At 46.6% G+C, this 60,948-nt stretch overlaps 2 protein-coding genes across 3 annotated transcripts in view; one reads left to right on the top strand and one right to left on the bottom strand.

The window, feature by feature from the left end:
• Positions 1-1,905: 1,905 nt before the first annotated feature.
• Positions 1,906-46,448, bottom strand: LOC144174670 (proton channel OtopLc-like). Of its 2 annotated transcripts, XM_077703469.1 has the most exons (8): positions 46,149-46,448; positions 40,260-40,527; positions 24,351-24,610; positions 16,043-16,157; positions 13,113-13,416; positions 11,163-11,329; positions 9,090-9,243; positions 1,906-3,290 (listed from the first exon to the last, which is right to left on the bottom strand). In XM_077703469.1, the coding sequence occupies exons 2-8, from the start codon at positions 40,461-40,463 to the stop codon at positions 2,380-2,382; spliced, it is 2,115 nt and encodes a 704-aa protein (XP_077559595.1). In that variant the 5' UTR covers positions 40,464-40,527; positions 46,149-46,448; the 3' UTR covers positions 1,906-2,379. The 2 variants fall into 2 exon arrangements, with proteins under 2 accessions (XP_077559595.1, XP_077559596.1); XM_077703470.1 differs by lacking the exons at positions 40,260-40,527; positions 46,149-46,448 and adding an exon at positions 26,284-26,433.
• Positions 46,449-55,567: 9,119 nt separating this feature from the next.
• The window catches only part of LOC144174669 (transient-receptor-potential-like protein), a 47,613-nt gene continuing 42,232 nt past the window's right edge, over positions 55,568-60,948 (top strand). Inside the window, exons 1-4 of the mRNA XM_077703468.1 lie at positions 55,568-55,738; positions 55,862-55,927; positions 56,937-57,113; positions 58,024-58,270. Of these exons, the coding sequence (XP_077559594.1) occupies positions 55,881-55,927; positions 56,937-57,113; positions 58,024-58,270 (471 nt within the window). The 5' untranslated portion in view covers positions 55,568-55,738; positions 55,862-55,880. The remainder of the gene's footprint in view (positions 55,739-55,861; positions 55,928-56,936; positions 57,114-58,023; positions 58,271-60,948) is intronic.

Here is a 60,948-nt window from a genome sequence, read left to right as displayed (position 1 = left end):
ATACTAATATATGTATAATGATGCAAATCACAAAAAAGGCTAAGAAACCACGGGTTGAGTTGCACACGCTAAATATTCTAAAATTTTTGGCAGCAAGTAAAGCTTTGTCACTAAAAAACTGGTATATACAACCAACGTGCACTACAGTAATGACATACGCGGCAGAAACTTGGAGTCTCACCAAGCGCATTGAAAGAAACTAATGTCAACCCAATGACCCATGGAAAAAATGCCAGGGGTAACACTTGGAGACCAGAAAACACCACCGCTTGTTAAAAAAAGCAAACTCGGGTGGAAGACGTTTTAGTTTAAATTAAGCGATTAAGTGTGATCGGCCAGGTCATGTAATTTGAAGTACTGACAACTGGTGGATCGTCCGATTAATACCAAGGAACGGTGAACGCATTATGGGAAGACAAAGGACCCGCTGGAAGTATGAAATAATAGAATTAAATAGAACTAAAAAAAAAACAGAATCGGCAAACTCACGATAGAAGGGGCTGGGAATAGTCGGAAGACGCCTTCGTCATGCAGTGGACACAAACAGGCTGTTGGTGATGACGATGATAGTGGTAACATTCTTTATGATCTAGAGTCATTGGGTTCCAGTAACTCTAGTGCGTAACGGGGGCAAAGATCAGGTACACCGACTTACCATCCGGACAGAAACATGCAAGCACACGCAAGCACACAAGCGGGCACTTCAGTCCTCCGGCAAGCACATTCAATGCTTTCGGCATCATTACGAAGAGGAATTATGCCTGTTGTTATTCAAGCTTCTCCCGTGCAGTTCGCAAAGATGGAACAAGTTCGCTATTCGCGGAACATCGTGTTCAGGAATCGCAACGTCTAGTTCCCCACAATGGGCACGCTCTTGCCCTGGCGAGCTTGCCTGCTTCCGGCAGTGCCACCTACTGGTTATGTACGAAGCAGCCCAGGCATGTCGTCGCGGCCCAACGAGGTGGTAACAGGAAACAGCAGGATATACACTTAGCACAAGAATTAGAAGAGCTTATAGGGTGATAAAGCCTGCTGTTACCTGTGCTCTACAGCCCTCCATGGTGGCCCACTGGGCAACACAGCGACAGGTTCAAAGAAAACAACCGGCAAAGAACGCTCACACAAATCCCAAGGCCGTCGCAAACAAATGTTTTCGCCGTTAAGAGAAGCCGGAGCGAGGGAATGAACAGAGAAGGCCGATAAAGTAAAATCGCGGAGGAAATATATACATTCTGAACGAAGTTTTTCATTTTTGTCAATTTCATCCACGTAGCAGCATACCATGGAAACGTAAGACGAATTCCCGCGCCTTTCAGACTGGGGCTCCTCTTCGGCGTCTGATGCCTTACTAAGCGAAGGGCCGAGAGGTGCTGCACGCACCCTTGGTTTTCAATGAAGCGTTCCTCAGCCGTGCGTGTCGTAAAGCGGAGATACGATTCAGTCGAAGCGGCTATCCGCCAGAGATCCATGGTGGGGCGAGAGGCGATGTGTTATGTTGTTCGGACGTCTCAGTGATGGCTGTGTTCCAAGAGGTTCCAGCTGAATGCCTGCGCATGGCGCTGTGTTCAAGAAACGCCCGCGTTCGCCGGTTAGTCTCAGGGTCCCGGAGTGACATCTAGACTGACCCACATGAGGGCCTGGAAGTGCATGCGGCTAGTCATGACGAACAGTGTCCCTAACTTAGTGAACCATTTATTGTTCATGTCAGCAGTGGCTGCTTGCAGTATTAGTTATTAGATTGCCCGTCTTACCTAAAAAAAGTTTGTGCACAAAAATGTTGATTGTATCATTTGAAACTTATTCTTTAACTCTAAAATGTCAGTTATGTACGTTTATTCGGTGAAGTACTGTGCCACACCCCTTCTCACGGCTACAACAAATGAACACTATTTCTTTTCTTTACAGAAATGTACCTCCTTCAGGAAGGCTTTGTCTTTATTGTACTTTAAGTCACAACGCACCATGTCACGAGATGAAGTCCACTTGTCTCCTCTCTGGAAAAAGATGCGCTACGATCCTTTGTTAATCGTCCGAGCTATTTTACATGTTATTACACAAAACACAAAGCACATTCAAGTGTTCGTAGTAGTGTGCACCAAAAGTTCCGAGGGTTCTTGTACTTCGATCAAGTGTCCCATAGAATATATGCGGAATGACATGTGAGGTTGAACTTGGAGCTCAACGGTGGCTCAGTGGTTTTTGCCGAAGCGGGGCCAGGGCCGATGTGATGAAATGGCACTTGAGTTGTCCTGTCGTGCGCAGCATTTCTCTTCGCCTTGGTTTCACCCAGAGGTCGCTCTCCGTAGACTACCTCGTCCGCGCAACTCGAAGCAAGACGGCAGTAGAGAAACTCAAAGGTCACAGGCTCATCCCCTGCCCTCACTCTCCCTTGTGGTAGGCCGCCTGCCAAATGTCCGCCAGGCACACCGCCGAATGGAACCGGTAGAACAGCATCAGCGGAATCGTCGCGTGTCCGATGAAGCCCCAGAGATTTCCGTACACAACCTTGGCCGCGATGAGCTCGTCGATGTGCTTCTGCTGCACCGTGAATACGACCCACTGCGTGACGTTCAGAATGAGCAGGAAGGTGATGATCTCGCGGCCGGGCTTGCGGTAGCGCAGGACGTGCGAGTTGCTGCACCTGCGGAGTCCGTCGATCAGCACGGGCGTCTGGATGATGATCTGCAGAACGGACATGACCCGGAGGCCGATGCGCATGTGTTCCTCGAGGTGCAACTCGGCCATGATGCACAGGATGGCGTGTATGAAGTAGAAGGGCAGCGGTATGAAGAGCAGGAAGTTGTCCAGGAAGGTGACCGGGTGGGCGTTCTGGTCCAGCTGGACGACCTTGAAGTAGGCCACGACGCTGGTGACGAGCCCTAGTGCTGTGAGGATGCCCTCCTGGCAGTTGTAGATGGTGCCGCCCACCAGCTTGAAGTTGTCGCCCTGGACGACCACGAAGAAGATGATGACGGTGATGATGGACGTGAGGAGGACGAGTATGCCGGAGAAGAGGCCCTTGTTGGCCGCGTGGCAGTCGGCGCTGATGACCACGTTGCTCTCGTAGGTGATCTCGTGGTTTCCCTCGGGTCCGTCGATCTTCTGCTCGAGGTGGTGCGACTTGGAGTGCAGGTGCACGTTGCCGATGTTCTGCCACACGATGAACCACACTCCGGCCAGGATGATGCTGAACTCGATGGTGCACGGGTAGAGGTAGGCTGCTGAGCTGAACGTCGGCCCGTAGAGACCGGCGCAGCTGTCTTCGCTTTCGCTGTGGTGGTGATGTGAGTCTGCGGGCAGATTACAAAAAAGAACAGGGATTCAGGTGAATGGATTATAATACTTTCCACGCACTTTGTTTCTTTGAAAAACGAACCAGATGAGTTAAACGCATTCAAGGCAGTTTCGATGCTTATAAGCAAAGTAACCCAGCTGCAGTAAGCAAGTGCTAGATCCTGAAACCATTAGGCCCCTAAAATGAATAAACGCGTGGTTTTGATACTACTGCGGTCCCTAAAAAATACATGAGGAGTAAACCAAAGTATTTAGCATAGGGTTACAAGTCATGCGGTTAAAATATGTTGTAAACTTTGAAAAGACCTTTTTTTTTTAAAAAAAATACCATTTTCTCTTTGTTACATTTTAGAAACCGCAAAACATTCCAAAATAATCTGCAGAAAGAATTACGCTGTTATCTGAGTTAGTTCAAAAGTTATAGCCAAAATTCTAACATCTGGTGACTGGTTCTAAAACCGAAACAAAGTGATGCGGTAACAGAAACTGATAACGCAGCGAATATCAGTAGCGCACATTGAAACTATTCTGGTACCTTTAATTTGATACGTAAAAGATTATTCAAAGACGATTTGTAAGGTTTCCTGTTTCTAAACATCGCTTTAAAATTCTTTAAGGGGGGGCATGACCGGACAAGCGTCTCTGTTCACTTTGCAAGCACTATGCTACTGGATCGTCATTTTTATACGTATTATTCTTAGTAGAAAAAGTAATAACATAAACGTTTTACTAAGAGGCGTAGTCAAGTCCAGGCTAAAAAAATTAAAGCTGCGCTGTTCCACTCAATGTCAAAGCTGTCGGAAGTGCAGAGCGGTGAATCGCAATAATGGGCTGAAACGCCGTTATCCGCTCACTCTTACCGCCCATCACGCTCTTCGGCGCCCTGTCTCATTCCTGTCCTGATGAATTCAAGGCAGGTTTGCTGAACGCATTCTGAATTTCCCGCCTTCGCAGTGCTCGCGCTCCCCCTGCCTGAAACTGCGACAGCGGGAGTTCTGTTCTTTTTGGGGCGAAGCACCTTAGAACCTCGCTTTGTCCGTGGCTTGTCCCTTGGCGTCCGTGTACACAGTGTTGCCCATGCGCGAGGAGCATTGGATTGGATTGTATTGGGTTGGATAGGATAGGGTAGGATTGGATTTGGATTTGGATTGGATTGGATTGGAATAAATTGAATTGTATCGGATTGGATTGGTTTGGAATTGTATATACTGTAAACACGCGTTGCCACTCATTTACACGAGCGAGTGGGCAATGCCACGGGTGATTTATGGCAAGAACAATCCCCAGTGCTTCGCCCACTAGTCATGATTCACTTTGTGGAGATGCGTGAATATTTTTGTGCTCGCTTTCCCTCCCGCACGTGCCGGCATTGCCCTGCCACTTTTTTTTTTCGCTTACTATCATAAAAACCAACCCGACGAGCGTTCCTAACTAAATGAACGCAGGCGTGGCCGGTTTACGTAAATTTCGCCTCAATTGTACCTGTAATTTTCTTTGCGTTAAACAACGTGGAAGTGTATAACAAGCGCCAGCGGTTTACCAGTTTCGAACGCTTATGACTGTATAAACCGCTTGGCTTTCGATTCCTCTGTGGGACGCCGCGATGACGGCCGCTACGACGGAACGCCGTGGGGCTCTACTTGGGTCCAGCGAGCGAGCTACGACGACAAGGCGAGCCCCTAAAGTGCTCTGAACTTGAAAGACGACAGAAGAGAAAGTGTCGTGACAATCGGTAGTCTCGGTACACAGTGATTGCTCCACCAGAAGACCATGTGGACGTGAAGGTATCGGAGAGTGCTGCAAAGCTTTAGAAGTTGGAGAAAAATTGTGAAGTGCCGCTGCGAGAACCTTTACTGCAAAGTAATATGACTATAGCTAAGCGGCGTGAGCCTGCTCATCGTACTTTTTCGTATATATTATGCTGTGAGAAGCTTCAACGATAGCAACAAAAGTAGATATTTTGAGGGAAGAGAGCATCGTACGTCGCCACCGAACTCCCGTAGCATGTTGTACCAGTGACGAGTACCGCGTGAAGGAGCCTAAGCGCCATTGAATAGGTGAGACAAAACATCTCCGAAAAAAAAAAAAAAATACGAGCTGCAACAAAAGCCAAAAAACAACTCCTGGCAGCTAAGGAGGGCCGCAGCTATGAACGAGATGAATTTTAACTTTCCAGGGCAAGGTTATTTGGTCTGTATACGGATAAAAAAACGTCATTCTTGTTTTTCTCGAAACTTGATTTTTTTGCAGTTCCTTCCCGCCCGAACAGTGGTAACATCACAACAAAAAATTTTTTCCCGATGAAACCTCACAAGCTCATTCCTTTATTAATATACCGGGCAATGAACTAGGATTTTTAAAAATGTATGGCATGTTTTGATGTAACCATGATTTATATGAAGGAATGCGCACAAAAATGACACATTTTAATGTTTTCATTGGAATTTTCACAATACCTTATTCCCCAAATATCGGATGGCAAACATCCCAGTTTGTTGCACAGTACAGTGAGTTGGCTAACTCCTGTGCCAAAAATTATGCAATTCCTGCCGCCCGTTCAATAGTTATGAATGTTCCCGCAGGCAAGTCTAGAATATTTTTTTGTCAATAACAAGCATCAATAAAATTACTTTCACTATTTTTAGTTTTTGAATGTCATAAAATACCGTCCTTTATACAGCCCATGTGAAAAAAAAATTACCGGTAGAAATTTGAAAAAGTTTTGAAAAATGTGGCGACATACCGTAAACGAAAAAAAAAAAGAGTTAAATTTGGAGTTTGTCATTTAGAAGCAAGGGCTGCGGAATATTTAGGCTTTTTCTTGAGGGGGGGGGAGGGGGGCTAAAAGATATTAGCTAAAAGATATTACCTAAAATCTCGCATATATGGGCATTCCCGGTATACTGCGGCAGCGGTATATTATAATACGGAGCGGACGGTGTCTGCTTTGCACGTCCACACGTGTGGGTGTCACTGGTGTACGCAAGCGGAGATGCAAAGTTAGGGGACGAGGGGATCGTGGCCCCTTCCGACCTTGTCGAGATCATGGGGAGGTCGGAAGGTGTAATGCATGAACATTCACACACACACACGTACGCACCTACACACGCATGCGCGTGGCTTGCTTTCCCGCTATACTAGCCTGTTATGAGGCAAATGCGCGTTGTTAACAAATATAAAGCTGAAAGCTGTTCACTTAGAGGTATGCTGTCTCGTTTGAAGGACTAAGGAAATACATTCATTTCCTAGAGAACAACTTAAAATGTACAATAATATAATCTCCATGACTGCAGTTCTGAGTCGCTGCAGTCCTGGAGATTAATTCTACTACACACTGTACTATTATAAGCAATATGAAAGGGAACACAGGAACGCGTAGCAAACAGCCTCGAAACCGACTCGCAGCGATTCCCGGATGGCGCTGTGAAAAACAAAGGGGGAAAGGAGGGCGCTCTTCCACTAACTGCTGGCACTCCCACCCCACTGGCATTTCTACAAAGCAGCAGCTACGTCATTTCGCCGATAATATGGTATCGTCCGACAGCCGATAAGACGCACGGCGGGAATGGGAACAGTTGTTAGAACAGCGTCCCCTTTTCCACTTTGTTTCCGACTGTGGCCGCTGCGCATCACTCGCAGCTCGGTCTGAGGGTATTTTCTGCGCGTTCCTGTGTACCCTTTCATATTGCTCGTAATAGTACATGGCTCCCCACCGCGCTCCCTGCCGCCGGGCAGCCTCTTCTGCTACAGGGTGGTGCTGACAGGCAGAAATGTTCGGAGCCTCGCCATCCCCACAACATTCAACTGGCCATTTATGACTTGACATTCACAACACATAAGAACGGCTTTGGTGTTCGCGGATTTTTTTTCTTATGACCGTCTTTCGGGCACTACGTCGCCGCCTTTTCTCGCAATGACACATACGAGGCTTTTTTTCGCGTTAATGTTTGTGTAAGATCTATCTGGGTGAGGGTGGGTGGCGTGTGTTCGCAGTCAAGTATTACGGCGCGTGCGCAAAGATGACCACTCTCCACTGAAATTCCTGCTGATGTTTTCCAGAAGTAAGATGGGCTCCGGCAATTTTTACTCGTTGTTTCTCGCAGAGTGCCCATGCTCACGGAGCTGCATACATTACAGCAGGGTACAGTTTTTTGTTTTTATGTTTTATGTTATTTTCACATTTTATTCTTTTTATATCTTTCTACACGCCTCTTTTATGAACAACGTTTCAAATCATTGCTCGTCGAGTGTAGCCCCTGATCAACAGCAGCCACGGCTATAACCTTCTATCTTGGTACCTAGACAGCTGCGATGTGAGAATATTCGAAATGTGGAATAAGAATCGAGTAATTCTTGTTAATCTATTTCTGTTTGATTCGAGATGTTCATATTTCATTCCTTTTTAGGTTAGCGTTTACGCAAAATTCGGGTTACGACAAGGTTTCAGTTGTTACCATAGTCCAAAAAACTGCAGTCCAAATGGTGTAGCCCAAAGATGCGATAGTAAAAAACGGAGGGCCCGAGAATAAATCCTATCAGTGTCGCACAGTGGCGAACGCGGGAACGCAAACGCATCCGAGTGTTTTGTAGCGTAAGCTACACTGGCCGAGATTGAGCAGTTTCGCGTGGACCTTGAAGGGCCGCACTGCGCAAGCGCGAGGAGCATTGGATTGAATTGGATTGTATTGGATTGAATCGAATTGGATTGGATTAGATTGGATTGGGATTGGATTGGATTGTATTGGATTGTAATGCAATTGGAGTACGGCTGAACCTTAGAGCTCACGCTACGTATATCGTGGCATAGCCGAGCTAAGCCACTCCTAATTTTTTTATGGCTGCTCGACAGCACCTGCACAAGTCAAAGGTGTCGGATTTTTAGAAAAATATAATGCAACAAAAACATATTCTCTGTGTGCTTCGTTATGCTCAACCAGTCTCTTTCCCCCAATATTCGTGTCCAAGTTTCAATTCCAACTCCACTAATACATAAATAACCGCGTTCCGGCTACAACCAACTATAAAAACCAGACAACGGGTTTTTATGCGTCAACTTAGCGGGCCACTAGCACTATTCATAACGGGTCGACCCCAGAATGTAACGCAACGGGTCCCAACAGCCCGTTTGCACAAGCGGGCACTGTTCTTTATATTTTGCTGACAATGGCACAACGGGAAGTGGTCTCCTTTCTTCGTCAAGAGAACAAGTGCGCCCACCAGTTGTGACGGCAGTTTTTTTTTTTTTTGCAGTGAGCAATTCGATTTACTATTGGCACAAACGGCATTGTTGAGACGACGTTCATTTCGAAAAACAAAAACAAAAGCATGAAGATTGTGCTTTGAAGTTCGGGTGTGAGTGAGTAACAAGACGCCACACGTGTGTTTCAGCAGGAGTCAAGCGTTGGCAAATAACAACGCCGGAAATACTGGATTGGTATTAAAAATGAAATTTGCGCGAATTTGAAGCACATGATATTGATTTATCTTGTTTTCTTCTTTATTTTCACAGGGACTTGCACTACTTTGGACCGGCATTTTTAACTGGCCTAAGTGTGTGCAAACAAACAAACAAACAAACAAACAAAATGATTGTGCCGTCAGTGGGGAATATGATTCACAAGGGGAGCATCGTGACCTATTCCGTGCCGTGGCGTGCAGAAAGCGGAAGGTAAAAACCACCCCGCATGAGCTGGCTGCTACGCCACCAGTTAATGGGCTCGTATGTACCGCCGTTCTACAAAGAGGGAAAAATCGCGAATCACGACACAGTTGACAGCATCGACGGTAGTGCGTACCATTGGTTAAGTTTCCGTGGTGCTCCCCGCCGTGGTGGTGACCGTGGCTGCTCATGGCGTCGTCGACGATCGTGCTGAACCAGTTGTGGAGCGACGTCGCTATCAGGTGCATCACGCCGAACCTCGCCACCTCCTTGAACCTGTTGATCACGATCTGCGAAGTATAATACGCTGGTTTAGGCCACGCTCAATTTCACAGTATATCGTGGCACTCTGCTCTGAACGGAACACTCCCACAACGCACCACAACAGTAAAGAAGAAAATTCGCTTGCTGCTGCGCAAAGGGGTGATAGCATTTTAATTCTACGTCTATCTTCCCTCCCTTTCATCCCCCCTTCCTCCTTACACTCTAGGTCCCAGAAAGGCGTCTTCACCGCAGTGCACCAAAATGACCGATAGATTTGGCAGAGTGTGCAAATTCGGGGTAGGACGACGCCCAGCATTCAATTTTACTGAAAGAAGAACGGGCCATCTCGACTAACGTGAAACCACGCAGGGGCGAAGCTGGCAGTGAATATGCGTATTCAAAGATTGTGAGTCTCACTCTCTTGTCGCCACACGGCGAGCGCTGACTGCGCGCCGGAGAAGCGCCGGTGGGAGGAGCAATCGCGAACTTGCTGAGGCGGTGGCGTCCTCTCTTGCGCTGAACTTAAGCCCGTTGAACCGGATTTAAGCAATTTGCATGTGACATCTGCCCCAGCTAGGGGTAGTGGAACGAGTCAACGCAAGCGCAGTGCAATGCCCGCGCCTCGCCCTGGGGGCTCGTCCTCGGTCATCAACGAGGCCCTGGCACCACGGAAGTATGCCTTTTCTTGCTTCGACCAACCGCCCGACCCGATCAAGCCTAGCGTCAAAAGCCGGTGGGTATTTGAGTGTAACAATACGCTGCTAACAATACGCTGTCGTCTACAATACGCTGATGCTTGTTCTTGACCATTGCTGCCGTCTACAATACGCTGCTGCTTGTTCTTGACCATTGCTGAAGTGGACAGGGAGCGTTACACAAATCTTTAAATCACGCTAGGTTATTTTGAATAGGTTTTATTCATTATACACATTTCTTTTATTGCGCGTTACGTTCTAGCGCGAGGCGCTGGAAAACGAGTGTCCCGGTGTTTTAGTACCATGACTACAGGAGACGACGACAGGAGACGCCGACAGCCCGAGCCCCTAAGGTGCTACGCCCCTAAAAGGGCATCTGCCTTTGTACATTGAACAATGCAAAATGCCATGCATGACGCGTGTTTTCCGGGTTCACAGAATACGTTTTTAACTCAAATCGTAAGCTGAGCCTCGTCATTCACCAAATTTGGACGCTCGGCAACTTAGACTGGTCATTTTGTGGCACGGTGGTGAAGACGACCGACAGGGAGCTCTAAGAGTGTGGGCTATTCTTGGGCGCCATTCTTACAAAATGAATTTCTTCATTCATTCATTTTACATTTGGTGTGAGCAAAGAGCCCGACAGATTATAGGGCCCCTCGGTCTCACTAAGGCGGTCTGCGCTCATTCGAATAGGAGGTCAGAGACCACAGCGCGAACCTTTAGTACAAAATAACGGATGTACACCTGGTGGTGAACAATATAAACGGTACAACTGAAGCACCTTCTATACCAGGCTAGCTTAGTCCATCATAAACGCCGGATTTGAACAGGAGCGAGAGCTGTCAAAAGCTGCTCAGTCTAGTTGAAAGGGATCAGAACTATTGGCCAGCATGTTTCCAGTTATTGTACTTGGCGAAGGAGTCCAGTTTAGGTCATACGCCCGTCTTCACCCGCAGGGCGTTTAAAGTCAGATTCAAGTGCGACCTCCTTACTGGAGTCGAACTTGGATGCATGCATTTCCTTATGTTCCTGAAGTATACCCGGTACTTCTTTAGTTTTTGCGTTACTTCACTTATTGTTGGCGTCATTAAATCCGCTATTGACTACGGTACGAAATATTCACTGGGAACTGAGCTTGATTTTTTTTCGTTTTGCAGACAGATGGCCTTGGTCTTCGTTTTGCAATGCGTATCGAATATACTCAAAGCGTTAAGCGAAATCCCAAGTGCGTTCCCAGGAGCACTTACGTTGGAATACTTGAAGACTATGAAGAGCTGGTAAAAGGAGTAGACCGGCCGCAGGCTGTGCAGAAGCACGCTCGTCAGGTCACTGCAGCGCTCGGGATCGCGGTTCCAGTCGATCACATGCTTGGACAGCATCAGCCCTTCGTGGATGATGTGGCCGGAACAAAAGACTACGAACACAGGAACACGATTTAACTTAGCGACAGTTTATTTCTCAGAAGAAGATAAATTTATAAGAAACTGCATTCTACAGCGTAGCCAACAAACTTTCGAGCACATTCGACATAGAAATTTTCTTTTCATAAAGGTTTCCATGTATGGTCCTAGTATTTAGACCCTTCCTTCAGTTTTGCGACAAACCCTTCTTTCACATTAATAGCTAATGGTTTGGGAAACCAGCGACTGAAAGTTGATTCTCTTGCTGGAGAAAACTTTTCGTGCATCAAGTTTGGGCGCGATGGAAGGATCGAGGCCGACAAGTCGCGGAACAGTGATCAAACCATGCAAAAAGACAGCGGTAATGTGTACATTACCGAGGGTGTACATTACCGAGGCTATGAGGGTTCATGAAATAAATAAATAAAAAATAAATAAACACTGTATTTCTCCTCATCTATAAAATCTATAAAAAGATTGGAAGACGCGCTAATGCCAATGTTTTGATTTCGCGCCCTGCAGTTTATCAAGTTTTTCTAAAGAAACTAACCCAGCTGTCGAAAAACCCAAACGAGGCACGATAAAGCACCAATATAATTTTGTTTCATGAGCAGAAGGTGTAGTATGCTGCATACCGACCACGCGTGGCCAAGAATACACAGGAAAATCTGGCCGATGAATCAGCTGTAGACTACGAGAGCACAGTTAAAGTGCGTGCGGCAGCAGTAAGGCCACATAGGCCTCTTGTCAGTATAGCGGCTCCGTGTGTCAGTTTGCAAAATGCAAGACTATATTTAGAAGCAATATCAAAATGATCAGAGAGATCATTGAAGCTATTTCGAAAGCTACAGGCAACTGTATCAGTCAAGTGTCCCGTGCACTATCTCCGAAATAAATTGCACACTTCAGATCCAACGGGGCTCGTGGGTGATGGTAAAATCGTGTTATGCTTTGGCAGAATGGTGCTTTTGCTTGCTGATGTTTTTGTACTTCAGGGAAAAAATATGCGTTCTTTCAAAACATTCAGTAGTTGAATGTAGTGCTTCAATACCTCTGTGTGTCCACGTCCTTCGTTTTCGTCTCAGTTGTTCATTGACGATAGACATACTTCACCAACTAGCCAAAGAGCACACTGTTTTAGTGAAACTTAGTACGATTACAGTTTCGTCTTAGCGCACAGAAACTTGGCTGGTACAACCCGCTTCACGGCGGTTTTACCGAAACAAGGCAAGACAGCCAAATACTGCAGAATTGGTGGCGGCGGCATGTTGTTTGTATGTATACTGCGACTGCTGATAGTATATAGCACTAGTTGAGACCAAGCTTACTAAGGTTTTTGTTGTCTTAGCTGGCTAGCACTGCGCACATTACTTTACGATGTCAGGTACACATCACGAGTCACAACAATCTTTATAAAGCCTCTACCCCTCCCGAATCCTGCATCACTAACAGAGGACAGAAATTCCGAAACGTTCGCGGATCCACCATGAACCAGTTAGTTATAAGAAGCGCACGTGAAACTGGCAGCAGTTTTACAGCCGCCTTAGTGATCAAAGATATCATAATTTTGTCTAGCATGTGTGCACCAGAACGCGATCTAGTTACACAGCTTTCGCAAGAACGTTGGCTTTGCCGCAAAGCGTACTCTCTCTACAAAGGAAGGGAAGGGTCACGACAAAGCTCAGCGATGATGCCTCTAGCAGCTTCGCAGAGGCGATGGTTAGGTATAATGCAATGCTCTCATTCACTCCTGTGGTAGTACTAAGGGAGAACTGTTGTGTGCGGTATCGCTCTCACCGGCCATGCCGGTCTTGAGGAAGAAGCTTCCCGAGTGTCGTCCCTTGAGGAAGCGGTAGTGGGGCAGCACGGGGTGCTCTTCGTCTTGACCCGGGCCCTCGATCCCCTTGGCGGCCTCCTCTGCCCAGGGGTACTGCTCGTTGATGACGCACTCGGTGGTGAAGGAGAAGCGGTCGGCCAGGTCCTCGTACTCCTTGAGCTTCTTTTTGATGCGCGCCAGAATGTGCAGCTTGTAGCGCGTCAGGTCCACGTGCAGCACCACCAGCCACGCGATGCCCATCACGCACACCACGCAGCCGTACACCTGCGACATTGCGCCGCCACCAGGGTGGGATATGAGCTTGCGCCTTTGTAGAGTAGGGACAACATGTTCCCCTGTTGTTTCGTTTAACCAGTCTTGTCCACCCATTCTCTGAATCTACTCGGGCACATTAGATACGTGCGGATGGCAAGTTACCGACCCTTCCTGTTTACAAGTCACGACTCATTTTTATAAATTTCCGTCGGGGCATCTTTGAATGAACTCCAATGGAAATTAATTAGAAACGGTTATTTTAGGGCAATTATCTTTACAGTAAGTACTGTAAGCATTACAATAATTCAGAGGGAACCCAAAATGGTTTAAAAAGAAAGTAAAAAAGGTGCACGTAAATCAAGAAATCAGTTCAAATATAAAATTAGCAACTTTTTATTACTTTACGTAACCTTCTGATTGTTTTGTTTACTCCTGTGTTTCTGCAGGGGTATTGCAAAATGGCTGATCGTTCTGGCGAGACCAGACATCGAAGTTGCGTAGCTGCTTGCATATGCGATAGCGCTATGCGAAGCGTATGCGATAGCCGAGCGACGGCGCCAGAACACCACCGCGCTCCTCCACTACGCAGCTTCCACCACTGAGGTGACGACACTTTTAACACGAAAGTGTTTTATTCCCGGATGCACGAAGATTTCGATGACGTCATACCGTCACGAAAGTGACGCCTGTACAACGAAGCAAGCGGCCTATAAAGGGTGCACCTCTGCACACAGGGTCTTCTTGCGGGGAAGCAACCTTTAGTACTAAAGAGCACATTTTTCTTAGGGTTGTTCGTTTTAGGGCTTTATATTTTAACACAAAAGTGTTTTATGCCGCGATACCCCAACACTTCACTCATATCCGTAGTGGAAATGACGCCAGTACACCTTTGCCGAAGTGACCCACCAGCAGGACGTCGCTCGCCAAGCACACCCACAAGACAGCCACCGACCCGCAAATCATGCTCAGCTGCAGATTTCGCTGCACATTTAACTTTCGTGTTTGATTCCTATGACAGTTTTTGTACCATTTCTGTTGACGCCGCATACGACAAAGGTCAGTTTTCGAGTTCGCTTTTCGCGTTTGATAAGACATTTCACCTTAATAATAAATCAAAATAAAGAGGGGGGAGATTAATATGTTCACAGTTTGGAATGCATCCGAATGTTGTCTAAAACCTCAACATTTGCAACAGCGGAGCTGTTTAAGCTTGAGCTTGGTCTGGTGGCGTTAGCAAAAAAAAATACTGAGAAAAAAACTGCGCCGCCTCTAAAGGGTGCGCAACCGCAAATAAGGTATTATAGCAGTGAAGCCCGCTTTAGCGCCTGCCCGATTGTGAGCACAAGGAGCTAATGCATATGCGCACCCCTTACTATACAAGTTTAAAGGTGATAGTCTTTCTTGGGCTACTAAAACACAACAAAGTTGAGCCGCACCAGTGGTGCAAGGTTGGAGAAACAGCGGAACCGGAGGTCCACCTAGCTTCTTCCCCCCTGGGATCCGCTGTGGGTGTAGGGGGACCGAGCGGAACGGAATTGTAAAATAATCCTGCTAAACTTAGCGTCATCCCTCAACACTTAACCTCGCGTAGCAAGAACAGCACAAAACCTAATAAAACTTGGTTAAGCTTAGCAAAATCTAGCAGAACTTATCAAAACCGGAAGACGCTAGTCGACCCCCAGCTCCGCTGTTTCTCCAGCCTTGCACCAGTGGTGCAAGCTGCGCCAATTTCTTTTTCTGGCCAGGGGAGGGGGGGGGGGTATGTAGTTTCAGTCAGATACCTCTTACATGCTGGGGCATTAAATTTTCAGGCTACCAGAGCAATCGTGGCACGCGACGTACGCAAGGCAGCGGAGAAACCTCTGGGCCATTTCTTCCTGTTATCACTTGCTCGTTTTCCATTTTGGTCATAACGGCAGCGCCGGTCGTAACCCTACAGGGTTTCACGCCTACGTGTAGCCTTGCCGCTTATCTTCGAAGGACGCGACGTGACAAGTTGCAAGACACGGTGCGGAATCTCTGCCTGCACCCTATCGACGACCCGAACGTCTAACTGAAAGCTTGCTCAAAGGGCTGTTTAAAACATATACCTCGTACCCAAAAGACTTATCTAAAATTAACTTCTGGTATTTCTGATATATAGCCAGCGATCCACCAAACAAATGGAAAATAATTTTTTCAACGAATAAATAAATATTTTTGTCCCCGTTTGGCGGATTGTCTCTCCAGAATGCGCAAATTTTGTAGCTAATGGTGCATGTCAGGACGGTGGTTTGAATTGTTCTCAGAAGCTCTAATGGTGACGAGTGGAAGCCGGGTATACAAGGCGTTATCAAATATAGTAACTTCACGCCTTAAAGGCTCAGCGCGAAGTTTGAGATAGCTCGCCTGATATCTGGGGTTATAAAAATAAAAAGGAAGCTATTCGCACGTCAGGCATAAACGTTGAGGTATCTAGAAGATGGCTAATGAAAAGTCACCCGTTCATTTCTCGGTTTTTAATGTACACGAGAATAATTGGAATGCACAGCTAAACGGGACAGTTTAAATGCAAGTACAGTGTTATGCACATCGCGCCACTTCAGGGTCGCGGCGTTGACATGCCGCGACCGAGTGACGCTGCGTCAATTCTCACCTCGTTGTACTCCTTCATGGAGAACAGGGCCCCGTGGTAGGTGGAGGTGAAGATGCAGCCGAGCGTCACGATGAAGATGGCGTAGATGAGGCTCAACATTGTCGTCAGGTTTCGTCTGCAATTGACGGGGAGAATAAACGACCATCTCATTCGGAACGCCTTCGACAAGTGCATCAATTAACAGATCCCTGCTCACATCCCTTATGCCCTGAAGTGTTGCCTCTAATGTGCTAAAGATCTGTGCTGCGTCGAGAGATATTACCATTTATGAAGCTGCGCGCTTATTATAGTAGTAAGTAAGCTTGGTAGGCATGTATGTACACCTTTCGCACTTGGACCTTGTCGTTACTTGGCGTACTATACGGTGAGCAGAAATCGGCGTCCAAAAAAGTGGCCTTAGGGAGTCGGTGAGGAGAGAACTGCTGGGGTTCACCAAGATTCGTTTCGCATGTAAAAAGGGCTCTCGGCATGAGGGATTAGGCGACTACCTCAATTGTCTACACACTACTAACCTTGAGACAAATTGAAGACTTTGCACTGAAAGCTCTATAGAAATGATAAGCAAGTTGTATTCTTTGGGAGTATAAATTGGTGGTCACTGACCAAGGGAAAATGAAAAATTTGGCTTGGTCAGTGACCACAATTTTATACTTCCAAATATGACCCCTGACCAGACGAACATTCATCGGACACTTGACTAAGTTGTGTTCTATGCGCTGGAGCGACAATTTATTCTGTGGATTGTTGCGCCAAGGAAAAGAATGAAATCGTAAAAGAATATCCGCAGGAACTCCCAAGTGCAAGTTGTCGAAATAATGCTTAAAGCCGCTCATCTACACGGCGAGCTCCTTCGAAGTAGGCTTCACTACTGCACACAAATGCGTTGTTTGGAAGACATTATTTTAGGCGCCATATAAGGAGTTTGATAGCTAAGTAGAAGTCCATAAAGCCTAATAATAAATGCCTTCACAAGACCCCAGCACCTCTGTTAAACGCGATACCCCATGCCCAACTAGTCCCCAACTTTTAAAGTTGGCTGTACTACTGTACACAAATTATTTGTTTGGAATACATTTTTTGAGCTCAATATGAGAGGCCTCATATGAAAATATGAAGGACGAAGTGTCTAATATTAACGCATAAAAACCTGTGTAACCCTATGAAGCGGACAACACCCGAACCCTTTTAAGTAACATTCATTATGGCGTACAAGTACTTCGCTGTGAAGACATATTTTTGGGGGAAATCTAAGATTTCGTGTGAAAGCATGAAGGACCTAGTGCTTTATAATAAATGCATAAAACTTCATGCATCATTGTGAAACGCTACAGACCGGTTTGTTTAAATCAAGCTGCAATATCTTAGATGAGTGGATTGCTAAAAACACGTTTTCAGGGGGAACGCAACGAGTCTGATATCAAAGTATGAAGGCTATATCGCCCGTTGTTGGTCGCATTTTCGTGTGCAGCATAAGTGTTATACATGAAGCGTTACAAATGGACTGATGGGTTTTCCCGTTGCATCCACATGTAAATGCTAAAGAATCCAAAACTTTGTAATGAAGCTGGACTCAACACCCAAAGCACGCGGTGCACCAAGAAAAACCTCCCAAAAACTAAGAAAAAGGTGCTGTTGCGATAAAGGAGCGCTTCTCTTGTGAACTGCGCCTCAGGGAAAACAACACTACCACAGTGTTACGGTTAGACAGTGTTACGCTTTCTAGCGGTAGTACCCGGCGATTTCCGGGTGGGCCAATATGACAATACGGAATCCGTAATCACTCGAGTAACACTTGATTAATCCGTATAACGCGTAAAGGGGCCCAAATCCAGATTCGCCTCTATGAGGTATTGCTCGAGAAAGGCTCCAAAATTACTTTGTAGACATTTGTAATCGTTACATATATGAGCAAAGATCTGAGCTGGTCTGCGGGAGAATTTCCGGAGGAGAAAAGTTCAAGCTAATTTTAAATTAAACTGTACACCGATTCCCTCCCAATGGCTTGACCATGTCCAGTGTCTGAAGACAAAAGTGGACAGAATAAGCTTTGCTTCAAAACCTTAATCTTCTGTTTTTCTTGTTTTTTTTTTGCAAAGAACGCAGAGCTTATTCTCATTTACAACGGCGTTAGCGGAACGGATTCATTTAGGTACATCATACAGGGTGATCAAAATTAAGTCGACAGGTTTTTTTTAAGATTAGGTGCTTACATTTACGTGAAGACCACCACTACAGTGAAATTTTACGCCAAGGGGGACACAGAATTAGGTGGTAATTATTGATGTAGGTGGCCTAATTAACTCAAATTGAATAATTAACTTTTTAGTGGCTGAAGTAAGCAGGCATGTTTGTATTAGAAGTTGGACGCAATCGTGTTTCTACGCAGTTCCATTTGGCAGAAATCTTCTAGCGCATCTGTACTCCGAGATATCGAACTGCGAAGTTTAATTGCTTTTATCATGACTACGCATGCTAGACACTGAAGACGGGCGCAAAGCTCCTCCCTTTTGTTCTGTGTTTCGATAGCGGTTCCGAGTACTACAGATTGCGATAACGCCAGCCGAGACTGAAAGGATGCCAGTTATTCCTTTTTTGTACGCCTCCACCCCGTTGTAAAACTAAACAACGTACGCCGCAGGCACGTCACAAAAGGGAGGAGCTTCAGCCGGTCTTCACTGTCTTGCATGCGTAATTATGCGAACGGCAATTAAACTTCGCACCTAGATATCTCGGAATACGGATGCGCTAGAAGAATTTCTTTTCAATACAACTTTTCAATACAAACATGCCTGCTTACTGCAGCCACTAAAACTGTAATTATTAAATTTTAGTTAATGAAACCACCGCCATCAATAATTACTACGTCTTTCGGTGTCCCTCTTGGTGCATAACCTCACTGTAGAGATGGTATTCCGGTAAACCTAAGCCCCTAATTAAAAAAAAAAAACCTGTCGACTTAACTTTGATCACCCTGTACATGCGCTTACGTGACAACTTGAAACCAAGGCCGGTAGCGCTGTATCAATCAAGGAACTAACTTGGACGAAGCGCTTGTTTGGTTCTCAAGCAGTCCACTTAAAGCCGCCCGGACAGGCGAGGGCGAGTATAATGTCGCGCCTTAATTCGCCTCTCCGGTGTGACCCGACGCTGTGCACTCGTGAGGCCACGTGAGCCCCGAACGGAAACGTTCTGGAAAAAATCCCAGCTCTTGTTGGTCCGCGTTGTGACCCATTTTTCTTCAACAGCGAGCTTATAGGGCGCCTACTATTTATACTCTGATTCTATCTCTATTCCCCAATCCTCATATACAAAAACCTCCAGTGTCGCATTGAACGAGTCGCGATGATAAATCTGTTTTCTACAAGATTACAGAAATTTCCGTGCCTTTTAATACGTTTTTGTTGCCAGTGGAGGGCGGGGAGCTGCGAGCTGTTATCGTTTCATGCGAAGGTAGCGAAGATGCCACCAGTTTGATCGGCCATGTTTGCAAAGTTTGCGACCCTGAAAAAGGACGCTCTGTGCACCAACGATACGAGGCCCGCGCTTCCAATAGGATAACTCCCACAGTATCTGATAAGGCACAAGTTTTGATTACCCTACCTGGAAGCGTTCGTCGCAGATTATATTCGGCCTAAATCGCCGCAAAATAGCGTCATGACGAGACCAGTGTGGCCGTAAATCAGAGTGGCCGTAAGAATGAGCGTGTGAGCTCTGGGGCGGCATTTTGAGTTGTGTCTGTTTCAAAAGATGTCCGTTTCACATCCATTTTAGTCGGGACGTAGTTGAACTTTTCAGTCGTGGCGTAGTTGCACTTGTGGTGCCCCTGACCAATGACGTGCACAGACCAACGAACCGTCTTACTCGTGCTGTGCCCCATCCTGGTCGTATGCTTTCAGCCAATCAGGGGCGGTATTCTCGTGTTCGTCTGTTTTGAAAACGTCCGTTTTGCTCCCGTTTTATTGTGACGTACTTCCAGTTGTAGGCGGGCTTTGGGCTGACTTTCACGCAACTGTTCTTGTAAACACATTTTAAACGACTAAACCTATTTTAAACTATCTTTTAGGTGTTTATTGTTCCGCCAGAGAACTAACAACAAGGCGACGAAAAATCGTCTGTTCCAAATCGTCTGCTCCGAGAAGCCGCGGCTCATAGCTCCGCCATGCTTGCATGGCGTCACATCCGGGTGTTCGCTTTTGGCCAATCAGGGCTGGCTCAAAACGGACACTTCTGCTTGCATGGCGTCACATCCGGGTGTTCGCTTTTGGCCAATCAGGGCTGGCTCAAAACGGACACTTCTGAAACGGACACAAAACCGACAAAACACGAGAATACCACCACAGGGCTCACTCGAAATGGACACTTTGAAACGGACACGAAATGCACGAAACTGAGATTATCGCTACTGAAATATTTCCTGATCACAAAATGGACAACGTAATGCCCGCGAACTTCCTCTGAAACGCCGAACGCTGCGAACGACCCCTGCCGTTGCGACCGAGCGGTTCGGAAAACGCCGCTGACCGACCTCAGGGTGATAACCTCGATGATAAATAAGGTAATAGGGGGCGCAATGACCTCTCAATGCCACTGAACGGACGCGTTGACTCCTGGCGCGAGATCAATTCCTCCTTTCTTTTCGGAACGCTCGCGAGAAACACAGTTGGCCTTGGCCACGAGTATGGAAGGTTGGACTTGTTGTTTAGGCATGATACACTTATGTATCGCGCAGGACGACGACGGACGAAGTGCAGGAGACATAGAAGGCTTTGCAGGCTGTCAACTGACCGCCTGTATCTGTAGTGTACGTACAGTAAAACCTCCGTTATATCGAACTCGAAATTGACTTTGTTATAAGGGGTGCTTTGGTAAAAGCAGAAATGACTTGCTCCCCCTCCACTGGAGTTGGAAGCGTGAAATACTCCGAGTAAAGCGAAAATTAGAATAAAGCAATTTCTTTAGAACGAGGCCTGGGTTTACTGTATATCAAGCCTCAGCTATCGCTTCGAATGAAACGAGCTGTTTGCGCCTGATTACGGCCCCATACTTTCGCCTTTGTACTATGCGTGGCCGCTTAACATGTTAACTCATATATCTACGTTTTCCTCCACAAATTTGTTCCTGAAGGTTAGGTGTTAGAACACAACTGATTTAAATTACATGTACGGCTTACCGACTCAGGACCAGAATAGCAGATGACCAAGTGGAGTGCAAACAAAGTGTGTATACCGGTCTGCTTCTATGAATGTTGCAACAACTTGAGAATATTCAGAGAAAAAAATTGTGCGAGGAACCACAGTGCCAAGCGAGCATTTGACAAGAAACTTGATTAGCCAGTCCGGAGTGGCTTAATCGAGGAGCCCCAGTGCCAAGCGAACATTCGACAAGAAACTTAATTAGCTAGTTCGGAGTGGCTTAATTGTTTCGTCGTGGTGCTAGCTTTACACAAACATGCTCTAGACAAAATGTTTGCGACTCGTCACAGTATCCGAATGTGAGGCAACTGTTTGCGTCCTAAAATTATTCGTTTGTGAGCTCTAGAAATATTTTTAGACTCAGAGGAGAACTTTGATTTCGTCTTGTTGTAATTAAGAAGGCGATCGACATTCAGGCGTTGTAGACATTTTGATCTTAATGGTATCTAATCCTTTATTTCTGAGTAGAAAGTTCGCTGTTTAGTTCCTAAATTACAAAAGATAGTTCTTACATTCTTCAATCACAGCCCTCTTCGTATTCCCTCAAACATGCCAAATTACCGCTGCACTTTTTTCATCGCGGTCGTATGTCTAGTTGCAACCACGGACACACGCAAAGTTAGATCAGTCAGATGTTCAGTATTTGTGCGAAAGCAACAGTTGACTCGATAGGCCAAAACTCGTTCAACGTCGACGGCGTCGCAATCGAGAGATGACAAAGGGGCTACCAGTGGGAAGAATATAAATGTAATGTGTCGAGTTAAAAAAAAATTTGGTAAATTTGAGACTGGATGGAAATCAAACCCCGGGCCTACAGAATACAAGAGCGCGCATCCCCAACGCCGACAAGCCTCGACGTATCTAGATGACGAAGTGTAGACCTAACAGACGTGTGTTAGAGAAAGCTGCTGAGGCTTCCATGAATAATCGGAGTAAGTTACAGTTCTAAGTATCAATTGCGAGCATGAAAATACGTTACAGGTAAACGTACTTTTTGCTTTGCGATGCGAACGTGGTACGTGCCGGACTGACGTTAGTAGCGCTATCATATGTCATCCATTGACCCCTGCTATCTTAAGCTTGACGTAAATGGACGCGCCTTGGCACGTCGTATAGGGCTTAGCGATACGGCTAAGGACCCAACGAGGAAGATGATGATGAGGAGGACAATAAGGAAACACGTTCGGCACCTCGGCACTAATCGTTTCGCAGCCACTTCATCATATGCAGTACTTAGGTGTCATCGTAATTGTTTCTTGGCTTATCAGCCGTAAAAATGTCGTACAAGCGTTCCCACTTCACTTGAAATTTACATGCAGTCAATGTATTCCTATGAGCTTGATTACGGAGGCCCTTTGTTGGTATTAAGGTGACTTCAGGATTATGACAATTTAGTATGATTAAAATAAAGCATTCGAATATACTGCTTAATTATATGAATTAATGTGACTGTTTTGGCTTTTGCAATGTCCAACTAGAATAAGCGGCCGCCAGACAATAGAGCTATGGACTCAAATATAACATGCATAGTTACGAAGATGTGATAGCGTGATGAGGCTGCATGAGGTAATGAACCTTGTCACTGATGATAGTTGTAGGGAAATTTGGTAGCCTTAACCTGTTTCATATTTTTCGTACTCTTGTTGCTCAGATGTTTTACAGTGAAGTTCCATATTGCGAGGATGCATGGCGGGATTTTTCATTTCCGCGAACAAAATCGGGTTCCTTCCACATACCCCTGTATTTGCATAAGTGCAATTTTTGCAGATTGGCCTGCAATAAAAAAAAATTTGGGGGTTCTTAAGTCTTTTTACGCACTGTACAATTGGTGAACCGGCCGCGGACCTCCGACGGCAGCTGCCATCGGCACTGGGTAATCTCCCTGAATGACTGTGTAAGGACTGTGGGCAGGTAGTTGACGTCGTCGCCAAATGGGAATCGGTGAATCGGCCGTGAGCTTCTGACGGCAGCTGGAAGCGCCCCTGACCAATTTAATTGATTTGGTATACGTGACGATGTTGTTATAGGCCAATATTCGGCCTGAACGTCACGTTAGGCCAGACGTTAGGCCTAATGTTAAGCCTAACGTTAGCGTAACGCTATGCGTAAAGTTAAGGTAACGTTAGGCCCAACGTTAGGGTAACGTTAAGCCTAAAGTCTGGTTGTTGCATACCCAGTGCGGATGCCAGTCGACTCCGTGCACACGTATACTTTTGCATCCTGTGTGAGTTTCATTTCTCGCTTTACGCTCTCAAGCAACTCTCTGAAACTGCAACAGAATTACTGAGCAATCACAATGCCGTTATCACACGCACTACAAAATGTCCGAATGAACGTGCTGGCTCACTGCACTGGTGTGTCTTTGGTTAATCATTTGTGGTGGTTCTGCACAGTTTTGCTGGCCTTCCACCTTCATTGTATGGCTCCACATAACATATAAAGAAAAGGTTGTTTGGAAACCTGGGGTGGTACTCGCAATGTAGTTTATTTACATTTTAGGAAACTAACATGCAAGGTAACATAGTCCAAGGTGTATCAAAATTGATTTGCGAATTCGTCTACTGGTGTTCAGCGCAATCACACATCCTTGAAACTGTACGCGTTCAGTGTATACAGTTCGGTATTTACTTACACCTTGTACCCAGAGCAGTGGAACGCTCAGACGGACGATTGCAACAATCGGAAATGCAATGCAACTGGTCATCAAATCTACAAGAGAAGTGGGCCACAGGCAAAAAAAAAAAATAATTTTTCTCTAACAATCGCGTTGCCAGGGTGTCCTAGGAGCAGGACTCAAAAGCAACTGTTCCTCCCATCGTTGCCTGTTTTCCTGTTTTTGCTCCCCGAATAAACTAAAACAGCCCAAGTAAAAGGCAGGGAAGTCAGCGCCAGAAATTTATTGCAGGCATTCTAACCGAAAATAAATGAAACATGGCTCCAGTACCCCCTCCTCCCCCCCCCCCCCCCCCCCAAAAAAAAAAAAAAAAAACTTCTTGAACAGCAACGTAAGAAAAGATAAAGAGAAAGAACGCACAGAAAACACTTTTACGAAACATAAACGCATGCATGTATAAAACCAGGGGTGCTTATGCGTCGCGAAGTGAGAGTAAGCTAACCTGATGGCGGATCCATTGGACTCGAGGCTCTCCTCGTTGGACTCAGATCGGACGTGGTTGGAGACGCTGTCCGGCTGCAAGTTCCGCATCCGGAAGCTCGTGTTGGTCGGAGAGCTCCGGCCGCTCGAGCACGGCTGGTTGATGGTGTAGATGTTGCCGTTGCACTTCTCATCGGATGGAAGGCTGTCCGTGCTCGGTGGGCCGGCCACGTCGGGAAGGGAGCCGCCACCCGTCTTGCCGTTGCCCGCAGAGCCAACCTGCTGTAAGGAAGAAGCGGCGTAGTCGCAATGAGCACGGAGGACAAGCGATGCATTCGATATTGTTGTGAAATTCCAGAGACGAAGCCATATTGCGAGCCTACGGTACATTAAGCCAATATTCAGCTCCGGTAGCTTTGATAGAGCCTACTGCGCTCCAAGAAGCCGCGTCTTGTTCAGGTAGTGAGTGCTTGCTCGAAATTGGTCGCGAAAGGGAAATTCCTCCGGCTGGGAAGCCAGAGATCTTTTGAATCTTCATTACGAAAGCAGGGAGCTGGATAGGAGGAGGAATGTAAGATTTAGTTTCATGACTGCGAATAATCGGAGGAGGACGTTGCCACTTAAGAGCATGTTAATCCAAAGCAAACAATTACTAGTTCATTTTTGGACTCTGTACACACTGCGGAGTATAGGTTGAGTACTTTTCGCATCTTTTCTGAGCTAAGAAAAAAGAGCCCTACGGGAATTCAGCTTTCAAAACTGCTCTTTCCCCTAACGGGGGTTTTGCGGCGAAATGCACTTTCTACAGAACTGGCTTATATAGGAACATTGCCGTTTACTCATCTATATTTCGTCTTCTTGAGCCTGGAGAGGGAAGTTTAAAAAAAAAGCCGGCCTTTGCAAACCTTTCGTATCTAGGTAGTAATGTACCTTCCAAGCCTTAGGGAAGCAACAGAAAAAAGGAATTGCTTGCATGTCTGGGCCTTAGTATTGATTTGAGAGATTCCTGAGCAACCTAGGACCTGGAGGAACAGACCAGCTAGTGTAAAAGGCAGTATTATGAAGGAAGCCGTTCTAGACGTCTTTTAGATACACTAGCATGCGCAAAGAATTCGTTTGGTGCCCTGGAAACAACAAATGTTTAAAAAGCCCACAAAGAGGCTGAATATTACGATGAAACTTGGCTTCGTTTCTGTAATTATTTTTACACGCGTGAAATGGTGTTCGACCATGAATGCATCCTCGAGTAAACGAAGCACACTGCAGCGCACCTATCGGAATGAAAGATGTGGAGTGCTAACGTTTTCTCCGAGCAATCCTTCAGTTTTACTTTTTAGTGGTAAACATAAACGAGAAGGCAACACGTTTGTTAATGCTTGCCCGGGTTGCGATGAGATGATGCGAAACAAAAGGAACTACGCATTCTGCACAAACAAATAGAGCCTCAAAGTGCGCAGCTTCATGTAGGGGGTGAAGTTTTGGTGGTTTTTGAATCCGTGGTCCTCCGACCGTAAAATACATTATGGTACGTCAAGACTCACAGGACATACGCCCGGTCGGCCTTGCAACTGTGACTTCATCCACACTATGTTCTGTTGAGACGTAAAGAGTGATGGCTAGAATTTATGGCTAGAGCCCTTATGTTTTAAAAAAATATTAGCCCCGGTTTGAGTATATATAAGGCTAGAAATAAGCTGCCGTAATCGAAAGTGCGCGTTGGTCTCGTTACGTAACACTTTAGTGACTACATCCCAGAAACGATGCTAAGACGCTAAGCCACACACAGGTCTCAGCTGCTTCAATAGTAGTATACAAAAGCTCCTAACCAACAGCATAGTTTAGGGATTCTACAGGAATCTTGGTAAAAGGTGACAAACAGTACTAAGTCACGAAACTTTCGGGCAGCGCGTAAAATGAAAGGAGTTGCGGAGCAACTTGCGACGTGAAATCCAGACCTCTCCAACGTATCTCTCCAGGAGATGCATGATCCGTGTCCTCCGTGCCAACGAGAATCGCATTTGTGTCACAAACGGTTCGACTTTCGAAGCTGTCGCTCTGGCTCACGCGGTATGTCACTGCTAGAAGGCGGGTCGCGTGCGTATTAAGTGCTAAACGTCCGCAATGGCTGGCTTCGAGGGAGTGAGGGGGGGGGGGGGGGGGGGTGACGGAGGGGTAGAGGTCGTCGTAAACAGCCTTCCGTGCCGCCTTGCTCGTCTTGCGCGGGTACGTCGTCAGGCGAGCTGACAAGCGCCGTCGCTGACACCGTTCGTGCGCAGCTCACGAGACAATCGGCCGGGAGGACGTGACTGCTCTCGGGGTAACGGTAGGTGGCCCCGGGCGCGCCATATCCGCTCCAGCCCCTGACAGCTCCGCTTGGGCGTGAGCTGGGAAAGATCGCCGAGAATTTGTTTTCGCGCCTCCGGGTTTCCGCCGCCGCTTTCTGGGAGGATTCCGCGGTACAGGTGCGAACAGCGGCAGCAGTCACGGGCGCTTCCCGGTTGACGAGCTGTAGCACAACGAAAAGAATCGCCACATGCCGCCAGTCGGGGGTGTATGTACCTTTCCTGAGGTCCCGCATTTTTTGTTTCTATCTGGTTTCCGGTGTGCGCCTTTGTTTAACTTAGGCCTGCGGCCTCCCTTCATAACCTCCGATGCACGCGCTGCTAGAAGACAAAGGCAATCGAAGTTGATTTGCCCTCATCACACGCGCGAGACATTGAGTTGTAGGAACTACGGGGGGACTAACCTGCTCACATACCTTGCATTTCTCATAATAAGAGGAAGGAAAGAAGGAGGTAAAAGAAAGAAAGAAATGCTAACCTGTCCATGGCCTAGTTTTTGTAACCTGCACGTGGGGAGAGGGAAAAAGGAAGGTGAAAGTTCAGAACCGAGCGTAGAGGTATGCCCAGCGGTAGGGCACTAGACGTTCAAGTTCAGTCATTGTCCCGAAAGTATTTCATGCTATAGTTCTTCGTACAAGTTCGTCGTTCGCAGGAAGCGTACGAGCGCCATTGTCGCCTTGTTGATGACGGAGAAGGCCACTGGCCTTCTCAGAGAACGGTCGCCGAGAGTCTAGGTTGCACAAAGTTGACAAGTTTCTTTCAGATGAAAAACACAGGCGGTCGCATATATGGCGGCGTGTGATCCCCGGCGCTCTGTAGACTTCACCCGCCTCACTCGCTGACATTCTGATAAAGTAGGAGCAAGCATTCGTAAATATGCCACATCCGGCCAGAGAAGGCAAGTATGGGTTGCGTCAGATCATGGGAAACTTAATAGAAGGGGACTCTGCAAGTGTCGGTCAAGGGCATCGACACGTGCACTGAATTAAGGTGTCTATTTGGACAGTGTATTCCTCATGGAAAGCATGCCGATAGTCCTAACTTCGTACGTTATGATAAGAGATTGTGTATGGTTGTCGCTATTTAATAGGACGAACGGGCGGCAGCTTCAGCACTTCAAGAAAGAAAGGGGCACAAGCATGGTTGACTGCGATGAGACGAACCCGGTGGTCTTCTTGTTGGATGAACTCCGGACACAAAAAAACAAAACAAAAACAATGTGGTCCACCTGGGAAGTAGATGCGTGTTTCGAGAAATTTTGAAAGTGGGAACGTAAAACGAAGTTCAAAAAAAAAAAAAAGGGTCCCGGAACCCACATCGATTCCACAGTCTGATCCACTGCCAGAAGCCCACGCACAAAAATGCGTTCGGTCAGTCTGTCATTGTTGTTGATAATATAGCCCTGCCTGCAAAAAGAGAAAAAGTACCTTCTGGGAACTCCGTATTAGCCCTTGCGTACGCGTATTTTTCTTGCAGTTTATGAGCCGGTCATGTGTGATAACGGAGTGCTCTTTTACGTTGAGACGTGTTTGACGCATGTTACCACCCATTGAAGCTAAATCAGCCTCGCGTTTTCTTGTAGCTCGCTTGTGCCCCGAGTAGAGAAAAAGCGGAAGAGAGAGAACCTCTTCATTATAGAAGAAAATTCAGAGAGGTTCGCCGACATGCTACTCTGCCGGAAGGGGAACTGAGAAAAGAGACAGTAAGTTAGTAATAAGAATAGTAGTAGAAAAAAAAGGAGAAAGACAATAAATGTTAGATGGCGTCCTGTTTAGGGACGTTGAATATAACGTAAACTGCTTGCACTAGGGGGTTGCCTATATAACGTCGTAGCGACTCCAGTATCCGCAAGGTAATCAAATAACGTGATTGGGCCTTTCCGCTGAGAGGGGGGAGGGTGCCGTCGTCCAAGTATAGGGCTTAGATTAAATAGCCCAGAATTAAGAAATTCGATCTTCCGCTGCAAACGGCGCCTCACGTCGGTGAGCGGAACACTCTAGTAGCACATGTTCGACGGTCTCCGAGGGACCACAGTTGTCGCAATATTTTCTTGAAGTCTGTCTTATCCCATGTAAGTAGTAATTTGTGAACGACGTCACTGAGTAGTATTTAAAATACTCAGCGCTCTACAATACTGTTTGCACGCTCACAGATCTATATATGTATAAACGAACAACAGGACGGACGTCAAAGGGTTCTCGTACATCTTAGTTTAATGGCCGTCTATAAAATCTCATCTGAAAACCGTTCAATAAAACCTAAAACTATTATTTCTCGTGGTTTCTATACATGTATTATGTAATTTTTGTTAGAAAGATCAAAGCTGTACCGATTTCTTGGACGACGTCCTTCCGTGAGGCCCACTCGTGTCCCCAAATTCAGCGGTGAGGAGGCAGAGAACCGTGGCATTAATCCAGACGTGCCCACACCGCGGACACACCAGGGGCATTTCACACAACGGCAGCGAAAGTACGCTCCGCCTCACCGACGACCGCCAGACGTCGGGCACACAGCTGGGGTCCGAAGCGGAGAAAAGGGGAAGTCGACCAAGCGTGTCGCGTGGACAACAGGGAGCTCCATTGAGGCCTTAGCTGAATGCCAGCGGCAGTGAGCGCACCTCAAGAGCAGATACAAGTGAGAGTAGGTTAGGTATATTGCATATCGGCTGCAGCCTCCCCACCCGACCTCTCCTCCTCTGTGCAACAACGGCGTTTCGACCAGTCGTACGCCGACCTTGTGATGTACGTAAACTGAACGAACAAACTGCGGCGGTGTTAGAGGACCGAATCATTTTGTAAAAAAACAAAAAAAACGATCGGATCACCCCACTCATGTTCCGGGAATGTAAGCCACCTATGGATGATTTCAAAGATGGTTTCAAACTTTTGCATAACACTTGAACAGGTGTAGAGAGAGAGAGAGAGAGAGAGAGAGAGAGAGAGAGAGAGAGAGAGAGAGAGAGAGAGAGAGAGAGAGAGAGAGAGAGAGAACTCTTTAATGAACAGGTGTAGAGTTGAGTAAGGTATTACGGAGAGATAACTCAGCCAATACGTATCTTCCGACGGAGTTAAGGAACTGCGAGAACTTTACAAGCTGTATATGGCTCGGCTTCCGGGAGTTTTTTGTTTCGGTTCGTCGACAGAATACGGTTTGCTGCGAAGCCGACTTTCCTGCGAATACTCTTAAGTTACCGGTCTCATGTAGACATCCTTGAAAAAAATCATAGCGCAGTGCCGTTAAGAATATACCGTTAAGCAGAGTTTCATTTACTTGTCGCCCGTAGCTTTCCGTCCGCTTTGGTCTGTCTGCTGTCAATAAATGATGAGGACGACGGCGATGATTCACGAGATCCTCTGCGTTCGCTCGGCTTTTCGTGCACATGATTCATCCGGTTAGGAGTGTGTGCCGCTGCTGGTCGTACAAACGTTTCTGTCCTCTTCTCCGTTTTCGTATTCCCGCTGCTCTTCGGAAGTAATAACTACGCACGGCCTACCCACTGCGATGTTGCAACAACACTTACACAAGATGCCAGGTGGGAGCTCTTTTATATTGTAATGGGATTTTCCTTTAAACAGCGTGAAGAGAGAGAGAGACAAACATTTATCGTAGTAATGAGCATGAGGAAGTTCTGAGGGCTTCCACAGAGGCATCCTTATTCCAAGATTCCTTGGAGCTGGCTAGCCGTCCGGGCCCGTTACACCAGTCGGCGCTGGTCCGTGAACAAAGACGACATTTGACATTGCTCGGTTAAAAGAGAACACGGACGCTTGATGGACCAAGGGTACCTAGTACTACCTACCACTCCTGTTGACCCCGTCGGGAGCTGTAGAACGTGGTACAGGACCCTGGTAGAGTACCGTTCAACCATTCAAAAAAGACAAATAAACGTTTTCCCAGTTCATTCCAACCCAGACTCGCACTGCAGTTTACTGTTTATCTTCTGCGGTCGTACATACGCAGTGAACTCTCGATAGGACGAACTCGTTTAAGACGAATTCTCTCTTATGCCGAACAACGTGGGAACGTCGGTTTTCCATAGACCCAATGCAAAAAAAAAAACGCTTAAGATTTGCACACACTCTTGGGTTAAGACGAGCAACTTTCGGGGTGACCACCATAGCTGGCGATCCTGGGTAGTGAACATGGCAGCCTTGGCGGGGTGCGGCGGGGCCTTCACGTGACCAGAGGGAAAGAAATGTAAAAGAAAACCACAGCCCGAAGCGAATTCGCGCCACGGAGAAAAGGAGGGAGCGAGAAAAAAAGACACGCGGATAAAGCTACCACTTCTCCCACCCTTCAACCCATGAAGCCAGCGACTAAGCAAAGAAAAAAGAGCGAGGGCGAGTTTTTGTCCGCGCTCTGCTCTGGAGGAGAGAGGCGCGAAACTGGGAGGATAAAAAAAAGTAAAAGAAAAAGCGACGACAGAGTCTTCCTGTTTGCGAATGTAGCAGCTCTCCTGACCAATGCCGTTTCATAGCGGTCCAGTTCGCGTCAGTTCGCATCGCGAGTCCCACCGCGTTACCGCCGAGAAAGCGAGGAGTTCCCTCTCTGTCTCTGCTGCGTTGTGGCTTGAGGTAGCCAGTGCACGCTCTCCATTGCCGTTTGTACTGGATAGAACTAGGCAAGAGCACTTGAGGACCGTACTCTACCAAGTTGCGGACTCAAATAAATATTTTTTGTCTTTTTCCTTCGTTGTAAGTCTATTTCATTTACCGTCTTGAAGCAAGATACTTTTATGCTCCTGGGCGTGTTGCTGATTTTTCTTGCGGAAGGGGGGGGGGGGGGGGGGTCTGATAATACGAACAAATTACCATGGCTCTTCGAGTTTGTCTTAGCGGGAGTTCACAGTATTAGATGAGCACTTTACTAAAGTGACAACGCAACACCCCCGAATGTAGACAGTGATTACAAGGACAACGACAATTTGTGACATGTCGCTAGTGTAATAAGAGAACATCCAAGACGCTACAGGACATGACGCTGACCAACCCCCTTCACAGCGTAGATAAGAACCAACTTTTAAGGCGATAACCTTATATGATCATTTCTGGGAAAATCCGGCATCTGCGTTGTGTTACGATTCAGCGTGCAGTGCTTCGCCGTTATACTGTTCGCGCGTGATACAAGTACTGTATATTGCAGGGTAGTCCCGTGTTTGGCGGTGAAGCCAGCTCATTAAGCATTTTTCGACAAGCCGGAGACTGGCTGCCGCGTGCTCGGTGAGTCACGGGCATTCGTTGCAGCCGCGCGGCGTGTTGGAACAAGTCTAAAAAAGACGTCCGTCCGCTGGAACTCTCCTTCCCCGCCCTCTCTTGGGCGCAGCGTGCGCAAGCTTCTATAAAGGGACCTATGGAATGTGTTTTGGGTGTATGAAGTTTTGTTGCGTTCTGCAACACGCGGAAAGCCTGTTGGCTGTTGGCAATTCTGGTTTTAAACAGACGTTTTACGTGAGCGCCGAGAAGTGCGCATCCTGGCTCTGCTGAGAACGTTTCTCTGCTCGTTCGAGTTGTCATGTTGTAAGTACAGCGGTGGGCTGCTACCGGTATTATCGCTGTTTTCTACACGCCATGCATTAAACAAGTTAAGTTTGGCTTTTGGCTCTGACTCGTCGGAACGGAGCCAGCTCCCCTGCAAACCACTCGTCTACCACGCTACCACGACATGACGAAGGTCGGTTCTTGGACGCCCTCGGCCATATAACAGTTGTCGGCGTGCCTACAGCAGTACTAAAAATCTCATTCGCTACCATATCTCCCTACAAATCTAGTCCTATTGGCCTCGACATCAGTATGCCCACCCACAATTCTTACGTGCCCACTGAAGTGGCAGAAAATTCATATTTAGAACAGAAAGCCGGAGCTGACGGGCCAGCGGCAGCTATGCCTGGCCGAACTCTCGGAGTTCCTAGGAGCACTGACCGCTCGCGCCACGAGCCTCAGAGTGGTGCTTCGTCGTTGAAAGTGGTCGTGGTGGTGCCAGAAGATGTGGCTCATACCCACTCAGGGGGATTGGCCAGGAAAGGGGTGCTCACCGAGAGAAATTATAAGGTAAGTAAAGAAACACATTTAAGGAATGAAATAAAATAGGCGTTTAGGGGGAAATATAAACAGTTGAAAGTACCGCTCCGTGGTGTCTGTTTTCTTTCCTTGTCTTCGTCGGCATGCGCTATAAATTTTTCTGCAATAAAACACCAACTCGCCCAGGAATCCGCACTCGTCACTGAAGTGGATTGGCTAGTGACAATGACTGTTACCGTGAGGAGCTCGCACTAGACTTACCAATTCTGACTGGAAGCGGGGGTAGTACCGGAAATCCTAGTGTCTGAGACACCCACCGACAATTCTCATCCCATTGGCAGCAAACGTGAGTACGCGCTAGCCAAGCGGTGACGCGTCATTTGCCCGCGATCGCGTACATGCGTGTAAGTAATGGAAAATTTCGTTGGAAATGGAGGCCCACTGGTCGGAACAGAGATAGAGGGGAAAGAAAAAGAAGGGAGGAAAAGAATGGGGAGGTTCTAATGCTCCAGACGACCAGACAGTTTACTGAATGCAGAATGAATGTATGAGTCCCCGGTATTTCCAGCGGAGCTGACAGGAGATTTCGACAGTTGTAAGTCAGGTGGCGGTGGCATGCCACGTATGCGCTAGACCACTTCTAAGTGAGAAAGTTGCAATTTGAGATTGTGGTTGTGTGTCGGTTTGTTTTATACCCGTTATGTTTCACACCTGATTTGTCCCGCATTTGGATGCACCCAGAAGGGGAGAAGGAATTAGCTGCATTTGAGAATGGCCAATGCCTGATTTAGCAAGCTTGCGTAAGGTGTGATCCCTCTGCGCTTTGACAAGAGGTGCATTTAGTTTGCGAGTCCAGGGTGGAAAAAAAAAAAGACGCTTGCAATGACAAAGAATGTTTTTGTGCAAGGAGGAACCTGGGGATAATTCCGAAATGGCACTCTCAGCTGCACGGCCAATCTTCGCCAAATGAATGTGTCGGAGCTTCGAGTTCTAATAGGCCCGAAGTCCCGTTCATAGATAATGCTGTGTCACGTGAAGAAATGTGCTCTCCTGGAATTAGAAGCTGCGGATTTGCGTAAAAATTTGACGGATTTTGATTTTAGGCCAATCTCGAATAGTTAAAGACGTTAATGGCATCAACGACAATTTTGTGCTGCATATCCACTGACACCTTACTGTCAAAGCAGCCGTGACCCTTTCCCAGTCTACGTCATTCCACGCATCGGTAAGTATTAGGTACAAACCAGACGATAGCACAGCTAAAAGAAAAAAAATATTGCTCAGGGTTGCGAAGCCCGAATTATCGCTTTCTATGAAAACACCTGTGGTTTGTACCAGTTGATAGTGCCCACTTGAGCTCAACCGGAAAGCCATATCTTACCTTTGTCTACCTATACGACCCCCACTGGCTTTTGCTGTGCGCTGGAGAACCCTCCAGAGTGACATCTTATCCGACAAAAGAGCTGAAGTGCCCCCCGCTATCCTCCCACACGGTGGCTTTGCAACGACCAAAGAAAGCACACGCACTTTCTTCTCCAAATCAATGACAGGGTCAACAAAAATGCTGATGATTTGCACTGGGCGTGTTAGCAGAACAATTCATTTTAAAAACGCCAGCCTTTTTTGCGCTAGTTAAACGGTATAATGTCTGTCTGTCTGCAGTGCCTATCATGACGACGACGACGACGACGACGACGACGACGATGATGATGATGATACAATCGTGACGCACATACGCGCACAGGCAAATTTTCTTTCGAAACAGGCCGCGTTACACTCGAATGTGGTGCATGGGGACTTCCAGGGGATCTCTACGGCATAGAATCGTTAATATCATAATATAGCGAAGTCAATCAATACCTGTCCTATATAGCTTACCGTTAACAAATTCAAGACAACTTGGGCGAATTTTAACGTGCACCTGATGCTGCGTGCGTAGACGAACGTAGACGAGTTTCCACTAGCATTCTATGGATTCTTCTGACAAGCTAAGAGCGCACGAAAGGCAAAGTCCGGTGTACTGTGAGTTGAAGTGTGCGCGCTGATTTTTTTGTGCTGTTTACATTAAACACGTAGAGGTCTCAGCTTTCTTCCCCGTGGAAGACAGCGCGCAATGCGGTCGTGTGCTATATGTGCAAAAATCAGATTTATGTTTGATGTTTATTCATTGATGTTTACTCCGGTGTCCCACAAGGGTCCGTGTTGGGCCCATTGCTGTTTTTGGTGTATGTAAATGATGTTGATGTTGTTAACCCTCCCGTAAACATTAAATTGTTTGCCGAAGATTGTTTCATCTATGCCCCAGTGGCGTGTACAAATGACCAAAATATAATTAATGATTGCCTCCTGGATTTTCAAACATGGTGCGATAAATGGGAAATGAAAATAAATTTTTTCTAAGACAATATATACGCATATAACTAATAAGAAAAACGTTCTACCTGTTACCTACAGCATTAGACCTAATTACTAACTGCAGGTGTGTGCATTTAAATATTTGGGAGTGCATATTACGAGTGACTTGAAATTGCGTGCGCATGTTGAGAAAGTATGCTGTGCCTCTTACAGAAAACTGCGTGTCTTGCGTGCTAAATTACCGAATGCTACGAAAGACGTCAAGCTGCTTGCATATAAAACATTTGTGTGCCCTGTTTTAAAATATGCTTGTGCAGCCCGGAGCCCCCACCAAAAGGATTTAATAGGCAAACTGAAACGAATTCAGAGACTTTCCGCATGATTTATATGTTTGAAGTATAAAAGAACGGATTCAGTTACCGAGATATTAAAACTAAGCCGTTTGGAAACTTTGGAAAGTAGACGACAAAAGGAACGCTTAAAATTATTCTTTCAGATATTACAAGGTCAAATAAAAATAGATAAAAGAATTTACATACACTCAGCAGCCGAATGAACCAGACGCAGCAGTTCGCCCTTTCGGTGCTCGCATGGACGTCTTTCGTAATTCGTTTTTTCCTGTTGTTATAGAAGCATGGAACAAATTGCCGCGACATATTGCTGAAAGTCCTGACGTTAAGAAATTTGAATGTGCTCTTGGTGTTTACTTCGCGCAGCAATGAATATGTGATTGGGTTTTTGTTCTTAGTTGCTGAAAGCGGCAATCTCTGTATTTGCTTTCCGTATCGTTTGATTCCCTCTCTGTAATGACCCTCAAATGAGGGTTGACAATATAAATAAATAAATAAATAAATAAATAAATAAATAAATAAATAAATAAATAAATAAATAAATAAATAAATAAATAAATAAATAAATAAATAAATAAATAAATAAATAAAAATAGATGCTCATCGCAGCGAACATCCCATTTTCTTTCGTCAATGAAGAGAAGAAGCGTGCCAATGCATCCCCGCACCTTTACCTTGACTGTTGTCATGCGAGCGGCTTCTGCATTCAAGCTGCACCGCATAGCAAAGCGCTATTACAGAGGACTAGCCTTCGATGTGACGGCGCCGCTTTCTCGATTCGAAGCGGCGAGGGGAGCCGTTTGTGTACTACGGCGCCGGAAGAGGCCGCATTCCCTTGCAAGCGCGGTCGTACAGGCTCATGTCAACTGCGCCGTAGACTGCGCATGACTGCTCAAGGCCTGCATTTTGCGGCACTGCTTGTGCGTATCCTGCCAGAGCAGAACAACACCGCGCCCACAGCGCCGCACATTCTGTCTTTCTCCGATGACCGGGAAACGTGTCAAGGCACCGTTATTCAAGCATAAAACAGGGGATATTGTGAATTCTATTAGAATTACGTACGTTCGGAAGCTCTTGCTCTGATCACATGTGGCACCGTCAATCCTGAGTGTTCAGCTTCATAATTCCCTCTCTGCGCATATTGAATGCACCGCAGATTAGACAGATAGTTGCTACTGGTTTTTCACGAAGAGATGATGGTGAGAAAGATATCGCAAAAATCAAGCGCCCCTTTGTCTAACGATAACGATGGTTGAAACGATCAGCTTTCTTGTGAGGGATTCCTTCACTGTCGTTGGGGTGTAGGGGTTCACAGAGTTTTGGTGACGCGACGGTCGTTATCAGTAAGACCAAGAAAGCTTCGATTTAAATACAAACTGCTTCGACCGTGTCGGAACGGCGCAATTGGATAGACGTCGGCTTCACAAGGCGAGGAACCCCGGTTCGATTCTGACTACAGGGAGCGTTTTTTTGTTGTTTTTTTTTGTTTTTTTTTCTGAGGCGCTTCAGATGCCTCCGCTTATCGTCATCATCGTTTTGTGCAACCCATTGCGTAAAGTTGACTTTTCTGCGGTGCGGTTTGGTGGCGGAATCGTCGCCATTAGCGAGGCATAAAAAGCTCGCTTTGAAAAATGAAAATGTGTCCGTGACGCAGGTTAGTTCATCGTGATGTAATGGAAAATTCCACGGGGCACTTACGTCTGCTTAACGTCCTTTGAAGGCGAAAAGCCTGCCTTGAACACCTTGTTTACTTTTTTAATTCACACTTTATTTACTGCAACGCTTTATTTGCGTATCTTTATTCGCTTTCGTTTGTTTGTCTTTTGGAACGAATTATTCCGACCGGCTTCTTTCCTGTTACACCATGTTTCCGTCTCTTTCTTCGCTTTCGTTTCTTCATCTTACGTAGCGAACTTACGTCAGCAAGCTGACTTGTACACGCCACAGCTTGCCTGGAATCAGCTTTCTGCGCTACTGATGTTCACCTGTTGTACTCACGTGCCTTCACGTGTAGGTGTCACGTGGCGCGTACTATTCTACAACTTTTAAATTACCATTTCGTAGTTTAGTTAAGTTTGGGGGGCGGACATATTGGCCCTTTAAAGCTCCAAATTCCTTGCCAATCCCTCAGGTGGGTATGTGCCACAAAGAAAAGCACAACAACGACCAAAACTTTTGTTCTACCACATTCAAAACAAACTGCAGGAAAATCAACCTTACACAATGTGTTTCACAAAACGATGCTGGTGATAAGCGAAGGCCCATTAAGCACCTCACGAAAAACACGTTTCCCGTGGTCGGAATTGAACCCGGGACCCTCTCGTTATGAAGCCGACGTCTATCCGATTTCCCCCATTCCGACACGTTTTTTTTTATAAATTTCGCCATTCTGACAAGGTCGAAGCAGCTTCGCGTTTTAGCCATATTTCTCCTAAGAAAGTGGATCTGATTTCGTTTTTTGCAGAATTGGGCACCTAAGGCTTCCGCCTTTAAAGGAAAACATTGTTTTTTTAGTTGTCACCTTAAAAAAAACACTGGATCGTTCAATAACTGACATCTACTTGCTTACCAATGTGGTTACATAAGGTTGCAAGTAATGGTTAATGGACGCGAAGGTGCTACGCGTAGGTACTACGCGAAGGTACTACGCAGGTCACAGTGTTAGAGCCTTCCTACAACACTTGTCATTTCTAAAATTAGGATCTTCCTACAACACCTACAGTTAGGGTCTTCCTACCTAAAGTAAGGGTCCTCCTACAACACTTGTCATTTCAGTTGTCATTTCGAAAATTGGTTCACTTGTCAAAAATTAGAAACAGGATTTAAAAGGTTTCTTGAATCCAGATGCTTTGAAGTTTAAGAAAACGGAGTGTAATCTACAAGGGCTATACGTCTCATAAGCATAGGCCGACGTACTCACTCGTGAGTGTACTGATCTGCACTCAAACCCACGAGTGAATACGATTAAGAGTGAATACAGACGTGTGTACATGTACTCGTGAGTACAGAACTTGCGAGTACAGTACTCGGAGTACAGTACTCACGAGTAATACTCATAAGTGCATGTACTAATGAATGCAGAACTCGTGAGTACTGCACTCGTGAGTACATGCACTCACGAGTGGTACTCATGAGCACAGTACTCGCGAGTGCATGTTGACGACGCCGGCAATTCAACGATGGCGTGTGATTTATTTGCGGTTGTAGCCTGCGCTGCTTGTATGGAAGCATGTCTCGTCTAGTCTCCCATCATTGCCCTCAGATAATTTTGGGTTGCGGAGGAGGCACGAAGGCAAGTTTTACGATTGTTCAATTCATGATGTTTAAAAAGATATTTGATGTGCTTTTTAGTCTGATATTGCTCGTTTAGAAATACATTAAAAATTGACCGCAATCGTCCGAACCTTTCTTAGCAGCACACTGTTGAGTGTAGTAGTAAGTGCACAAGCTGTAGTGGTGACATTTGTGTTACTCCGTTGAGTCCATGTCCCTAGATTAGCGCGTGAATGCAAGTGGTTGATGTCAACTACAAATTAGTAGAAACACTTCTTAATAGGAGTAAAAGTGAGTACGTATTTAGTAGGAGCACAAGTGAATACAGATTGAGTACGCGTAGAGAAGGTACAACTGAGTACAACTTGAGTACATGTAAAGTGAGATGAGTTGAGTACGGATTAGTACGAGTACTCGTGAGGACATGAGCTTGAGTACAGGTGAGTAAGATTACCAATGAGTATGTGATGAGTGAGTGCAAGTGATTTTGAGTACGGATCAGTTTTTTGAATCTGAGTTTGAGTGAGTAGAGCGTGAAGGAAAAAAAACTGTGATTGAGTTTGAGTGAAGTCCTTCTGTTTTGACGATCTGTGCTTATTAGCAGGCAAAAACATGGTGGTGAAACTAAGGACGTCTCCTTGGCGCCGGTTTGCGGTTCACTTGAAAGCCAATAATCCAACGAGCCTCAATTTATGTCGTTAAAATGGTAATAAATTCCCTATTCACCCTGCGACCATGGTCAGATGACGCACCCAGAGGTTATACATAGCTGTATTTGCCGTATTTGCTCTCTCCTTTTTTTTTTTCGAGGTTCGGAGTTCCCGAAACAAAACTTCGCGTACGCCACTGGGCCCAAGTAATTATTACCGGGCAAGACCTGATCGCGCGATCACGGACGGCATCTTCCCCCTCTGGCAATGACAAGACCTCTGCTACTAGCGCACCGTGCGACCCCCTGACTGGGGCAGTGCGTGGGGTTCAACTTTTAATAAGCCTCCCTTTCAGGTAACTGGCGATTTCTAGCCTCCATTTTTTCCGCCGTCTGGGGTCATCCTTTAAAATAGGTTTTGCACTCCAGCATAGCGAGTGCTTGTATTCGCTCAGTTACTGCGGAACGAGTGAAAAATGCGAGCTCTCTTAGAATGTTCTACCAACAAGAAAGGAAACGAATGGCTGGACAAGAAGAACTAGAGAGAGGGAGAGAGAGAGAGAGAGAGAGAGAGTTCTTTAATGAGACAGAGGTCCCCCCTGCACAATGCTGGAATTGCTACTTCAGATGGCTGGTGAGTCATAAATACGAACACAAAAGGAAAAGTAGGACCCACACGCGTGCACAAAAAAGTATAGCTGCAGGCAGCCACACACTGGTCTCTAAACCAGGGGCTGTTAGAAAGCCCATAATGGTTTTCAAGGTTCTCACCACCACACTGTCGTCGCATATTCAGGCGCCTAAAAGTATTTTACACAAATATTTTCCCCTCCACTTATCACCTATGCGCTATGGCTTTCAGCTAGGATGTGTTTGGTGTCCTTTCAGAGCCCACAACGGGGGACAAGCGGCCGCCGCGTACCCCTTGGGAGAAGAAACTCTCACCTGGCCGATGGCGGACAGGCTTCCGGACCTCTTGGTGCGCGGCCAGTTCTTGCGTGCCCGGTCCCCCTCGCCCAGGCGGCCCGAGCAGCTCGAGCTGTGCGGCCTGAAGTCCGAGCCCCGGCGCTGGGCGATCATGGCAGCCATGGGCACGGGGTACTCGTCGTGGAACGTGATGGACCGGGTTTGCGCCGGGCGGCCCGTCATGGTGGCGTCACCGCGCCCCGACGGTGCCTCTGCTGCCCCTTGCGACGATGACAGGGTGTACGCTCTGTGACGACAAAGCCGGTTGCTAGACTCAAGTCCCACCTTTTCCACAACAACACCGCATGAGAGGCTTCTCTCAAGGGCCGCCACTCTGTTTATCAAAACACCATGACCCATTTCGAGGGGCGCAAGGAATTCAAACCTTTGCCGGCACCACATGTACATAATATCAACGTATGCAGTTATTTCGCCGACAACTGCAACCGAAAGCGTTTCGTTGCATTGTGCAATGCTAATGTCACTTAGTCAGGCATCGCACATCGCTCACTTTTTTTTTCAGTGCATTTGGGCCCTGATTACCCTTTCCACAAGCGTCATCACCTCAATGTTGTCCTTTCGAACACTCTGCTGATATTCATCAGAGATGCCGACATTGAGGACTGCTTTTAGTTCCCTCCCTTTCTTAACCTGTCCCCCCCCCACACACACACATTACTGCCTGTCCCATTTTCGGCTCTTGACCAAGGTTTCGGGCCCAGTCAAGACGGCTTCTCTTTTTCCGAAAAATGTGTGTTCATTCCAAGGAGGTTACAAAAAATTGCTGGAGTGGAAGTCTCCTATACCAACCAATGGGCTAGGATGAAGCCGCCGTTGGCCATCTTGCTGGGGGCAAGAAACCGCATGCCAAGTGCTTTGCAGCGGTCTTTGCGGACTTTCCCAGCGGTTCTAAATTACGTAAAGGATTCTCAAGCTTTAATTCAACACTGCGTACTATGAGGCGAGCCATGTCGGACGTCTCCGTAATGTTTTTACCAAAGGAATTTCGTTAAAACTCAGATCTCCGAGTACACGGACATTGTTTTTTTTTTCACCTTATAGGCTCGGATATGCAGCTGCCACAAAGTAAAAAAAATACATAAGAACTCGCAAAGTCATTAACACGTATGTTCGTTATTGTAAACTATTCAAATGCAGAAATTGATCATGAAAGTTGTCAGAACAAAACCAGTTGAGAGTTGCCACTGTGGAGTGAAAAACAGCAATTATGCAACAAACTGAGTGACCATAAAATGCAGCATTTTCAGAAAAACAACACGAAACACCCAGATTCCAGTATTGTGATAATAAAAATAATGGAGTGACAAAAAACCGACACAGAAAACTTTCATGAGTATGACGGTAACCAATGCTATTACGTTCATTGCATTGCTGTGCAACCTAACGCACAAATAAACCGCAAAAAAAGAACTAACAATTTTTCTGGTAATTTACACCATGAGATTGCATTGCCGGTGACATGAACTACCGAAAAAGGATAAACTAGGTTGTAATTTGGAAAACAAAGTGTTTATTGTTTGAAAGAAGACAGACTTATGATCCAAGACATCCAATTGATAAAACATACTATCAAATGGCAAACAAAAGACATTGACAAAAGACACTAACTCAGCATCGTTCGGAAACCTAGCAACAAAGAAATTAATCGTTGAAGGCGCAAATACTGCGCGACACAATGCAACGAGCATCATTAGTTTGGAATAAGCTTGCACGCGTGCAAATGACGTGGGAAATTTGACTCCCGGCGCCGCATTCACACTGTTTGCACAACCGTAAGCCACGTACGAACCAACCATACTTGTTTTGATCGCGTTACATGGCCCGCACGCGAATCAAGAACACTTTTTCGCGAACACACGGAACGCGCGCTGCAACAACTACGCGTCTTCTGCCCTAGCAAGATGGCGTCACGGCGGCTTCACTTTACCCTCTCCACTCCAGCAATTTTTTTTAATCTCCTTGATTCATTCATTCCTTCTATTCATGTCGGCCACATCAAAGCAATCTTTGCCGCATCAACCTGATGCTTATAGCGGCTACGCACCTTCCAGTGATAGCTCACGCGAATGGAATAACTCTAATCTCCATGTAAATAAGCGTATACGCTCATCAAATGCCGGCTATTGTGAATTAAGCCGCCAGACATTGTCGCCCAAAGATTGAACATGGGCAACGTCCTCTTATCTCGCTGCCGGTGAGAGGAATAGTTTTTGCGACAAAAGGTTATAAACGGGCTCTCTGAGATATCGGCCTACGTTAAGCAATGCTGGCTCTGTCAAAGCAAATAAATTAGTTGCAGATCATTGTGAGGAAGAGTGCCAGACAACCTCACCCAAAATTTCAACATGGACATCGTTGTCATATGCCTCACTGCCGGTGAGAGGACACATGTTTGCGACAAATAGCTATAAGCCAGCTCTCTGTCATATCGGGTCACGTTGAACAATACTGCTGGTGTCGAAACAAAAGGTATGAATTTAAAAGTGAAACAATACACGGGAATAACACACTACTGCAGGCTGTCCCCAACTGACTATTTTTTCCTGTGTTTCTGAAATTGAAGGCCAAAAATTTAGGAAAGTCGAATGAAAGCAGAAAAATTAAAGCCGTTCCATTCAATGTGAAAGCTGTCAGAAGCGCAGAGCAGTGATTCGCCATAATGGGCTGTAGCGCAGTTATCCGCTCATTGCTACCACCCAATGCAATTCAAATTCCCGCTTCCGTAGTGCTCTCGTGCCCCCTGCCTGAAAATGCGCCAGCGGGAGTTCTGTTCTTTTTGTGCTTGCTTTTCCTCCTGCACGTGCCGGCTTTGCAGCACCACCTTTTTTTTTTCGCTTACTATCGTAAAAAACCAACCCAACGAGCGTTCCCAACAAAATGAACGTGGACGCTGCTGGTTAATTACGTATATTTTTCCTCAAATGTACCTGCAGTTTTTTTTTTGCGCTAAACAACGGGGAGATGTATGACAAGCGCCAGCGGATCACGAGTTTCGAACACTTATGACTATCTAAACCGCTTGGCTTTCGAAGCCTATGGGGTACGCCGCGACGACGGAACTCCGTGTGGTTCTACTTGGGTTCAGCGAGCGAGCTACGACGATAAGGCGAGCCAAAAAAACAAAAAAAAAATCCACGGGGCACTTAATTGTGCTTACGTGCTTCGAATGAAAAGCGTTATGGCTTCCGTGGCGATAGGTATGAAACACTTCTTTACTGCGTCACATGTTTGCGTCTCTTTCTTTGTTTTTGTTTTTTCGTTTATTGGCGAGAATGACTTTGAGAGGCAAATAAGCGACGCTACGCGCCAGTTTCCCAACAATCAGAGTTCTCTGTAGCTGGGGTTACCCTCTTCTATTCACCTGCCGTCTCGTCCACCTGTCACGCGATATGACGTCAGTGCCACGCGCACGCGGTTTTGTTCCGCCATTGGCAATGAGCTAAAGTAGAGCGGTGGTACCACACCCCCCTCCTGCCCTGGAGACCCGAGTTCAATTCTCTTAAGAACCCAAATGTATTAGTATTCGCTTTTTACAGCGGCTACCATTTTCTGAATCAGAGAACGGTAACACGGCCGGTTTTTCGCACAATGAAGCCATCGTGCCTCTCGCTTTAAAGTAGCACGTTAGACAAACAGACCGTCTGACATCACTTAAACGGGATCTGCACCCTTTTCTTTCTCACTAAATTGAAGCAATTTAGTCCGTGCTTGAGCCCGTCAACAAACGGCTTTAACGTGAAGGGGGATGCACGTCCGTGAAATCTTTACGGGTACTTTTATTGCTGCTGCAGCCGAATGCAACGCTCACTGCGTCGGGAAATTTGGCCTAGCGCGCGCGCACGCACGCACGCACGCACGCACGCACGCACGCACGCACACACACACACACACACACACACACACACACACACACACACACACACACACACACACACACACACACACATTTGGTTCGTGTACTTTTACTAGTTTACGTCATGGCAGACTCTGGTTCAGAACAGTTGGGTAATATATCGGTCAATCCATGTTGTGCAATTATCAATCGGGGTGCACCGTTTGAAGTCCTTTGCATGAACGGAACCCATACTTCCAGCTAATGTGTTCGCGCCTGAAGACCAGAGGCACAACAGAAATGTAGATGCGTCTACCCTCGGGGAGTTCAAGAGGAAAACAATTTCCGGACACGCCGCTCGAGCCCTGTTTATGGCTACCGGATTGGCCATCGGTGCTATGGTTACCAATATTCGTGCTTCCAAGTACCGGAAAATCGTGAGGCCAAAAAGCCAGCACTATGCCCTGCAGCTAGGATGATGACCAACGCACACAACAAGTGCTTTGAATGTAAATCTTGCCCTAAAATTTCAAGAGTTGCACCGAAGTCAGAGCTCCAAACAACTGTTTAACACCAAGACTACTGTCTTCTGAATAATACTGGCTGTTTTTTCTTTATAGTTGATTTCAGCGCAGGGATAAGCCTGAGTGAAGTAATGAATGACGCCGATCGAACGCGCTAAAAATTACCTAAAACCCTTATCACAAAAGCACTTAACCGTAGGGTGACATTTATCTCGTGCAGATAGGGAACTGGGGGATACCCCCAATAGTTTGCATGTTTCTGGTTCGGCACTTCAGTAAAAGAAAATAGGTATTGTCTAAAGGTTATCGCACTTTTCAGCCATAAACTAACTGTGCCCTCTGAGGTTAATCTCGAAGTGTGCGTTCTGTTTTCCATGTTTCTTTAACCTCTGCTAGCATTACTTTTAACTGGGGATGGTGCGAGTTCATTTTATTTCATTTCATTTCTTGACCCTTAAAGGTCCGAGGGCATTACATAAGGGGAGGAATAATTAAGAATCAGTAGACTTCAAGAGTGGCAACAGACGCTCTTAACACTTCTGGGAATCAACGGGAAAATGTCAAACCCTAATAGTTTATTCACTGTCTCAGCGAGTGTCGAGTGCTTCGTTGTGCTCTTGCCAATAAGGTAAACCTGTGGAACGAAATAACGCGAAAAGAGTTTGCAGCAGCCGAATACAGATTTTTTAAATGTTTAAGTTTTACATGGGCTGAACGGGTTATATTTAATATCGTAAGTTTTTTGCGGGACAAAAGGACTTCGTCCATGTTAAAGTCACGTTTACAAGCAGAAGCACAGAGCATTTTGTTTCTAGAGTAAATTCAAGCAAGTTACATCCAAACCACCCTTTAAGTAGAGCAGTGATAACTGCAACGCAGCCTTTGAAAGTTTTTTTTGTCGAGTGTGTCGCTGTGCTCTTGCCAATAAGCTCAACCTGTGGAACGAAATAAGGCGAAAAGAGCTTGCAGCAGCCGAATACAGATTTTGAAATGTTTAAATTATACATGTGCTGAATGGCTTATATTTGATATCATGAGTTTTTTGTGGACCAAAAAGACTTCGTCCATTCTGTAAATATGTCACCTCTATCCTCTGTCTCTCCCCTCTATGAATCTGTCATCCTCTGCCCCAACTCCCACACCAGCAGGCGTTCCGGTGTCCACCCCTAGGTGTGACAATTTACGCCTGCTGGTGGTCTTTCCTTTCCTTTTTCTCGACAATAAATTCATTCATTCATGTTAAAGCCATGTTTACAAACAGAAGCACAGAACCTTTCGTTGCTAGAGTAGATTAAAGCAAGTTGCATCCAAATCACCATTTAAGTAGAGCAGTACTAACTGTAACGCAGCCTTTGAAAGTTTTTTCGCGAAGACTTTGCATCCGCTAATCCGCCCTCTGTATTCGACATGATTGGCCACATATCCCGGCATCCATACACGCACAGCTCTCCGAACGATATCGATTTTTCAGCTGCCAGAGCGAAGACTCACAGTGGTTGATGGTCACCCGGAGATCTTGCAAATGACTTGTTTGGCGCCAGAAGCGGTAAGCGACAAGTCAGCAGCAGTGACGGCGGACCAGGGAACGTTTCGGCGAGGTCCCCCGTATAGCAGCAGTCCCGTTGCGGGAGGCGACAAGCTTGGAGAGCGCCGGTGCCGAGTTGCGCCGTGTCAGCGTGAACGGCGGTGCATTATAGCCGCCGTGCTTTCGGATGACTGACGGACGACACCCAGGCGCAGACACACCGACTCTGTCGACCTTATCGGAGCCGTCCCCTTTGTTCGCCATTTACGCGTCCATCCTTCTCCTCCTCCTTCGTCTCTGCGCGAATTTCTTTTTGATACCCGAGTTCTGATAAGGGGCAGATCCTTTCTGGTATAACGGAGACGCACAATGGCCTATAGCGATGCGTCCTGCATTCAAGGGCTGACGAAACCTGTGAGAAAGTACGGCCTCCGCTAGGTGTTCTCCCATACCTTTTTTATGGCATGCATAGCGTCACACCGTGCTGATCAACACCTACCTCCCCCCATAGCGGTGGCAAGCGACATCTCACACACATCCTACGTGTCACGGCTGTTCAAGCCATCAGTGCTGAGAGAAAAGTGGTTTATTGCAAGCCTTCAAACGTAACGACGAGCTGACAAAACAAGATTCGTCCTGCCTTGTTTGCATTAATATTGCTGTAATCTTAACGTTCCTCTTTATATATAGTGTGATACAGATTGAGGTGCCTGGTAAATGTTATTGGCACCGAACTTCACTCAGATAACAAGAACTCAGAACTCTCAGATAACAAGTTTTGTGTCAGCCACACCTGTCCGAAGCATGCCAAGTATTAGAAGGCGCTCCTCGAGGTATTCGAGTGTCTGAGCGCCCGAAAAACAACGCAACAGCTTCCATTCTCCGCTGCCGGCCAACTTAGCCTTATTCGCCGGAGTGGCAGTTGACGTGTTATGATAAGCGGTATGGAGATCAGGAGAACGGCAGTTTTAAGGAATGTTATGGTGCGTCAGGTAATTTACGTACATCTATGATGACTCAAGGCTGGTTTATGGGCTTTCATTCCCTCAAATGGGCATTATAGTGTGGCATTACGTGATGTACTTAGTGCTCGCCACGAAGTGTCGAAGTTGACTCAACTTTTCACAAAAAATTTAATAGCGTTCACGGTGTTTAACATTTTGCTTCCGGCCACCCCTTGACTCGACGACAACCACTACCTACGTAGCACCTTCTAGTAATCCGACGAAGCGTGCCATTAACCACACACACTGCAGAACGAGCTCAGCCGATCAGCATGAAATTTACTCGTAAAACTGCCACTGCTCCGATTTTCATAGTCATGAACTATCTCCGCAAACATCCTTGTCCGCCTATAGGGCGACAAAGAGAGACTTGTACGTGGATTTTGTGGCCGTTTCTTTATCCCGAAACGACCCTTACACGAGGGAAACCCGATAAGTGTGAAAAGCGGGTCGTACGTGGCCTTCGCAAGCCCTAAAAACACACCCAGATTCTTAGGAGTGCATTTGGCCTCAAGTATACACTCCGTTTGCAGCCGTGTAAAGGTTAAACGAGGGATACTAACATGTTCGCTTCTATGGCTCTTGCACCCCCTCCTAGCATTAGACAGAACATTTCAGTCGAGTTAAACGCAATGCCCCAAGCTGCAGAGCTAGATCCCGCAGGAGTGAAAAAAGATTTTCGCTATCATTTTTAGGGGTAAAGGGGTGTTGTTACCAAAAATACGAGTAAGTACGTAAAAAAGTAATCTTAATATGCTTGAAGGACCGAAATCGCGGCTTCATGCGGTGACGCACTAGACTGGCTAAGCCTCCCGGCATAGGGTATTGAGCTCCCAGAACAGGTTACCGTGACGAGAAGCGTGGCGTAATTCTGAAAAAATCCAGTGCGGCCACGCCTAGTCAGACGCAATCATCAGGAACAAGTAGACTAAAGCCATTGTTCTTTCACTGTATACTGGGGTCTAAAGAAGCCAGCGCTGCAGATCAGAAAGTAAATCTCAGGTTATTCTTTTCTGAAATAATTGGCGGGGAGATAAAATGTGATCCCACGTGATGAATGTACTCACGACACAGCACAGTTCCTAATAGGAAGATAGATAGTCATTCTACGACTATGAGACGTGTCTTTATGATGCCTACTCCTCCTACCCCGCGGTCTCTAATGAGGACGGAGATGACAATCCAGGTTCTCGTTCTGCTCCTCAGTCAGAGCGAGGGTTCGTGCGCTCTTAGCCTGGTCACACACACACACACAGGTTTCGAAAAACACGTTCCGGAGATTATACCTGAGAAGCTGGGCGGTTTTACGCGGAACGGACATTTATCTACAAAAATATGAGGGACAACTAGATTATTCCCTGCGTGTTTTGCGTATCTATGCGGAACGCAGGAACGCTAACGGATAACCTCAGCAGTTCTGCATACCGGTTTATGCTTCTCTGTAGTTCCATTTAGGTCTAGAAGACTACGGCGTTCTCTGCATTTCTCCTTAAAAATGAGCTCGCTTTTATCATAATCTTTTTTATTCGTTAATTTATATTTTTTTTTCGTCTAAGCGGAACCTTGTTCTCCACCTTTAGCGTCTTATACAGTGTGCCGGTATCTCATGAGTAACAGGAACTTTTTTCAACAGGTTCCTCTTGATAAAGGGAACCTATGTGTAACCATACAAAGAGTGCATGACCCGGTATTGTTCATTGGGAAGAGCGCTATCATGATCCTTCCAAGTCGGCTGCTCTCATTATGGAAGAGGAGTTCCCCCGGTCATTGAGGAGTAGGTTATCGCAAGTACAGTTTTGTGTCGGTCAAATTCATCCTGCAGAATCGCCGATGAACCAGAGGCTAAAAGTGTTTACGTAGAAAAGAAGAGAAAAAAAAGCACTATGTTCAGTAGACTCCAATTAAGACGAACTCGGTTAAGACGAACTCCAATTTTGAGACGAACAACACTTTTGCTCTCTTGTAATGTCCACAATGCGAAAAACCTCCGCTTAAGACGAATTTTTTTGATAATACGAACAAATTTTCACGGTCTCTTCGAGTTCGTCCTAACGGGAGTCTACTGTACTATTTTGTGATTTTTATAGAGTGTTTTTCGTGTCCTTAATCCGTGCCTATATACACAAACGCTTTTATCGCCATTCTTGCTGCGCTTCGCGTATTTTCTCACTCACTAAACCGTCATAAGCCAAGCCAGTTCCGAAGCCAATGCAAATAAGTATACCCTGATTACCACGATGGAATGCAGTTTCACCGTCTCAGCTTCGTCGCTTGTATGTAAGGGCAAGAAATTCGATATGTCACGGCGGGCGCGTTGCAATGTATCAGCATCTCGTCATCGCATGTTAAGAGCTGAGTACAGGTCGATTACGCCTCTCAAATGGGTGGGGAAAGCAACTTCTTCTGCACATACCACTCTGCTCCCCCTCATTCACACCTGTATTTGTGCATTGCAGTCGGTTATCTCAGGTGCATGCTTTTCAGATCCGGAGTTTATCTGACCCGTCTGTGATCCCACAACTGGGAGACAGCGTCTCTGGGACGCAGTCGTCCCTGTTGGAAAACAACTGACCGTACGATTTCGTAGCTGCTGAGCGGAGCAGTTCGTCACGCGAGTGTTCAGGCCACGTGCGGAGGTTCGATCCTGCTCAATGCCATTCCGACCGGTTTTGACCTGTCGCGAGATAAAGCAGACGCTGACTTGAGCCCGATATTTTCCTAAAGGCGGAGAGATTAGGGGCTTTATTGTTGTAGTCGCGTGGGCCAATTCTTGCCTGTGTCGTACACACAAGCCTAACGTGCGGTAAATTATCCCCTCAGCCATGTCAGCGGGACAATAAATAAATAAATTTGTTTTTATTTAACGCGCAAGTTTGACCGACAGCGACCCGATAAATTTTGCACCGCACCTCGGAGGAGACGAAGAGGCATGAACATTCGCATGCTATGGGGAAGCATTGACGCGTCATTATACCGACATTCCGGATCGATTACTTGCTCCAAAAGGACTCATTATTCACGTGGAAACCTCATAATACACGCCCACTGGCAAGAAATAAAGAGCAATAAAGAGAGATGGTGGTAAGCCACTCCGGAAAAAAAAATGAAGGCGGGAAAGGTACATCCGGAGCTACGACGCAGCTGCTTTTACGCGGCATTATTAGGGCAAAATACTAGTTTGGTTCAGCAAACAGATTGCATATTGCCGTAATTTTAACGCAAACTTTAACTTTAACTTTAACAGAGCGGGTAGCGCCCGCTAACGCTATGGCGGCGGGTACCGGGACTCGACGACTGGGCACTTGCGGATTCGACCCGGTAGGGTGGATTAGTTCCGTGGGCCGGCCCTCGCAATGCCCGCGCATTAGTTCCGCTGAGGGACGACCTCCTCGCCCTCCTCTCACGCGCATGCGCATTCGGGTCCCGGTAACCCGCCGCCGGAGCATGAGCCTCCACTATAGCCGCTATGCTAACACTCTCTGTTAAGAAAAACAGGTGAAACAGTGGCGACTAACCATACAAACCTTCCCGCCGGGTCCTGCTGACACCACAGGGTCGGCCGCCGACCAAGGAACATGACTGTGTGAGAGACGTGCCTCTAGTTCCGTTTGATCGTACCACTCAAACGATGACACTGAAGCTCTTCGGTTTTCAGTCATGGGTGTAATCCGAGTACCCTCCTCGCCGTACAAAAAGAATACGGGATTGCGTCTCGGGAAATCCGCGGTGAGCCCGGAGCTGATAACCGAAAAGGTCCGCTGATAAGTCGGGTTATAGTATTTCCCCTATTACGTCACGGCTGCATAGTATTGCAGCACGACACTCCAAGTTGATGAATATCATCTTTTTTTTTCAGTAAAAAAACGTCTTTTGGGGCTGGAATGAAATTGAATGTACTAGCAAAGTCTAGTTCTTTCGAATTAAAGACCGTTGCATTTTGCCCCCATGGCGGATTTAAGTGAACGCAGGTGAACACTTATTTTATATCAACCCATTCCACACAAGAATACAATGCGAAATCCTTGATCACTTTCTTAGAGTTAAAGTGTGACTCAGCAGCGAGTCTCTTACGATTTTGGCACCTCTGGCAAATTCGAACTTAATCTACGCGGCGCCGAGGTAGCTTTCCACTGTGGAAAATGGCTTCAGTGTTATGAAATTCCGCTTGTACACAGATTAGTGCTGATTTTGTTTGCGGACTGTAGCTGCGAATTTGTTATCGATTTTATCCATGGCGCATTGTTCTTTCTTCGGCTTCTATTGAATTATAGCCCGTTCGTCTCCCGCCGTAAACATATTGCCAATACGCTTTCAACACACCACCCCCATACTGGCTACCTCGAAACAATGCCGCGGCATTGTTATCACCCAGCCGCGTATTCATTGTTACGCCAAAGTATTAGTCTAAATATCCGAAAAGCGAGAAGAAAACCGACAGTGTGGTTTTTGAAGCATACTGTACGGGCACTTGATGCCGCAACATCGAGAGCTTGTGGTCCATTGGGTGTGGCTTATCTCTTGTTGTCTTCAAGTACAGCGTTCCGCATTACTGAATGGCCTCGTTGTTATGCTTTTGGCGTTTTTGAGCAATGCTGCACTCAAGCTAGTGACACGTGGGCGTTTTTTATTTGTGCACAAAGCGGCGCGACTCTTGTTAATTTTTTAATTGTACATTCGTTAATAGACTCATTAATTTGAAACTTAACGGCGTTCAGTTGGACACTCAGCTGCGCCTATTTGGGCAAAAATGCTTCCGTATGACCAACTCAAAATAAATGCGTAGGTGCCCTCAATGTTTCTTTTTCTGTATTTAAAGTACAACGAATGCCCCTTATTTTCTGGGCTGGGCTAGCTACGCGACTTTTTAAAGCGGCCTGTGAACGACGAGCGGTTGTGCAAATATAAATGGCCGCCTTTATTATAACAAATATTTACTGCAACAACGCTGCGTGCAGCAAATCCCTGCTCATGTAGTGCACCAACATGTGAGCCTTAGCTATGCTTTTTTTTTCATTTTACATATAGAATGACTCCTTTTTTCCCTTTTCAGGAAACTACAAAGTAAAGAGGCAGTGTTCAAAAAAAAAATCAGATACATTTGAGCTACCACGGTAATAAAATACTGAATCATCACCTGGTGAATTATGTGCGGTAATTTATCCTCGCCCAATATTTTTCGTACCATACTTGAAACGAAGTGTTTCATCTGCAAAGAAGCAATAAAGTCGAAAGTTACATTAAAAAACAGATCAGTCAACAACGCCCCCCATGGTGGTGACCTTTCCGAAAGTGTTCATGCGGTGTTGCGATTCGCAGCGTCCACAGCTGAGCCGATTTATCCTCCCTATGACATCAAGGCAATTTGAAAATGACACTAAAGACACATATGATCTGTTCATCTGCCACGAGCGGTGAAGAGCCATTTCCTCAAATTACCATTCTTGTGGTTCGCAGACTAGGGCTCTTGGCCACGCTCTTGTGTGATGAAAAGTGACATGCTGCGTTTTTTCAGAGGTTAGCGTCTAGACAATGGCATCTTCAGCGATCTAAACAATTTGATTGTGAGCAGTGCCACAGGGAAGGCCAGCGCGAAAGAAAGCAAGCGTTGAAGATTACTTGTTGTTGAACACGAGGTATTGTTGTTGTTCCTCGATATTAATGGTGCATACCCAATCAGGGGATCGGCCAAACATCAGTCTTTATAACAAGTAAGAATTCATAACTAGTCACAGTACTCGAGAAAAATTAATTAGAAAAAATTGAAACCTTTTTTTTTTGTATTTCAGGAATCGGAATTAGAAAATAATAGCCAACAAAAAAAGAAGAAAACAAAAAATTGGGCCCATCTCCCCGCGAGGGGGACTCGAGTAAATGCGTCGCATAGGGGGTGGGTGTATTGCGTTAATGTTTAGTGTTTGGGGAGTTGGTGGTAGTGAATGCGTTGTATCAGCAGCTTCTTGACGTAGTTTGAATGAGTCAAGGATATAAGGCGCGTTCGTAGCCTCCCATTCTGTGTCGGCTTTGTGGCGCAGTGGGTAGAGCACCATGTACATTGCGTTCCGCCCGCAGGGTCGAGGGATCGAAACCAGGCGCCGGATAGTATTTTTTTTATATAGTGTAGGGGGACGGGTGCGGACTACGACTACGGACGTCAACGCGGGTGACATCGCGAGTTACTGAAATGCTCTGCATTTAAAAAGAAAAATGTGCAGAGATGTAAACTTTTGAAGAGCTTTGTTGAGGTGCCAGAGGAAAAGAATGGAATTTCATGTGAATCTTTTGGAATTTTTAATGAAGCGCAGGAGGGGCAGAACAAACATCCCGGCGGCAATACCCCGTTTCTGAAGCCCTGAATGATAAAGGAGCCTGCCCTGATAAGGCTACCCCCCGACTACGAAGCGGCACCTAAAGGAGGTGACGTCTGAGGCTTGAAAATCGTCAACGGGACAAAAGATAGTGGTCGACAGACTCGCCTTCATTGCAGTAAGCAGATTGCGCCAGACGAGACCTATGTAGTATTTATTCAACTGGGGTACGACAATGAAGGCTCGTTATAATCACCTCTAGGTCGCGTGAAGGGCACCGAGTCAGCCTCCAGGAGAATTTTAGATGACAGAAATCTCTCAACGACAATAAGACTGATTCGTGCTGCCTTTGAAGCTTCAACAACCTTCGGAACCTTGCAGCAGTTATTGAATAAGTTGTCTCAATGACATCGGCAACAGGCCCGGGGAGTGCTACCCTTGCCAGTGAATCTGTGGTTTCGTTAAAGGTGATCCTCGCATGGCGAGAAACCCAAAGAAGGTAAACTTCAGTGAGATGAGGTGGCAGGAGTGATCGAAACATCCGCAGGAGAGGTGTGTCTGTTGGAGAAGAGAGGACTAAGCCTACGGATAGGGAATCTGAATATATGACTGGAGACGATATCTATATGTCGAGCTTTGGTAGTGCCGACACAATTGCCAAGAATTCAGCATAGAATATAGGAGTGAGATCAGCCAGACGAACCGAAAAGGACCAGTTTAGGGAAGGGGAAAATGTACCTATCCCGGATTTTTCATCACGTTGAGAAGCATCTGTATTTATGATAGTACCTTGCTGTACTGAGGCCTACTGATCTTGGAGGATAGGATTGAGCAGATAGGCAGAATTAGGCATTTTGGGGAAAGATGTTAGGGAAGTTGATAGAAAGCGTGTTGTTCCCATCAAGAGGCGGAATCAACTTATTGATCGCAACATCCAATAGAGACAGCAGGCTTTGTACTAGAGTCACTTAATTGCTGAAAATAGGACCTGGGCCACTGGAGCGGCAGAAACACAGCTGGCTCAGCCACGAAGATAAGTTACACCCTGCTAACCCCTGGTCGATAAGCTCCCGGGAAAGTGTCCGAGGTGAGTATTCGAAATCTATTTAACAGAGGAGGAACGGGGGCTTCCAAATAAAGTAGGGCATTACTTGCACTTTTAGATAACCCTAAAGAGCAGCGAAGAGACTGGCGTTGCAGAAGAACTAGGCCCAGGAGCTTATATATCGCAGACCCATCTTCTTCCTCTTTTTTCCCCCTTCTTCGTCGTCACCATCTCCATCATCAGTACCAAGAGCGCCCGGACCGAGGCCCTTGGCTATGAGCGCAGCTTATAATTGGAAATGAGGAGAAGCTCGTTGAATTAACTTGGAAAGGAAAGTCAGCAGTCAAGTCAAGTCAAGTCAAGGAAGGCAGCTTATAATTGTAAATGAGGAGGAGCTCGTTGAATTAACTTGGAAAGGAAAGTCAGCAGTCAAGTCAAGTCAAGTCAAGGAAGGCAGCTTATAATTGGAAATGAGGAGGAGCTCCTTGAATTAACTTGGAAAGGAAAGTCAGCAGTCAAGTCAAGTCAAGTCAAGGAAGGCAGCTTATAATTGGAAATGAGGAGGAGCTTGTTGAATTAACTTGGAAAGGAAAGTCAGCAGTCAAGTCAAGTCAAGTCAAGTCAAGGAAGGCTCATAAGATGTAGTCACCTTTCTTTTGCGTGAAAATAGCAATTCATACAATGGTAGGAAGTAAAAATGGGTGCGAAACATGCGTTCCAAACGTCCATTTCGTACTTTTCAGAACGACAACAGAAACGAAGAAGGAGGCAGCGCACTGATAGTAAAGCCACAACTGGAACACCAACTGTCCCGGCGGCGTTTGCGGGAAGCGCACTGGTGCCGAGCCTCGGCCAGGATACACAGCCCCGCGCTTGCGATGGTGGCCTGCAGACACGTACCCCCGAAAACAAAGCGTGCCGAAGCCCGCGCGGGGCAGTCTGCGCAGGCAGAATTCCGATCCGGGGCGGTAAGCCTCCCCAAGGTCTCTCCGGGCCGTTCAGCGGTTTCCCCTAATTCCATTTCTCAGCGAGCTCTTCGGCGACGAGCCTGCCGGTGGCCGCCTGCGGCCCCCAGTTGGGATCCGGCACCGGAGGCACGGGACACGTCTCTCTGCGGGAGAGGCGGCATCTTCTCTTTTTTGGACGACCAGAGATTATCCCTCGTCGCACTCCGGTTCCTCTTATCTGCGGTCTGCCTCGCGGTACGTTGCTATTTCCGTGTCGCTCGACACGGTTCCGCTTACCTTTCGAGAATTTCTACCTACTTCCTCGTTGGACTGCTGCCTTTCGCCGGTTTCTAATCTTTCCCATCGGCCGACTTCCAGGGCCCAAACGTCCGTCGAGATGGCTCATCTGGAGGCGGCGCATGAGCGGCGGAAGCTAGGATCAAGGTTCGTTGTAGGTGCATCGCCCAGGCAGTCCACCCTATATGCATCGGGGGACGCATAGTCCTCTTTACAAATGGCTATTGGGCTTCCTTGCTGAGACTTGCCTATACAGTAGTGTGTAGTGCTTGAAGCCACTTGCCTCCCGTCACTTTTTTATCCTTCCATTCCTTGGATGCCATGTGGCAAAATAGCGCAATAATAAAAAATAACTAAACGGGCTTTAATTTAAGGCAAGACCTTCCCGTCAATTTCGGCCAAGATGTCGGGCACTCATCTTCTGCGGATGCGGAAACGCGTCAGTCAGGTTCGATTGGATCGATACCTAATGTGGATTTTTTCTTCTTCTATCAGGTAAATACAAAGCACATTAAAACCGATGTCCCCTATACAAAACCGAAATGTTATACAACTGCCGAACGGGTTCGCGGAATAGCATATTGGTCCATCAAAGTTAAGCGAAAATAGAGAGAAAAAAAACTTGGGAAATAAGCCTTTCAAGCGAAGCAATGTTCATTACAAAGAGGAGACTCGGTCTGGGATCGCTGCCACACATTAGGCGGAAGTCGCACGTAAGCGGTCAGCAGTTTCGCATCAGCGCATCTCTCTCTCGAAATTTCTCAATCTTTACAAATGCGTGCGCTCGCCAAATGCAGCTTTGACCTATCCCGAATTCGCGTAGCTTTCATCATAACAGGAAAAAAAAAAACGACTTAGCGGCATACCCAATTAGAACCGTTAGGAAGCGATGTTCACAATATACAACATATTCGTAAGCTAATGAGAGCTCCGTGTCGAGCAACCTTGATAAGTGAAGCAAACATCGGGGTGTGCTCACAGTATACCATATCTAACAAATCCAGCTTAAAAAACACTTACTCCATTCACCGTACCTAAGAAATCCAAACCCGCGTACATTAATTGACATCGACGCCGTAAATGAACTGCAGACTTTAAACACGCTCGAGGGCCGACAACTTTCGAGGCTAATCGCGCCGTGTCTGTCCCGTCGCAGCAAGCGCACGGAGTCGGAGATGTCGATCCGCAGCGAGGACGAGAACGCCTCGTCCATGTTCCACTTCACGTCCAAGGTGCGCTCCATGAAGCACGGCATCGGCTGCAGGAAGCTGCATCCACTCGAGAAGAAGTTCCTGCTGGCCGCCGAGCACGGCGACATACCGACGGTCAAGAGGTACGAACGGTGCACGCTCGGTACGCGCCTGCCTCGGGTGCTAAAAGTATCTCGCCTCAGAGGAGTTCGGGTTGCGTGCAAACTGGGCGACACTATGGCCCGACGGCAGGTGACGTCGTGTGCTTGTGGTTTCGCGAAGCCCTGGGACTTGTTGCTCTAATACCAACGCTATGCTTATAATTGCCTCCTTCACTACTGTCTTCCCTAGTGATGCAGTGGTGCATTTTTTATTTATTTATTTATTTATTTATTTATTTATTTATTTATTTATTTATTTATTTGTTTATTTATTTATTTATTTATTTATTTATTTATTTATTTATTTTGTACCCAATTTCCCACCAGAGAATTCACTATTTATTCTTATGGTCTTTTTCTCAGCTAATAATTAACAACAACGACTCAGTTACATGCAGTCTGTTCTGTTTGCTCTCTCCGTCGTTCCCTTGTTTTTCTTTTTTGGAAGCTAAATAATCAACAAAAAAGAACGATAAAGTTCAGATGTGCTCCTGCTTATTGGGCATTGTTTTTTACTTATTATTTTATAAAAATATAGAAACAGGCAATCAGAGAATTAGGACCGCCTTTGCGGGAGCTCCGACGTGGTTGGTAGTTGACGCATCTTTACTAAGGCGCCAGGAATGGCGGAAAGCTACACATGGTCAACTTACAGCGTCCGTCACCTCCTATTAGGGTCGAGCATCTTTGGTATTTTTGTGTTTTCCCCGCTAAAACTCGACGGCAAAAGAGTGGAGACAGTTAAGTACTGCCCCACTCACGGCAGGGCTTCCCCAGCTCGGGTTGAACCCCACCCAACTCGACTGGCTCCCGGGCTGCTACAGTGTTGCATCCAAGCGTGTGGAAGCGATGCGCTGCTTCGGCCCCTCCCCTAAAACGTGGCGGCCCGCAGGATCGTGAACTTGGCCAAGAACCGGTCGGATCTGCTGGAGCTGGACATCAACTGCGCCGACTCGCTGGGCCGCACGGCGGTGCACATGGCCATCGAGAACGAGAACCTGCCCCTGCTCGAGACCCTGCTCTCCTCCAACGTCGAAGTGAAGGACAGCCTGCTGCACGCCATCAACGCCGAGTACGTCGAGGCCGTCGAGCTCCTGCTGGACTACGAGGAGAACACGCACGTCGAGGGAGAGCGATACGTGAGTGACAATGGTGGCACGGCCAATCCCTCTTAATTAAAAGGCTAGGTGGGTACACGTCACCTGGTTTGTTCGCTACAGAGGTTGGAGGCCAATAGACCCCCGGCTATTCCATGAATCCGGTTACAAGTTCACGACAATAATGTTCGTGAGGTCAAGTTGGTGTCCATTAAATGCCATCCTGGAGAGAGAGAGAGAGAGAGAGAGAGAGAGAGAGAAAGAACTTTATTCTGGAGCTGTTGGGTCAACGGCGAGTGGTGACCAGCGCTTGGAGGGCGCCGGTTACCTGGGCTGCTCGTTCAGCGAGTCCTTGCTGGACCCGCGGATCCGAGCTGCCTAACGCCGCCTCCCAGTGCTCCGCACAAGAGATGAGAGGGAATGAGTTTTGAGGGCATTGCCAAATTATATGAGCAACTGTTTCGTGGGCTCCACAGTCGGGACATTGGGGAGAGGAAAATAGAGATGGATAAATTGCATGTAGTCTGGTGCGACAGGGGAGGGTATTGGTTTGGAGAAGGCGCCAGGATTCGTATTCGCGGGTTAGCTGTAAAACGCTAACCCTTTCGGTTAAAAATTTCAAGCTAGACCAGTCGAGTTAAAGAACGCATTTAAGGCACAGACAGCCTTATTTGACGGCCACCGTCGGGCCATGGACCTAGCAGAGTTGCTAGACACACCGTACGATGTTTAGCTACTGGCAGCTTGTTGTCCAGTTCACGTCTTTGCCGGGAGTACGTTGGGCATCTTCCTCAGGCGATCCGCATGCGCAGGATGGTGAGTTCGCATAGTTAATTCTCAACAGAGTAGAATTCGCGGCAGCTCCACAATCAATGGGAACTGTAAGGCTGGGTCTATTGCGTACAGCAAAAAGCGCTTCGTGGCCTCATCAAACCACGCCTCTGCCGACCGTTGGCCGCACTTCTTTTGTATGATGCTCCTTATGTCATCGGCGAGGAGCGGAATGGCGAGTTCGTCCCCTTGGTCACGTGCCTGTTTTGCGAGGCGGTCTGCCCTCTCATTACCAAGCAAGCCGCTATGGCTGGGCACCCATTAAAATTATACGGCATGCCAATGATCATGTGCTGTTTGAAGACGTTCGGAGAGAGAGAGAGAGAGAGAGAGAGAGAGAGAGAGAGAGAGAGAGAGAGAGAGAGAGAGAGAGAGAAGGCTCTTTATTAGAAGAGAAAGCCGAGATGTTCGCCGGAATTTCTACACCGACATGCTATTTGGCGGGGGAACGGGAAAGGGGGAAAGAAAAGGCCCCATAGATTACAGGGCAGAAGAAAGAGGAAGAAAGAGGATAAAATAAAAGAAGAAAGAAAAATAACAAGAAAATGACACTCAGTTTGTGAGTAGTGGGATTAAAAAGTCTGTGTTCTAAACTCTATATCACTGCAGCGACGCCAGTCTCGTCCAGGTAGTCGAACAACGCCTCCAGTACTTTGCGTTGAGCTGGTGGAGATGGCCATGGACCAAGAAGTACTTTCAAGGTCATTGGTCCTGGGCTGAGGCGCTCTAGTTTCTGCGCAAGGCGGCATCTAGCGTGTATGTATGCAGAGCATTCCAGCAGCAAATGCTTCACTGTTTCCGGCGAGCCGCAGTTGTCGCAGTAAGGGTTTGTGGTGACGCCAAGTCGAAAAAGGTATGCCTTCGTAAGCGCTGCTTTGAGACGAGGACGGTGGTATAATGTCTCTGATCGGCGCAGAAGTACCTCTGGCAGCCTCATCCTGAGCTCAGGGTCTATGTAGTGTAGGAAGGCATGGTGGTAATCTGGAAGGGACCAGAGACGGTTCCGTTCCATTAAAACGAGAGCATTCGCCATAGTTGCGGCAATCGCCGGAGTAAATATACGGACCCCATTCCCAGCCTGAATGAACGTTTGATAGGAGCCGGAGCAGACAGCCCATCTTGTACCTTGCGGCCTTGTGGCAACGAACTTTACAGCCTCTAAAATGGCACAGAGCTCCGCAATCGTCGAGAACGTTACGTGGACGAAATAAAACTTTGTTCAGCTTGAAAGCAGAAGCTTTTGGCAGCTCGCTCGGCTCAGTTCCAGCCACAGAAGACGTTGTTTAGGCGACAAAATACAAGGAAAATATTTAAAACTTTCACAGTTCGCTCACAGGAAGGTAATATGGGCAGGTGTGACGTGATTTGGGCCAGCACTGATAACAACTTTATCAGTGCGTTAACTGCACGTTAGCATTTAAGTGACACGATCAAAGTGACCCGATTAAGTGACCCAATTTAGATGACCCGAAAAATCGCTTTAAAGTGGCTAGGGTTGGTGATATTTAAATTTTCTTTAAAACCTCGGTTATTTCTTTGAAGTTTGCGGTAAAATTAGAATCATTGTTATCGAGACAAAGGGGTTTTTAATCGACCAAATTTCCTTGAGGCTTCTGCCACTAGCTCACTATTCTACTAAGAAATGAATCGCAACGTTTTAGCTCTCAATCCGCAACCCGCCCACGATACGCCATCGCAACCTTGTCCTATAAAAGCGAATTTTCTCAGAATGTCTTCACGGCATGTAAAGTACGCCTTTATTATCTTTGTTTTCAACGCTTACCCTCTTTACTGAAATGCAGCAGGGGATGGCAAGAATCCAAGTCCCCCACAGTACTACCCTGCTACCTTCCCATGTCAAATTGATCCGTTAGACGATCTACATACCT

This window comes from Haemaphysalis longicornis, unplaced genomic scaffold, assembly GCF_048455015.1.
Source record: "Haemaphysalis longicornis isolate Haplotype H1 unplaced genomic scaffold, Haemaphysalis longicornis Haplotype H1 scaffold_3, whole genome shotgun sequence".
NCBI classification, from domain to species: domain Eukaryota; kingdom Metazoa; phylum Arthropoda; class Arachnida; order Ixodida; family Ixodidae; genus Haemaphysalis; species Haemaphysalis longicornis.
The sequence above is the reverse complement of the archived record's forward strand: the minus strand, read 5'-3'. Positions and strand labels throughout refer to the sequence as shown.

What these genes read in the sequence shown, in the direction of transcription:
- LOC144174670 (XM_077703469.1), bottom strand. Translation starts at nt 40,463, where the DNA reads ATGACGGGCCGCCCGGCGCAAACCCGGTCCATCACGTTCCACGACGAG. An exon ending in GCCTGTCCGCCATCGGCCAG is followed by an intron (nt 24,611 to 40,259) that starts GTGAGAGTTTCT and finishes TCTTCCTTACAG; the next exon opens with CAGGTTGGCTCTGCGGGCAA. An exon ending in CCTCAAGACCGGCATGGCCG is followed by an intron (nt 11,330 to 13,112) that starts GTGAGAGCGATA and finishes CTGTGTTCGTAG; the next exon opens with TCTTTTGTTCCGGCCACATC.